General features: G+C 42.8%; 2 protein-coding genes across 3 annotated transcripts; one reads left to right on the forward strand and one right to left on the reverse strand.

Moving 5' to 3' along the window:
* Window positions 1–9,240: 9,240 nt before the first annotated feature.
* On the reverse strand, window positions 9,241–19,328 carry LOC138789622 (large ribosomal subunit protein bL21m-like). The gene is made up of 7 exons (XM_069968356.1): window positions 19,235–19,328; window positions 15,598–15,652; window positions 15,051–15,136; window positions 12,580–12,743; window positions 11,083–11,135; window positions 10,374–10,477; window positions 9,241–9,357 (listed from the first exon to the last, which is right to left on the reverse strand). Exons 1-7 carry the CDS (start codon window positions 19,305–19,307, stop codon window positions 9,293–9,295), a joined length of 600 nt encoding a protein of 199 aa, XP_069824457.1. The 5' UTR covers window positions 19,308–19,328; the 3' UTR covers window positions 9,241–9,292.
* Window positions 19,329–19,442: 114 nt separating this feature from the next.
* On the forward strand, window positions 19,443–55,772 carry IGHMBP2 (immunoglobulin mu DNA binding protein 2). Of its 2 annotated transcripts, XM_069965757.1 has the most exons (15): window positions 19,443–19,592; window positions 22,364–22,533; window positions 22,813–23,005; window positions 24,853–24,950; window positions 26,983–27,146; window positions 28,189–28,389; window positions 31,375–31,522; window positions 34,942–35,116; window positions 36,385–36,567; window positions 37,644–37,762; window positions 39,103–39,197; window positions 39,923–40,046; window positions 44,616–45,449; window positions 46,536–46,720; window positions 55,538–55,772. In XM_069965757.1, the coding sequence occupies exons 1-15, from the start codon at window positions 19,513–19,515 to the stop codon at window positions 55,724–55,726; spliced, it is 2,958 nt and encodes a 985-aa protein (XP_069821858.1). In that variant the 5' UTR covers window positions 19,443–19,512; the 3' UTR covers window positions 55,727–55,772. The 2 variants fall into 2 exon arrangements, with proteins under 2 accessions (XP_069821858.1, XP_069821859.1); XM_069965758.1 differs by lacking the exon at window positions 46,536–46,720.
* The last annotated feature ends 5,176 nt before the right edge of the window (window positions 55,773–60,948 follow it).

Below are 60,948 nucleotides of genomic sequence, written 5' to 3' on the forward strand. Positions count from 1 at the left end.
ATTTGGTGAACAGGCTTTTCTTTTTTTAGGACTTTAGAGGCCATAAATGTTTAGTAGCAATTTTCAAATTTAGGAACCAGTTCAGTTCTGGAGTATATTTTAGAGGCCTGTATACTAGAAACCCCCAGAATTTTCCCCATTTTGAAATCTTCACCCTTTCAAGTATTCAAATTGACACTCATACAGTTTTTTAACCCTTTGACAGTTTAGTTGTGTGTCCCGGTCACTGTTTGTGTAAACAGTGAGCATCTGAAGCAGGTCAGTAATAGTACATCCTCGTGCTAAAACTAACCTCCTACAAGGACGTACTATAACTGACTGGGGCAGCTGGGGGGGGGGGTGTTAAAAATTTTCAAGTCTTCCAGGACATATCAGTTGCTGTATGTCTTGCAGGAAGTGGGATTTTTTCCAGTCTTGGAGAACAGTAGAGGTTTTCTATGGAGATATGCTACTGCTCTGGACATAGAAAACTGCTCTCCAAGACTGGAAAGAATACACCACTTTCTGCAGGGCATAAAGCAGCCGATAAGTACGGGAGGATTTGAGGTTTCTTAATTTCTTGAAAATTAAATAAAAAATCTCTGGCACTTTCTGGCACCAGATGATTTGAAAGAAAAATTGGCGACCAACCCCCAAGCAGTCCCAGAAAGTTTTTTTTTACTCCCCCTTTTCCAGCTTAAAGGGGAACTCCAGGTAGAGGTTAAAATAGCATTGCTTACCTGCCTAACCCAGTTTAGAAACTACCAAAAATCCATTTGCTTTGCTGGGTTTTGTTCTGCATTTTGTGGTTGTACTTCCTCGTTGAGCAGATGTATACAGTACTACAGGTTCCAGAATGCAATGCTTTCCCTCAGCTGTTCATCACAGTCGCCCACCCTGCATATTCCCCTCCCAAATCTGTTGCAGAACATCTAGGCTGTGTTCACACATTACAGTTTCATTGTGTTACTGAATTATTTGCAGTACCTTATTATTTCCAAGTGTTCCCACCCACACAGAACACTGTATTCTCTACCTGTAACACCACACAGCACACTGTATTCTCTACCTGTAACACCACACAGCACGCTATATTCTTTTACCTGTAACACCACACAGCACGCTGTATTCTCTACCTGTAACACCACACAGCACGCTGTATTCTCTACCTGTAACACCACACAGCACGCTGTATTCTCTACCTGTAACACCACACAGCACGCTGTTACTACCTGTAACACCGCACAGCACACTGTATTCTCTACCTGTAACACCACACAGCACGCTGTATTCTCTACCTGTAACACCACACAGCACACTGTATTCTCTACCTGTAACACCGCACAGCACGCTGTATTCTCTACCTGTAACACCACACAGCACACTGTATTCTCTACCTGTAACACCACACAGCACGCTGTATTCTCTACCTGTAACACCACACAGCACGCTGTATTCTCTACCTGTAACACCACACAGCACACTGTATTCTCTACCTGTAACACCACACAGCACGCTGTATTCTCTACCTGTAACACCACACAGCACGCTGTATTCTCTACCTGTAACACCACACAGCACGCTGTATTCTCTACCTGTAACACCGCACAGCACGCTGCATTCTCTACCTGTAGCACCACACAGCACGCTGTATTCTCTGCCTGTAACACCACACAGCACACTGTATTCTCTACCAGTAACACCGCACAGCATGCTGTATTCTCTACCTGTAACACCACACAGCACGCTGTATTCTCTACCTGTAGCACCACACAGCACGCTGTATTCTCTACCTGTAACATCACACAGCACGCTATATTATCTACCTGTAACACCACACAGCACACTATATTCTTTACCTGTAACGCTGATATTGGAATAAGTAAAGAACTTAAATTTTTTTTTTTTTTTTTCATCACCACGCACATATTATGATCGAGCATCTTTTATCTTTGAGGTTGAGCCCCACAATAAGGACTTTATCCGATATTATCTTCATGGGATATACTGTTTACGCCTTGTTTTTTGGCCGGGTGGGACTGGCAGTGCTGGCTTTAATCCTCTGTGCCATTTAGCATAATTTAATTCAGTTACTGCAGACTTTTGCACAATCAGTGAAGTTGCTGCACCTGCTTCTGGCTGGTCAGAGTTGGATAATCACTCAGGGGATTGTGGGATCCAACCCAGCCTCCTGTGACATCACACCCTGCCCCCTTTCTGCATCATCAGCCTGTGCCTAGCAAACACACACAATGTGAGACAGAGACATGGAATATTTGTCTCCTAAGGCTCCGTTCACACGGAGTAAAACTGGCCTAATTCTCAGCCACGGAATCCCGCTAGCCTCCCTGTCATAATGACAATCTATGGGAGGCTCTGCGCTGAAGAATTAACATGTTTATTCTTCAGCGCAGAGAGGAGGCGCACTAGCCTTCCACAGACTGTCATTATGACAAGGAGGCTGGCGGGATTCTGCCACGAAATTACGCCAGTTTTTCTCCATGTAAACGGAGCCTTAGGGGGATAGGAACAGGAGACAATGTTGATTGACACAGAGGCCAGTTTTCTTCACTTCCTGGATGTAAATCAGCTACCAGTGTGGCAGAAGTGCACAGGTATGGTCATACATTATATAGACACATATATATATATATAACTTTTAATGTACTTTTAATAGAAAAACTGTTTTCCTTATGTGGAGTTCCCCTTTAAAGGTCAAAGATTAAAGTGTTTAAGGGGTGATTTATGATTAGAAAAATATAGGTGATTTTCCCCATTACCACTCTTATTCTTAGCTTGTGTGTGGTACTGCAGCTCAGTTTTATTCACATTAAAGGGGTAGTCAGGCAAAAGAGTATTTCTTTTAAATCAACTGGGGTCAGAAAGTTATATACATTTGTAATTTAGAAATCTCAAGTTTTCTAGTTCTTATCAGCTCCTGTATGTCCTTTCCAGTCTGACATGGTGCTCTCTGCTGCCACCTGTCAATTCTTTGAGCGGAGGCGTGTGAGACATCACAGAATACCGCCTGTTTTGCTCAGTGTGAACAGACCCTTAGGGTTTATGTGGCAGATATTTATTGTTTTTTTTGCAGAAAGGAACGTGCGTACATAGACAATCCTATTCAGTTGTATGGAGTAGGTTACAGATGCAGAAATTATGTGAATTTATAATTGTACCCAATATTCATTTCTTTCATTCATGTTTCCCTTCCGTTGTCTACACAGTTCTGGTGCAGACGTGCATCTCAATCATTTGCAGCGTTGTTCTCAAACCCCTGCCGTTTGTTCTTCCTTTATTTCATTGAGAACACCATTAGATGAAATTAACATTTTTCTGCAATGTTCTTCCACCCCTTCAGATGCCGCCGTATCTTCTGTATCAACAACAGGCATTTTAATTGCTCAGAAATCACTGGGAAATATTTTGGATCTTCTAAAGTTTTTTTTTCCTACTTTCCTACACATTTTCTTTGCCAAATGACCTTGGTTAGAGAGGGTCGCAGTAGGACATGGAACATGATATGCTTTGCTCCCCGCACAGAAGGAGACTTGTGAATGTTGAATACTCAAGAAATTAAAAAATAAAAAATGTAAGTTTTCCCATTCCCATCACAATTTTAAGCTATGGACAACCAAGAATAAGTATGTATGCCACACAGAAATGATAGTGCAAAATCAATGTAAATTAATATACACAAAGGGGAATTATTTACAGCTTTTTTCCACCAATCTAAATCTAAGGTGCACTGGAACAAAATATACCAAAATTAAGAGACGTAAGCCTTATAATAAGGTTGGCACCTCTTTCATGATGTCTGTATGCCATACTTTAAAATATATACCAGGTGCAAGCTGGAGTAGATTACAAAGCTGTGGAGTCGGAGTTAGTTTTGGCTGGAGATGGAAAAAAACTTACCGACTCCAGCTTTAAAAAAACTTTCAAAGTTTTATACTCGAGTTTTCATATGAATTTTAATAAATGTTCCTTATCAATATATTTTTTATGTTCTATCAATTTAAGGACCTTATTAATTAAAACAAGAAAAACACTTTCTTACATACATTTAGTTACAAAGGGTGAACCATTTCCTCCATATATTAGTAATAAAGCACTGGCCCTATTAGATAAGGGTGGTCAGAGAAAAGTTGGTGGTCACTATATGGCAGCTTGTTTTTGAACTGGAAGAGCCCATTGTGTGGGGGGAGATCTGTGCTGTTCTATTCCTGGATGATTATATATGAGCAGCAGTGTAATATGTAGAAGAAGCCATAAGTAGTGTAGCAGTAACCTCTTTCCTCAGTGTGACGTTTTCTCTGTGGGAGAAACTTGTGTGTCTTTCCTCAGTGTGCTATGGCTGCAGTAGGCTGAGTGTGTGTGTGTGTGTTTGTAAGTTGGGATGGTCCGAACCTGCCAAGGTTCGGGTTCGTACGAACCCGGACTCTCTGCAATGATTCCCGCTGCCTTAATCCTTTGTGCAGAGGGTGGATACAGCGGGAGGATCGCCTGGAAAACCGGGATACAGCCAGAGCCATAGGCTGTATCTGTTTTCCAGGCGGTCTTCCCGCTTTATCAACCCTCTCCACGGAGATTTAAGACAGCGGGAATCATTGCCAAGAGTCCGGGTTCGTACGAACCCAAACCTCGGCAGGTTTAGACCATCCCTACTCGTAAGCTATGGCTGCGGCAGGCTGCGTGTGTATGTTTCAGAAAGAGAGACAGAAATATTCTGGGTAACAGTGAAAAATCAAGGGATAAGGTGGGATCATAATTAAGTCCTATTTCCCCCCCCCCCCCCCCCCCCCAGCATTAAGGCTCATGATCCCCCATCGGGCTCCTAATCCTGTGATGTCATAGCCCCACAAAGAAATGCCTGCTCAGCCAATCAATAAGTGAGGTGGGACACAGCTGCAGTCACCGACTGTCTGAGTACGGTAGGTAGTTTTGTGGGGCCGCGATATTCAGGAATGAAGACGCTAACAGAGAGCTGATAAGTCTGGGACTATGCCTCGACATCACTATGTCTGACCTCTATATTACAGGTATCTGGCATTGTTAGCAGTGTTTCTTTAACCCTTAGACGACCCTGGACGTAGGGTTACGTCATGGAAGTCTGTCCCCAGACGACCCATGACGTAACCTTACGTCCTGGGTGTTTTTCCCGCTATGAAGCGCGCTCCGGAGCGGAGCGCGCTTCATAGCAGGTGGGGGCCGGCTGCAATCAGCAGCCGGGACCTCACCGGTAATGACACGCTGCAGCGATCGCTCTGCCGCGTGTCATTAACCCCTTAAACGCCGCGATCGCAGCGCGACCGCGGCGTTTAAGTGTAAGTGACAGGGGGAGTCCCCTGTCACTTACCGATCGGGACCCCCGCAGTGTGACTGCGGGGGTCCCGATCGTTGAAACGGACTGCCGGAGGTCTCTCACCTGCCTCTGTGCGGTCCGATCGGCGATCTGCTACTCTAAGCCTGCACAGGCAGGCTCAATGAGCAGATCGCCGATAACACTGATCAATGCTATGCCTATGGCATAGCATTCATCAGTGTAGAAATCTAAGTATTGTATGTACAAGTCCCCCAAAAGGACTTCAAAAGTGTAAAAAAAAAAAAGTTCAAAACACTAACACACTACCCCAAAACCCCTCCCCCAATAAGTCTAAATCACCCCCCTTTCCCATTATATAAATAAAACATATAAAAATGAATAAATAGATAAACATATAATATACCGTAGCGTGCGTAATTGTCCGATCTATTAAAATATAACAAGCGTCATTGTGATCGGTGAACGGCGTACACGAAAAGAGGGGAAAAAGTGCGCAGATTACCGATTGTATGTTACATTATATATTAAAGAAAATCAATAAAAAGTGATCAAAACGTCCGATCTTCACAAATATGGTATTAATAAAGACTAGAGATCATGGCGGAAAAAATGACACCCCATACAGCCCCGTAGGTGAAAAAATAAAACCGTTATAAGCGTCACAATAGGCCCATTTTATTAATATTTAATTGCCAAAAAAAAGGATTTAATAAAAAAAATATATATAACATTAGAGAATCTGTGTAACCTGCATATGGTTGTGTTCGGACTGACCTATAGAATAATAGTGTCAGGTCGCTTTTACCATATAGTGCATTACGTAGACACAGAAACCCCCCAAACATTACCATATTGCATTCTTTCTTACGATTTCACCTATTTATATCTTCATAAATAATATATTTGGAATTCCATCATACATGTTATGGTAAAATGAATGACGCCATTACAAAGTACAACTATTCCTGTAAAAAACAAGCACTTACATGGCCTGTAGATAGAAAACTGAGAGTGCTGGAGCTCTTAGAAGGGGAGGAGGGAAAAACGAAAGCACTAAGATCAAAATTTGCGCGGTCCACTGGGTCATTTTGGGCCTGGTCCTCAAAGGGTTAAGCATGGTGAATATTTAGTTAGAAACATAGATTGTCAGCAGGAAAAGATCACCTGCTCCATCTAGTCTAGTTCTGAGTTCTTCAGGACATGGTAGCTGGAGACTATCAGCATCCATTGCACATACTGTTCACAGAGGAGAATCTGCTTTGTATCTTTGACTCATTCCCTCAGAATTCACCCCAGGATCATGTAGGACAGTCATGTCAAACTCTGGCCTGCGGGCCAAATCTGGCCCGTGGTGCCATTATTTTTGGCCCGCCAGGCAATTCAGAGTTTGAATTACATCTGGCCCGCAATGGCTACTATATAAGAGACTATGGGGGAGGCCTAGCTACTATATGAGATTACTGGGGAGGGCTGTCTACTATATAAGACTACTGGGGAGGGCTGTCCACTATATAAGAGACTATGGGGGAGGACTGGCTACTATATAAAAGACTATTGGGAGGGCTGGCTACTAAATGAGAAACTATTGAGGAGGGCTGGCTACTATATGAGTCTATTGGGGAGGGCTGCCTACTATATAAGGGACTATGGGGGGGAGGGATGGTTAATATATAAGAGACTATGGGGGATGCCTAGCTACTATACGAGACTACTGGGGAGGGCTGGCTACTATATAAGAGACTATGGGGGAGGACTGGCTACTATATAAGAGACTATGGGGGAGGACTGGCTACTATATAAGAGACTATGGGGGGAGGGCTGGCTACTAAATAAGAGACTATGGGGGAGGACTGGCTACTATATAAGAGACTATGGGGGGGGGGAGGAATGGCTAATATATAAGAGACTATGGGGGAGGCCTAGCTACTATACGAGACTACTGGGAAGGCCTAGCTACTGTATAAGAGATTATGGGGGAGGCCTAGCTACTATACGAGACTACTGGGGAGGCCTAGCTACTGTATAAGAGACTATGGGGGAGGACTGGCTAATATATAAGAGACTATGGGGGGAGGGCTGGCTACTATATAAGAGACTATGGGGGAGGACTGGCTACTATATAAGAGACTATTTGGAGGGCTGGCTACTAAATGAGAGACTACAAGGGAGGGCTGGCTACTATATGAGACTATTAGGGGGGGCTGCCTACTATATAAGAGACTATGTGGGAGGGTTGGCTACTATATAAGAGACTATGGGGGAGGCCTAGCTACTATATGAGACTACTGGGGAGGGCTAGCTACTATATATAAGAGACTATGGGGGAGGGCTGGCTACTATATAATTGACTATTTATATACACTCAACTAAAAGGAGACTGCACTACCCACAGAGGTGCTGCCTAGAGCATACTAAATACACAAAAAAAATCCAAAACACAAAGCAGTATGCCCAAAACAATGCAGGCACACAACCGAATAATAAGAAATGAAAAATTCTTTATTAGATATACATAAGTATTACAACACAACAGTTGGACTAGAATCCCTATACATGATTAAAAACAATTAAAACTAAAAGCAACATGGGAGAACCAGACAAAATAAGGAAACCCCCAGGTCTACATCCCAATCATAAATACACACCAACCTTCCCTAATGAGAAAACCTTATATATTCCCAAAAAAAAAATATTACCAATAAATATAAAGTGCTATGTCTTAAAGTGCCAAGTGATAATATCCTATTATATACTTATCTGTTCCTGTATTGTAAGTTTTAATTGTTTTTAATCATGTATAGGGATTCTAGTCCAACTGTTGTGTTGTAATACTTATCATGTATATCTAATAAAAGAATTTTTCATTTCTTATTATTCGGGTGTGCGCCTGCATTGTTTTGGGCATACTGATTTGTGTTTTGGAGTTGTATATAAGAGACTATTGGGGAGGGCTGGCTAATATATAATGTCATCGCCGCATTGGCCCCGCTTTGGGCCTAGAGCTTTAGGCTGGCCCTTCCAATGGCTGCTGAGGGGGTGGGGCCTATGTGGCAATTACATCACGGATAGAGGCGGGACTAAGTGACACTAGGGGCGGAGCGATGTGGAACATAGGCCGTGAGGCCCCCCTCACATATACCAATCCACAGGTGATAAAAACAACTTTTTACCAGAACAAGCACCATGAGGTGTGATATAAAATAAGTAATGAAAGCTGTAACATTTACCCTTTACACCTGTGGAGAGCAGTCAAAATGACAAAAGGGGGTGACAGTGTCACATTCAGAAGCATGCAGAGCGCAGCTAAAGAAGAATCACCATTTTTCATTAGGTGCCACTATCCCCGCCAGCTGATAATTGATGACGATGATGATACTGATGATTGACAGATTTATCTTCATCACTTTGCATAGGGATAAATCTGTCAATCATAAGCTGGTGTTGGTTGTGTGATGCATGCTTCCGAATGTAAGTGCCTATAACCTACTGCACATTTTGTAATACTGGTGTCTGCTTAAGCGGCAAAAGAGCCTATGGGCCTCCTCAAGTACCAGTGTCCAGAAACAATTGTTGCCTTTGCACCACCTGTAGCTAGAACTTCACACATGGCTGTATTATGTCCTGTTTTGTACACTCATAGGGATTACTGTACGTCCATATACTATTAATTTTATACTGTGGAATATTTGTGATAGCTTATGCATGAGTACAGTAGAGGGGTGAAAAAAGCCATGTTTTATAAGTCATATTTTGACCCAAAGAATTACTAGTATAGCAACTGACTACACTATGTGACATACAGCGTTGCAAGGCTCATGGGGCCTAAAAGCATAATAAAAACTTAGCTACAACTATATGAACACAAATTGTACACTACCTTGTCGCATAGTAAATAAAAAATCAATAAATATAAATCTATAAACACAAACACTGTATTCTTCATGGTCTTCTTTAATAACTGAAATTATAGTAGAAAAACATATAAAGTCAAGATAACGCAGGAGCAATTTCAATGGTATTGATCCTCAGGATTGTCTGCGGGGCGATGGTTACTGAAAAGCAGAAGAAAAGACAATGATTAGGTTATAGAAACCATAGTGGCTGCTTCTCAAATCTACAACAAGGGCTGACTGATTTGGACATGTCTCTCTCTCATATGATAGGGTTCCCTAGGGTGCACTTTAAGTAGGGCTTATTCCTTTTTTTTACATCTTGAGTAGGCAGCATGCATCATTTAAGTTTTCCTAGGACAACTTCTTTGGCCTAATGGACAATTTTCTGTAATGCAGCCTACCATTTTCTAAGAACTACGCGCAAATGATTGTTTATGATGTGATTTGTCTGCTTAGTGATCAGCTAGTTTAGTCTAGTATAGTATACTGCTGGATGGATGACTGGAATTAGCAATCTGTAGTTAGTACAGATAGTGAACTACAGGAAATAAGTGTATGTCTCCTATATGGCCACCACCAGGGAAGGATTTATAAGTAAATAAACAAACAAAATAATTGGAAGTGCCGACTATTTTCTAGGAGCACCATTTGCTAAATCTATTAAAGTAAACACAATTTAAGTGGTCAGCACCCAAATGAAATGTCCAAGCTTTCCTTTGTAATCACAGGTATATTGAGCACAAAGGCCAAGCCCCTGGATTCCGGGGTATTCATACAGAAAAACAAACGAGATTCCTTCAGCTCTTTAAAAATTTATACTTTTATTGTTGCATCTTTAAAACCAACCAACGTTTTTCGAACCTGCCAGGTTCTTGTTCATGATATCTGAATGTAGAGGAATACAGAAAACATAAGCGTCTCTACGGCCACCATGGAGTCCTGTGTACTGCACCCCTGTCCTGTAAACATGGTACCTTAGAGTTTGTTAACTCCATGGTGGCCGTAGAGACGCTTATATGTTTTCTGTATATCTCTACATTCAAATATCATGAATAAGAAGCTGGCAGGTTAAAAAACGCGTCGGTTGGTTTTAAAGATGCAACAATAAAAGCATGAATTTTTAAAGAGCTGAAGGAATCTCGTTTGTTTTTCTAAATATATTAAACACAACTTACTTTTTTTCTTCTGGTACCGGTGTCTTTTCCAAAACTTCATGTTAATCTTTGGATAGGATTCTGTTTTTTCGATCACTGTAGCCTCTACTTTTACCAAATCTTTCCTATAGGAGAAGTACAGATATACTGTTGGTGTCAGCAGAATATGATTGACCTCGAAAATATAAGCCCACCACAGAGTTGGCATTACTCCGAGTTATATTAATATTGTAGATATGTGCTCAGCCTACTGCATAACACTTATACTTACCTTTCTGGTTCCTGCTGCAGCCATCGTTCTCCCAGAGCCAATCATGCTCCACCGTGCTTCTTCTGTTTAAGGCTGTCACGATAGCTAAAGTTGGACACAAATGCAGCTGGCTTAGCAGGCAAAGTGTGCACAAACAGAAGAAGTAGTATGGAACAGGACTGACCCCAGGAAGACAGTAGCTGCAAGAGGGAGCGAGGGAGGTAAGTATAGTAAAGCACCACGCTGAGGGAAGATAACTTTTAACCCCTCAATTACCAGCCATAATATCATGCTTTCCAAGCTGTAACTTCATGATTTAGTTGATAGAGCTGTATCTCAGAGTACATATAATTTATTATTAACTTTTAACCCTCTTTGGTTCCTTGACGATATTTGATATTATTTAAAAAAAATAATAATATAAATGCAATAAAAGAACATAGACATGAAATAAAAATAAGTTTTAAATGAGCTACCTACCCAAGAAGAGGCTTTCCAAGTAACGTAAAATTATCACTGCCAACTAGCAAAACCTAGAAAAAAAAAAAAAAAAAAAAAAAAAGCAGGAATAGACGTAGATTGGAATGGTTATAAAAAATGATACTTCAATAAAAGATTGAAATAATCTAATGAGATAATCAACCAAATGTGCTGGGAAAGCAAGAAAGTCCATGAATAGTAATAACACTATTAGTTTAGCACTTAAAGAGCTATTACTGGAGGCCCCATAGATTGCGGCTGCACATTCGGCATACATTATGCTAATAATCACTTCAATAAATTGGATTTATATCACAGACTGAGATGGGGAATGGCATGAATTGACTGCTGCCAAGCTGCTCATCCCTTTCTCTGCTATGAGTGCCAGTCCAGCCTTTTGCAGGATTATAGATATATCGGTTGCCAAGAATACAGTCAGCACTGCAAACAATGAGGCTCATACAATGCATACAATAGGTGTATGACCCTAGTATCTTATATCGTATTAGGTCAGTTACATAAGAGATACAGGGACAAGCAGCACACCACTGATGTTCAAATGACTGATGAGAGATGCCCAGTGAGGAATAATGTGTGGATACAGCAGACAAGAAATTCATAGGGCCAGTTCACACGGAGCAAGAGCAGCGCAATTTATCGGCAGAACTCTCTAACTTGCAAAAAAGGCTATCTAGTTTGCAATGCTTAGGTGCCTATACGCATCAGAGAAAAAGTTGCCTGAACCCACTGATTTTCCCCATTCAACCATTCTCTTGGAAAATACGCCACCACAAGAGGTGCCAACTGCAAGTAAAATGTGGCTATTCAAAAGAATGGCTGGTCGAGTAATATATAGACAAATCAGGCCTTCCAGAAAGTCCCCTTCATTTTAGGTGTGGGAACATAGCTGGGCTGTTTTGCCAGCAGTACACACACAGGTACTTCCTCCTATACATGTCAGGCCAATGATGCCACATCCAGTCCATACTCTTACCATGCCGTTGTGCTGGTGAAAGTGAACAAAATGTCACTGTGCTAGGGGATGATTTACAGTACCGTATAGCACATGGAAAAAGTGTTACTGATGCACTGTCTTTGCAAGGTGCCATGTGAGCAGAAGGGAAATAAATAGCAGTACCAAAAGAAAGGTGTTAACTAAAATGGGATACTTTTTATGAGCGGATTCCCACCTTGTGAATAGGGCTTAGGAAATATAGAACATGGACAACTTAATCAATGCTGGGGGAATTTATCACTGATCACTGATTTTTCATCAGTCTTATTTGAAATGCCAGCTCTTAATATACTTGCTGCATCTTTCTTACGGTATGGACTCTTTAGGATGTATACTACGATGTGGTGTAGGTTGGCGAAAATCAAAAAAATTTTTCACAAAACTCAACTTGTGTAAAATAATTTGACTGTTGTACAGGCTTGATAAATTCATTCTGCGTGAATTAATAGACTGATACTGTACGTCACTCTATTCCCATGTACCTTCTCTAGCCTGATTCTGTCTCCGCACTCTGCATCCACAATACCGTGAATCAGAACAAGGTCTTCATTGGTGACTTTCCATTGTTTACTTGCGAAGTGAACGACAGCAAAGAGCCGGCCGAACTGTCCCGTGGCAATAAGGTTGTTTACTTTTTTAACAAGCTCTATAAAGAATGAGGAGAATGGCATGAAAAAGACAAAAACAACAAATATTAGTTATCAGCAGAAACATTGGCTGGGTTAAATGTGCTAAAAACAGCCAGCTTTCCAGCTTTCATTGACCTTTCTAGCAGCATAAACACTGGCGTGGCCTGCAGAGCAGCAGAATGACGTAAACACGGCTATTTGTATTCTTACAATGCCGCTCATAAAATAAGCATGTTACCGCACTGTATAAATATTACCATGTGGGGAACAACACTGTTTTCAGCACAAGTAGAGACATCACATTGCAAACAAACCAACAAAGTGTAGGCGACATGGAAGACTTGATGGAAAGGTGACTAGGACAAGAATAGCATAGCCTGAGGTCATTTCCACTGTTATGGACTTGTTGACTCTGTATACAGATCCACTGGCAGGTTGTCCTGGCCATGTTGTAGCAGTTATTACATAAGTGGACAGTGCTGTTTGATTTAGGAGTACAGTATTCCCACCTGACTAAGCCATTACATATTGCTAGGATATGTCATTATATTATGATTAGGGGGCTCTAACTTATGGGCCACCACTTACTGGCTCATCTGCTTTGACCCTGTATAATATCCCCCAACTATAGAGGGAACTACAGCATGACTTCATTATAGTGAATGGGGCTGGCTGAAATTCCCCCGACTGCAGAAACTTTATTCTTTAAACTTTATTGGTGGCGGTCCCAGAGAACAGGACCCCCCCCACACACACACACACAATGATCATACAGTTAAGAGACAGGAACACCTCATTATTTTCTTATAATTTTATTACTAATTAAAACTTCATTTTGTTTTATAGATTCTTTTTATTCTATTTTCTGTACAAGATCACAGAGGCAGCCATCTTGCTTCAGCTGCTTCATCTACAGGAGCCTTAAGGGACATGCCCACAGGCTGGAGTTGTTTCTTGGAAGAGTGTTATGGGTATGCTTTTTAAAAAAGGGAAGAGGGGAGCTGAGGCTACACCTATTGTGATCGGCCTGATTCTTTCTGACCTATGTAACTGTGTCTTCTTTCACTGTAATGCTGTCTGTGATGATAGGGAGGACACAGTTAGAAAGTCAAGAAGAAGAGTCAGCTTACTATTTGGTCTACTGATTAAAAAAAGAATATATATATATATATATATATGCACATAATAAATAAACACAGAAAATATAATTAAGGGGAATCTGTCAACTACAATTCAGGTTTCCAAACTGCTGACATTGTTAAAGGAAGGAGGCACATGGTACCTTTCATATATCTGTCTGTTCTTTTATAACATAGAAACATTATTTTATTCTCCGGTGCCCCAGCAGCAAGCAGGAATATCTCCAGAGGGGAATAGGAGAATGTTTAATTGTGTAGTTTTTCTTGACTATAGTTTTTTGCATCTTTTTTTTTTCTTTTACATATAAAAAAAGCAGTGTGGTGCTAGCCTAACATACACACGGCTTACTTACTGCAGAATTCCATGCCAAAAATCTAATATTTGCATAATCTGGAATACAAAAAAGCAGTGTGCACCATGAGGGTTATGTGAGCAGATTTGTAGGGTTTTGTTCGCCAGCAGCATGCCTTATATTGGGTTTATCCTCTGCATTTTTGCAATACAAAGCGTGAAGTCTGCAGCAAAACACACAAGTAACATATTGCATATGTAAGCTTAAAGCGAATGTACCATCATGTACATTTGCTTTAACTATTACCCCCATGTATAAAACGGCGCCGCTGCTGCGGTCCTTTTTTTGAACTGTGGCCCGGTTCTCGTGTACGACGCCGTACTATTAATGAGTACTGGGACGGGGTGAAGCACTGGAGGCGGGCCGAGCCACCCCCATTGGGAGAAACTCCTCCCCCCCCCCCCTATGACGCGGCTCCATTGATAAACTTTCTCTAATGATATTTTGCAAATGGGAATGTGGTGGGAGAAAAGTAAAGTAGACAAAAAAATTTATTTACGTAGGAGATTATTTTGCATCATCATATTTCTAGATTCAGAATTTACTCTAAATAAAGATTAGAGCAGGTTTTCATGATCCTGATCTCCCGATTCCCTGTCATCCCTCATATAGAAGACCGAGAAGCTCTGTTCACATTGCCGTCATGGCTTCTGTTATTACAGGAACTATGTCACTAGAGCCCAACGACTAGTCATGATGTCCATGTGGTTCTGCTGTGAATAGAGCTGCATGCAGGGGCTGCTTATAGCTTCAATAACTTCACATACAACAAGGACAAGTCATAAGATTTCCATTGTAATAAAACATATGAGTGAATGCTCCCCCAGCTCACCTTTCTGTTCCTCTGCTTCTATAATGGGATCTGGAAGCTTGATCTCAGGCCAGGGTGGTTCAGATAAAGAAGTCTTTGGGACATAGCTGAAAAGCATAAACAACACATCACAAATGTCTGTTACAACGATTAGACCAAAGGATGGGGAGACATCATACAACGCAGGACAGACATTAATGGCATATACATAAAATAGTCCAAAATGATGTGACAGGTGGAGGCTTCTGAAGTGCAGCAGAAGATAAAGCAGAGAGGAGATTACAAGGAACCTGGTATCACTTTCATGCTGCCTGGACCATGAGTCATTGGGGTGGTTTCCAGCAGCTTCCGCACCTACCACCACCACCCCTGGATCAAGGCTGGCAGGATGGGAAGACAATGCTGGAGACCACTCCAATGACTTTTGGCAGCATGAAAGAGATGATGAATTCCCTTTAAACTGGGGAAAGTAGGGGGCAGCTCTCTGCCAATTTTCCTTCCCTTAGGTATGAGGCCAGTGTGACACTGAGGTTATCAAAATATTCAGAGATTGAGTAATGACACTTACTTAGGCTTCAGGGATGAACTCCGGGAGCTCATACACTGCAGAGGCAGCCGGAACACTGCAAGAGAGAGAAGAGAGCTCAGTTACAAATAAGAAGCCATACGGTGTCATGAAGGAAACCAATAGTCTAATACAGGGGTAGGGAACCTTGGCTCTTCAGCTGTTGAAACACTACAACTCTTATCATGCCTGGACAGGCAAAGCTAAAGCTTTGGAGTTGTAGTTTTAAAACAGCTGGAGATCCAAGGCTCCCTACCCCTGGTCTAGTATATGATCCCTTTAAGATGGTATCCAGGGATTTATTTCCCATCTCAGGGACAGGAACATCATTGATGTCAAATGATATTGATGCTATTGCAGTTATCTACATTGTTTAGCTGGACGACGCTCTGCTGAAGCTACTGCTTTTTCCTGTAAATCGCCATGATAACGTTGATGGATTTCCCCATAAGGAAGCAGTTACTGGGATGTGGATAAATGGAAGTATGGACAAGTTATTCAGAGTTCTTCTCAGTCCAGAAATAGCAACAGATAAGAAGCCAGAACATAGCTGTGTGCGGATGGCTCCTTATCTACCAGAGAGACATTACTCATGTACTGAGCCAGAAACTACTGAGAACAGCACAGGCAATGGAATTTAGATGGTTTTTGTATCATGGTATACACCGAGAGGACAGCTAAACTACAGTGCTGTACAGAAGGGAGAAGAGGAAATTATAGCCATAGCAGTGCTGTCACCGGATGTGAGGCTGCGGGCTAAATAAGCCTCAGACTCTCATAAATGGCCAATCAGTAATAAACTTATTTTATTATTATTTTTGAGCAGTGGTCACCAACCCCTGAACAATATGGGTCAGTCACTACGGATCTGGGCATACGTCTTCACGACAAGTGCAGAGATGAAAGACATGGCACAATCTGGCTTGTCAGTCACACTTATTGATTACTGCCATGTCTAGTTGCAGCAAGGTGCATGTCCCAATCCCCAATGACTAGTTAGTTTGCCTTAAAGGGGTAGTCCACCCAAAAAAATTTTCTTTCAAATCAACTGGTGCCATAAAGTGCCAGAGATTTGTAATTCACTTCTATTAAAAAATCTTAAGTCTTCCAGTACTTATTAGCTGCTGTATGTCCAGCAGGAAGTAGTGTTTTCTTTCCTGTCTGACCCAGTGCTCTCTGTTGCCTCCTCTGTCCATGTCAGGAACTGTCCAAAGCAGGAGCAAATCCCCATAGAAAACCCCTCCTGCTCTCCAGACTGGAAATAATACAACTTCCTGTTGGGCATACAGCAGCTGATAAGTTCTGGAAGGCTTGAGATTTTTTAATAGAAGTAAATTACAAATCTCTGTCACTTCATGGCAGCAGTTGATTTGAAAGAAAAAATTTTTGGGTGGACTACCCCTTTAAAGGGACTCAGCCACTATTATAAGGCATATAACGCTGTTAGAGATTATAAGGCATATAACGCTGGAGGGATCCCGCCTCCTTCACTGAGTGGCTGAGCGGACCTGAGACGTCACGTCTGGGGCCCGCGTCAGACACCCGGAAGCGGCTGGGAAAAGGAGCGACGCGATGCGGGACCCGCCGCTGGAACCGAGGAGGTGAGTGGACGTCTTTTCTTTCAGCCACCTCCTCCCCGGCCATATGAAAAAATAGCCCCCGCGCTGGACCTGCTGATCATTACCTGATGACTGCAGTGCTGGTGCTAAATCTTTTCTTCTGCCCCGGATTTGAAAGATCGCTCCTAATTGTGCCTATGCTAATGAGGGGTTTAGGAGCATTTGGGGCGTCATCCTAAGCGCCGAGCACCAGCTCGGCCCACCCAGTCCACATCCCCCCGTGCGGCTTACTATGCTTATATACAGGCCCGCTTCTGCCATGAGGCGGAATGAGCCTTCCGCCTCATGGCAGATTTTGCGGTCCGGCAGTGGGGCGTCATTATGTCCCCCCTGCCCCTGCTGTCATTTTTGTTAAAGGGAACCTGTCACCCCCCGTGCCGGGGTGACAGGCTCCCGACCCCCCGTTAGAGCCCCCTATACTTACCTAATCCCGCTTCTGGAGGTGGTCGGGTGATGAAGATCTCAGCCGCTGCAGCCCGGCGCGCGCGCTGAGAGATGGGTCCAACACCCATAGAGAATGACAGGAGAGTCCAGCGCTCCGTCATTCTCTATGGGTGTTGGACTCATCTCTCAGCGCGCGCGCCGGGCTGCAGCGGCTGAGATCTTCATCACCCGACCACCTCCAGAAGCAGGACCCGGCGGGATTAGGTAAGTATATGGGGCTCTAGCGGGAGGTCGGGAGCCTGTCACCCCGGCACGGGGGGTGACAGGTTCCCTTTAAGCATCACTTAACAAAAATGACAGCGGCCGTTCACCTGTCCCATCGCCCGCGCTCTCCACATCCCGTCAGGTCCCGCAACGTCACCCTGCAGCTGTCACGGACCTCCAGGCTGTGGTGAGTGCCCGGGGTCGGTGGGGGACGCGCTGGGGTGATCGGGTCGCGCGGGGCGATGCCGGCCATAACTCTGGGCGGCCGCCTGAGGTTTGCCTCAGGCAGCAGAGACCCCAGAATCGGCCCTGCTTATATGAATATGCATAGTGGGTGAAAATACAAGGAATGTGAGGAGTGAGTAAACCAGGGGATCATAGAGGGTGTGGCTTTTTTTTTTTTTTTATGGGAGGGGGGTGGCTTTATAGGGATTATGTTTACATTTTGTTATTTATTTCTGGAAATTTTGTAATTGATGTGTGATGTAAAAGGAAAATAAAGATAATAATAATAATAATAATTTAAAAAAGAATATGCATAGTGGGCGGCACAGAGCAACCCCCCTCCCCTGCAGCCTAGCCCGCCCCCTCCCAGCCAATCAGAAGCCCAGGAAAGTATGCTGCTCATTGTCACAGTTTGCACATAGCAGGAGGGTGATCGGTGCTGGGAGTCTGGGCTGAGCTTTACCATCCACCTCAGGGCAATTAGGAATTATCTTTCGAATCCGGGGCAGAAGAAAAGATTTAGTACCAGCACTGCAGTCATCAGGTAAAGATCTACTATGGCATATCAGCAGGTTCATTGGGCTGAAGCTGCTGATAGTGTCGCTTTAAAGGGATTATCCAGCAAAAATCTGTTTCTCTTAAATCATCTGGTTTCAGAAAGTTATGTAGATTTGTTATTTACTTTTATTTAAAAAATCTCAAGTCTTCCTATACTTATCAGCTGCTGTATGTCCTGTAGGAAATGTTTTTAGTCTGACACAGTGCTCTCTGCTGCCACCTCTGTCAGAGACAGGAACTGTCCAGGGGTGGCAGCAGAGAGCACTTTGTCAGACTGAAAACAACATTTCCTGTAGGACATACAGCAGCTGATAAGTATGGGAAGACTGGAGATTTTTAAACAGAAGAAAATTACATATCTATATAACTTTCTGACACCAGTTGTTTGGAAAGAAAAAGACTTTAGCAACCATACAGCTATGCAGGCATGCTGGGAGTTGTAGTAAATGACCCCACGACCTCTGTAGTTCCCAGTGATAGTAGTCAGCGCCCTCTGCAGGAGCACTGGGGAGGCTGGATGGGAATGATGACCCCAGACTCCCTGTGAATGTCACCCATCTATCACCGGAGCCCTCCCCTAACCCCGGTACCTGCAGCAGACGCCCGGCCACAGCCTCCGGCCAACACACTCCTCATAAGCTGCCCGCAGCAGGCAAGCGCCATCACGTGTCCTCTTCCGTACACCCAGCACCACCGATTCCGTACACAGTGACCGTGTCTGCTCCAGAAATGTGTCCCCGGAAAAAAATGACTGGGCTCTCAGTTCCGCTCAAACAGGAAGTATAGGGGAGAGTGAGAATGGTAACACCGGACAGGGAATGACAGCTGATAAAATAACATGTACGTTTCTGCCTTTCTCTGGAATTGAATGCAAGTCATGGAGGAGTTTGTGAAAACTCAGCTGGAACTCTTGCAAGAGGAAAGAGCGTCTGAAATAGAAGAGACCAGGTAAGCGCAGTATGCCGGACGTCACTTGGCTTGTGTCTTGTTAGTCTAAACCATGCTCCCAGCATGCTCTGACAATCAGTGGCCCCAACCTTTGGCTCTTTACCTGTACAAAACTACAACTCCCAGCATGCTCTGACAATCAGTGGCCCCAACCTTTGGCTCTTTACCTGTACAAAACTACAACTCCCAGCATGCTCTGACAATCAGTGGCCCCAACCTTTGGCTCTTTGCCTGTACAAAACTACAACTCCCAGCATGCTCTGACAATCAGTGGCCCCAACCTTTGGCTCTTTACCTGTACAAAACTACAACTCTCCAGCTGTTCCAAAACTACAACTCCCAGCATGCCCTGCTAGTTGTAGTGATGATGTGAGTTGTAGTTTTTCCCCAACCGGAGAGCCTTGGGTTGGGAAACACTTAAAAGTAAGAGGAAAATTCCCATATGTCAACCCTTTTAATAACTTTCCTCTATATGTTTTTGGAATCGCTGTGTAACAACCAGCTCCGGCTGTCACAAAGCTTTCCCATACACCAGAATGGCAAATCTGCCTATATGGGGTCCATATCAGTTCAGATTCACCAATCAGTATGTACAGGCAACTGTGATTGGGGCCATGTTTCCTCCAATACAAGCATGTAGGCTGAGGGGGTGGGGGGCTACATAGCATCTCTGGTCACATTGCATCAGTGCGTTCAGTGTGGACCCCCAGCTGCGACCATGACACCAATGTCACAAGAAATATCACCCGGTTGGATTTTTGGTGGCAAGTTTCATGTGATTTTCCCAGGCTTGACCTCAATGTCATGTCTGACTTGCTGGCAATGTGTCTGTGATTTGCATATTATTTTTGTCAGCCAAATCACAACAAAGTTGCACAATAACAAATTGCAGACAGATAGCATGGCTTCCTTGCTTGCATGACCATTAGGGCTAGACAAAGACTTTGGTCCTGCACTTTGAAGATTACATCAGGGAACTGCTTGTTAATTCTCTGAGATTTGGCTATGTTTTTATTTTTACAGCCGAATCGCAACTGTAACCAAGCCACACAGCAGCAAATCACAGGCACATTGCAGAAATATTTTGGACACTCATATTTATAATTTGCTGTTGTGTGACCCAGGTCACAATGTAGCCTTAGGGTCCCTTTACACACACAGATTATCTGGCAGATTTTTGCAGCAAAAGCCAGGAACAGACTACAAGCAGAGCATCATAAAGACTGAGATTTCTCCTCTATTCAAATCCATTCCTGGCTTTGGCTTCAATAATCTGCCAGTTATCTGTCAGTCTGTGTGTGTACAGGGACCCTAAGTTTAAAGGGGTTATCCAGCGCTACAAAAACATGGCCACTTTTCCCTCTACTGTTGTCTCCAGTTCAGGTGCAGTTTGCAGCTAAGCTCGATTTACTTCAGTGGAGCTGAGTTTTAAAACCCCACCCAAACTAGAGACAACAGTAGGGGGAAAGTGGCCATGTTTTTGTAGCGCTGGATAACCCCTTTAAAGTGACTGTACCACCAGGCCCAGGCTGAAGCACTGGAGGAGGACCTACCCACCCTTAGTGGGAGGAAACCCTAGCCCCTCTATGATAGGGTTCCATTGATTCTAATGGAGTCACGTCATGGAGGGGCTGGGGTTTCTTCCCACTAAGGGTGGGTCGGCCTGCCTCCAGTGCTTCAACATGGGCCTGGTGGTACAGTAACTTTAAAATGCTATTTGCTGTAGCATTACCCATGTTCCTGTGTTGCCCTAATGAGTTGGAAGCAAGCTCCGAGCTTGGTGCTCGCTTCCTGGCCCTATTACACAGAAAGATTATCGAATGAAAAATTGTTATATATTTTGAATTAAGCGATAATCTTTCTGTGTGTACGCAGGCATTAAAAAGGGATTTATTATTGTTACACCAGGGAGAAGGCACCCATCAGGTGTACACTTGCCATATCCCCCCCCCCCCTGGGCAGGGGGCCTGCGGCAAGGTGGGGAGGAGGCGTGATCTCTTCCTGCACCTCAGCATGATTTACGCCTGCTTGCAGGTGTGAATCATGATTCAATCTACACTTGCTGGTGTAGATTTGTTGGGCAGGGTCGGGAGCACGGCCGGCCGGATTCACTAAGAGGCATGTGCCTCTTAGTGGATTTGGCTTGAGGAAAGGGGGCGGGGCCTAATTAAAGACTGATGGTTTTAATAAACTTTCCCCATTGTTTGTTCGTTAGTGTCCTTAGTATAATCATATGATAGAGTATATGAAGGATCGTAATTACGATCACATCTAATGACTATGGTTCCACGTCTTATGGTGAATCATTTCAGGTTGGTCGCAAAAGCACTTGTTTGCAATCGTATATTGGGGAAAACAAAAACTCTTTGACTAATAGGACTTTTAGGCCTTTAACACGTTCATTTATTTAGTCCTCATTTGTTTTCTATAGCCCCATACACACATCTGTGTTGGGACAATAATCTGTACATTAGATGGCCTGTATTTGCGGCATGGATCCACTTATTAAATGAATGGATTAGCAGAAATACAGGCGATTATGGCTGCACATCCATAGTCCTTTCTGTAGTTGCAGGTTCAAGGATACAGGCAGTACTAAAGATGTGTGTATTGGGACTTATGTTGCCTTATTTTGCTATGGCCATGATATGTAAGTGCTCATCTATGTGAGTGTCTCTATACTTGCATAGGATGTAAGCAAGGTGTTTTTCAACCTATCTGTAAAGATCTGCACATTGAGGTGGTCACTCATATGTCACTTTCCTTTGCAGAGCCTGGCAGGAGAATGTTTCCTTAAAGGAGCTCCAGCGGAGGGGAGTCTGCTTACTGAAGCTACAGGTAGCAAACCAAAGAACGGGGCTGTATGGACGGCTGCTTGTGACCTTTACACCGAGGAAGTATGATGCTGAGGCCGTGCTGCCTACTAACAGCTTTGGCTCAGGTATCTATTATCTGACAGTTCTGTATAACCCTCCTCAGATACCCATTATTCATAATAACCATATACTATACAGTATACCGTATCCATAAGAATAGAATTTGGGGTTTATCAGTGGTTCTGCACAGGATGTTCTCTTTTCCGGCTTCTGTTTATAGTTGCTGATACCATATTTTTTTAATAAAGCAAATTATTGATGAAACAGAAAAAAAAGAATTGCTTTATAATAAAAACCTTAGTGTAATTGATCTAGTACCATGTATTATCTCTTTTTGGTTGCAGGTGACATTGTAGGACTCTATGACTCCAGTGCTCTGAAAGAACCTATTGCTACAGGGATTGTGTCCGGTATTACACAGAAGACTGTCAATGTGGCCTTTGATGAAGCTCATAGTGATTCATTGAGTCTGGGCAGCGAGGCCACCTACAGGCTCCTGAAATTAGCCAACGATGTCACTTATAAGAGGATTAAAAAGTAAGAGAGGTTATTATCATGAATATCATCAAGCCTTTTCTATCCTCTGTATAATGTAGCATTAACTGAGTGTGCCCAGTGAGAAGGTGCCAGCTTTACTACCTTCCAGGCATCTACCAATAGGCATATAGCTATTCAGAAGAGATTTTGTGTAGCCAGAGGGCACAGTACTGCATAGAGTATCCTCTGCACCGGCAGACATGATGTTACCATGTAGTACATGGTCACCCTCTCATTTGGAGTGTGGTTATAGGCTAGTAAACGTACATTGTGGGTTTAAAGCAACTCTCTACCCACAACCTGCCCCCCCATCCCCCCAAACCACTGGTACTGTCATACAGCTGCTTTTAATCCAAGATCTGTCCTGGGTCTGTCAGCAGGTGATGCAGTTATTTTCCTAAAAAACTACTTTTTAAACTTTCAGCCCTGTGTCAATCTGATGTGTCCGAGAGTGTCTGTGTCCTAGGCCTGCACCACCTCTCCGTTCCTTCTCCATGGCCTCCTCATTATTAGAAATGCCCCTGGACATAATTTCTCCTGATCATCACTTGTTTGAAGACTGCACATGTGCATTGTTCAGACAAGTGATGATTAGGAGAAATCCTGCCCAGGGGCATTTCTAATTATGAGGAGGAGGGGCAGAGAGGCATCGCGGGCCTAGGGCACAGACACTCTAGGCCACACCAATTTGACACGGGCTACAAGTGTTAAAACTTGTTTTTTAGGACAATAACTGCATCACCTGCCGAACGGACCCCAGGACAGATCTTGGATTAAAAACAGCTATCTGACTGTACAAGCGGTTGGGGGGGGGGGAGCATATTGTGGGTAATTTTAATTTACTGCAGGTATCACACAGTTGTGGCTTATAATGGCTTCTGTCTCCACCTTTCCAGACTACATAGCGCTCAGAGAGTACTATGTTGTGAGATCAGGTAATGTCCATGCACTCTGTTGGACCTGACAATCACATGATCGCTAGGTTCCCGCAGAGTGGTTCAGCTGCTAGTTAGTAATTTAGTCAGTGAAGGGCAGTACAGATGGTCACAACAATGGAGACCTCAATGAGCAGTTTAGTTTCATGATGGAAGCTACTTATATGCGTTCTCTGCTTTGGTTAGAGGGGTCTCTTGACAATAAACTGATTACAGTGTACAAAGTGAGGGTTCAGATGCCGATCTCTCCTGGCTCTTTTCCAGACCGATTAAAAAAAAAAAAAAAAGTTTATAAGTCTCTATGACCTATCAAGAGTTTTATTTATTTAATATTTTTTGGGGATCAGTGCTTATTTATGGGACTCTAGTATTCTGTTACAACCAGCTGCTGGGAAGTAATGCAAGTAATGCCAGCCATACAGAGCTGTAAGCTTATTGTTAAAGCATATCATGAGGCAATTTCATTAAAGGGGTTGGCCAGTAAAAATAAATCTCAAGTCTTCCTATACTTATCAGCTGCTGTATGTCCTGCAGGAAGTGGTGTATTCTTTTCAGTCTGACACGGTGCTCTCTGCTGTTATCTCTGTCTGAGACAAGAACTGTCCAGAGCAGCAGCAAACTCCCATAGCACTGTGTCAGACAGAAAAGAATAAACTACTTTCTGCAGAACATACAGCAGCTGATAAGTATGGGAAGACTTGAGATTTTTACATAGAAGTAAATTACAGATCTCTATAACTTTCTGACACCAGTTGATGTGAAAGAAAAATATTTTCGCTGGATAACCTCTTTAATGTAAAATTTTTTTGACAATTGCTCAGATGGGATATTTATGTCTTCAAAGCAGGCATTTATCTAAGTGTAAATCCAATAATAATTTGTGTGTTGTATGTTCCTTTTTTAACTCTACAGAGCTTTGACTGCGTTGAGTCAGTACCGCTGTGGACCTACTAGTGACTTGATAGATGTCTTATTCTGTTCATCTCAACCTAATAGTACAGGACCCACAAGTAAGATCTAACCCTGGTTTTGGCAAACAGTAAAGCTAAGTGGGGTGGGGATAAGGAGCTTCATTGTGCTCTTGATTTATAGAGGTTATTGCTGAGGCTACACAGCAAGACAAAGGTGTGTGCAAATTGTGATTACATTCACACAGAAACTATTATACAACAGTTGCAAAGTCTATTGCAGCTTTATTTAGCCATGCAGGGTCACAATTTTGATTTAAAGGGGTTATCTGGCGAAAATCTTTTTTTCTTTCAAATCAACTGGTTTCAGAAGGTTATATGGATTTGTAATTTACTTCTGTTTAAAAAGCACAAGTTTCCTATACTTCTCAGTTGCTGTATGTCCTGCAGGAAGTGGTGTATTCTTATAAGTCTGACACAGTGCTCTCTGCTGACATCTCTGTCCATAATAGGAACTGTCCAGAGCAGGAGAGGTTTTCTATGGGGATTTTCTACTGCTCTAGACAGTTCCTGTCATAGACAGAGGTGGCAGCAGAGAGCACTGTGTCAGACTGGAAAGAAAACACCACTTCCTGCAAGACATACAGCAGCTGATAATTACTGGAAGACTGTAGATTTTTAGATAGAAGTCATGTTTAAATCAATATAACTTTTTAAAACCAGTTGATTTGAAAGAAAAAATAAATCATGGGATAACCCCTTGTGTTGCTGTCAAGATACACCTTCAATAACTGACTGGTGGAGAGAGCTCTCGCTGCAGCTTTTCTCTCCCAGAACAAAGAGGTCAAGCAGTGATTTTTCATTACACCCAGCCTCTTTCTTCATTGACCTCATCTGTCAATGAATGGTCGGGAAAGCACCATATACCTCATATTGATGGTTGAACCCGCTGCAATCAAAAGTCTAAGGTCAATGGGGACTTTTAGGATGGTTTCACATGGTGCTTTTCTTTTACCTTTTTTTATAGCATTTTAAAGGTCAAGGACAAACACACGAACATTTTGACAGAATTGCAGCGATTTTTGATGCAGTCACAGGCGAAACACATTTTTTAAATGGGTCAATTAAAAAAAGTCTCAGTAAACGCATCACAAAAACCACTGTAAAAATATGTACATTTGTATAAGAGTTTTTGTTTCCCAGACCTCCAAAACAACAGCAACAAAATAGTGAACTATGTGAGTGCAGCCTAATACTCTGTGAATAGTGACACCTGCAGGTTGATACTTAGTACTACTACTACTTAGTCTAGAAAAAAAGGAAAGTCAATTTAATTGTATACTGATTTCCAAAGTGGTGATGGCAATCACTGCTTCCTCTTCTAGTGGTTCTGATTATTACAAACAAGCTCAAGGAGTGTAACAGAACAACAATATATAAGTAAAAGGATAACAGAAATACCTTTGAAAAAACATTTAAAGATCTCTGTTTGTTGTTGGTAAGTAGAATAATTCTTATTTACATCCAGGAGTCTCAAAAGCCAATGTTTCTCACAGTTATGTGTTTGGTACCATTGTTTGTTTTTTAGGACATCCTCTGTGAGGTCAACAAAATTTTTACAATTTGCTTATGTCACTGCAAAAATTAGCTTATATGTCACTGCATTAGATGGTTCATGTGCAAGCGCTGCACCCTCTTCTGTTTACCTCAGCTGCCAGTCCATTTGTATTCGCAGATGCTGTCCTATCTATAACGGTGGTGCAAGGTTCTGCACATCGCCCAATATAGGTGAATTAGATAACACTGCAGCTACTCTCACCACCGCTACATGTAGTATGGTGTTTTTAAGTATTGGATTAAATAAACATTGAAGAGGCTCCAGAATTCCCACAAGCTTTACAGTCTGATTCAACAGCTGATCAATGGGGATGCTGGGAGTTGTACTTCCACTGATCTTATATTAATGGCCTGTCCTGAGGCTAGTCCGTCAGGTTGTAAAGGCTGAATAACCCCTGTCTCTGCATTATATATTCTGTGCCCTGTAATATAAACATTAAGAGCCGAAAAAGTCCTACAATTCTTTCTCAAATTTTTGCAAAGCGTTCACTTTCCTCTTCTGCCTCCTCTTCTTCAGGACCTGTGGAATTTTTCAATCCAGATTTGGACAGTTCACAAAAGGAGGCTGTTGTTTTCTCCCTCAACCAGAGAGAAGTAGCCATTATTCACGGGCCACCTGGTACTGGCAAGACAACAACCGTGGTGGAAATAGTCCTGCAAGCTGTGAAGCAGGGCCTGAAGGTGAGAACTGCGCTGTTTCTGTAGTTATCAGGACATCCCGTTCTTCATTGTAAACAGTTTTGCTCTGTAATATAATTGTGAGTGACGTTACGTCTAATAGGACACCTGCGGTGGAGAAATGACAAAAATGTGGTTTCTTGGAACCTCAGTGGCAGATGGTGATTTAGCCCTGTAATTGTATTCTCTCACTGCTGGTTACGTAGACTAGAAGCACAATGGTTTTCATGCAGTTCTGAACCCTTGTTATGACGACATGATATTACCATTCAGCATAGGCGTGGTCAACCATATGTATTGTCTGGACACCATCAGTTGTGTCCTGATTTTTGCAAAATAGCAAAAATAATTTGTTATGCTTTTAAAGGGGAACTATCAGCAGGATATAATTGAAAAACCGCTACAACCATAAACATGCCAATCATACAGTCTGAACTTTCTCCTAGATAAATAAGTGGTGTATGACAGCGCCGCTAGTGCCCAGGAACTCACCGGGCTGATAAATGCAAAGTTCAAGAAGTAAACCAGCAGAACAGCGGTCTTCAATAAAATCCACTTTATAAAATCCAGCAAATCAGTAGGTTATTTGTTTAACCTGCTGATAGTTCTCTTTAAGGCCATGTTCCCACTACGTAAGCTCCGTAGTAATCACGGCCGTTGTTACAATTACTACTGAACTTACGTAGTGCTGCTTCCTAAGGAATCCTGGCCGGAGTGTATACACGTAGTATACACTCCGGCCGTGATCTCTAGCGGCGCCGCAAGAAACATACATGTCAGTTTACACAATGGAGCGTGCAGGGAATTAGCATGCGGTCGCGCCTGCATCTGAATTAAGCAGCTGTAAAGATGCAGTACCGGTCGGGATGATCTTTTCTGACACCGGCCATTCTGCGACCAGGCCGGGTCATGGAATGGCCGGTCTCTTACAGAGTGGGAACATAGCCTATAGAAAACCATGATTTTTTTCCCCCTCACCCTCATAAGACATCCAGCACATTTTTCGCAGGATCAGTTCAATTTGCTTTTTATGTTTCTTTGGAAGGTCCTTTGCTGTGCCCCATCTAATGTAGCTGTGGATAACTTGGTGGAGAGATTAGCTTTGTATAAAGAGAAGGTTTTACGTCTCGGTCACCCAGCAAGACTTCTGGAATCCTTGCAGCATCATTCCCTGGACGCAGTACTGGCCCGGAGTGATAACGCACAGCTTGTGGCTGACATCCGCAAAGATATTGACCTGACCTTTGTAAGTATTATTCTGCACTGACCTATGGTTATGTTACATTTGTATCTATAGGTTATCAGATGTTATTGGTAATAATTATAGACGAGCGAACCTCGAGCATGCTCGAGTCGATCCGAACCCAAACTTTCGGCATTTGATTAGCGGTGGCTGCTGAACTTGGATAAAGCCCTAAGGCTATGTGGAAAGCATGGATATAGTCATTGGCTGTATCCATGTTTTCCAGACAACCTTAGAGCTTTATCCAAGTTCTGCAGCCCCCGCTAATCAAATACAGAACATTCGGGTTCGGATGGACTCGAACCCCAACCCAGTTCACTCATCTCTAGTAATAATTTGAGGAAATACATCTCATGTGTGCAGGTAATGTTCACACATACAGGTTTTTAAATTTAATTATTGAATACAAAGGCATGGACAACTTAAAGGGGTATTCCCCCCCAAAATTATTTTTGCATTAATACGTTGCCCACCTGTAGCTTTCCATCTTTCCAATATAAAGTTATTATGGATTCTGCACAGTTTTGCTGTTATCTAGGTGCACTCTCCCCCCACGTAATGCATAGAATCATCAACTCTCAGTCCAACCCGACACGCTCCCTGCTCCTGGCCCGCACCCTCCGAGATGGCATCACGTGTCCTCTGTCTCTTCAATGGGCCGGCTTAGTGCTTCTAACCCAGTCCACTGAAGTGAGGGAGAACACAGAGACAATGACAGCTGCTGCTGATCACTGGCTCCCTCTCTGCACTACCCGACCCATCCCCCCCCTCCTCACCCGATGGTGGGCGCCCGCTGCACCCCACATCTGACCGGCTGGTGGATGCCCGCTACAGCTACACCCCGTCCCCCCCATCCCCCCGCATCGGACCGGCTGATGGACGCCCGCGGCACCTATACCCCCCACCCCCGCATCTGACAGGCTGGTGGCCGCCCACGGCACCTATACCCCCCACCCCCGCATCTGACAGGCTGGTGGCCGCCCGCTGCACCTATACCCCCACATCTGGCAGGCTGATGGACGCCCGTGGCACCTATACCCCCCACCCCTGCATCTGACAGGCTGATGGACGCCCGCGGCATCTATACCCCCCACATCCACATCTGGCAGGCTGGTGGCCGCATCTCACCTACACCGCAGGAGTCAGGCAGTAGTCATGTCAGCCTGATCAGCACAGAGCAATGTTATTTAGTTAGTGGCCATGTGGCCTAGGACTTTATTTTTTATTGTCTGTGTGAATTACTTCTCCTGACTAACCCGGATATGGTGTATGGTGGTCCTGTAAGCTGAACACCCCGAAGATGTCACAATATAATTACATATAAAAACAACCTCAGTATACATAGATTTGTATATATGGGATATTACAGCAAATGACCATAGTACGGTATATTCTGGTGAACCAAGCAGACCCAGCTCCCGGTTCTCACCCGAGGGTGGCCGCCCAACACCGCCCCCTGACACCCCCATTTGCCGCCATCATCCCGCCGATATCCCCCTCCACACTTCACCATCACCGGCTACCAGCATTCCTCCCCCCGTTGTTCACCAGCATCGGCTCTGCTGCATCATCAGCTCTGCTGTAACATCATCGGTTCTGCTGCATTATCATCCGCTCTGCTACAACATCATTAGCTTTACTACATCATCATGGAGAAGCAATGCATGATGGGAAATGTAGTTTCCCTGCCAGCGCCTTTAGAAAAACTTGTAACTCAGGAATGGCAGCAGCTAGGAAGGCAGGGGATGGCTCAAAATACTCAGGGGGACTTGGAGAGTGAGACCAGCTAGGTTTAGGGGCATTTTAATTTTTTTGGCTCTTGGGGGGGAATACCCCTTTAAGGGTAGCTTCACAAGTACTGTATCGTAGCGGATTTCACCCTGTGGGTTAAGTAGGAAGGGGTTTTACGAACTCACAGCGGAATAAAAAAATCAGTTGGTAGGTATGTAAAGCCATAGAAAATGACAGGACATAGGTTCTCAGAGGATTTCGCTGTTGAAATCCACTGCAATATGATACATGTGAAGGCACCCTTATTGCGCTGCTCATTTCTTGGTGCCAGATACCACAGGATATGTTCAGAGGTCTTGTGCAGTCCATACCTCAACAGGTTAAAACTGTTTTGTAAACAAAAGGGAAAGCTACACAATATGAGGTTAATGTAAAGGCTGATTGGTGTTATACAAGAGTTAGAGTCACTGTCATGAACAATAACCTTTGACATTTCATCAGGCATATCTAAAGTTATTGATCACAGCGGCCGCCATATAACAGTAAATAACTTCCATTATTTCAATATAACAGCCGTTGTTTTAAAATAACAGCAAATATTTGCCATTAAATGGCAGCCATCCCCTCAATTTCAACATTGTGTGGACAGATCCTTTCTGTGTTTTTAATCCACTCCTGGTTTTGGTTGCAATATGAGGACCACAATACTGACTGAAATATACATAGTGTGAACCCAGCCTAAGCATTGATCCAAATATATGTTCACAGGGGCACAAGTCACCTTAAAAACATGTGGTTTCCATCTCTGGTTGACTTCAATAGGGAATGTTGAAAATATGATGTAGTTATCAAAAAATCAGTAACTTCTCAAAGCTTCCATTTGGAAGCTCACATTAAAATCAATGGAAGCTTTAAAAAAAAACTAAAAAACCACATTGAAATTAGCACACAGCAAATTCCATGCTGATTTGGAGGTGGATTTTGCAGGGCAAAAAAAAAAATCAGTTTTGAGTTGTGGTAGATTGCATTGGACAGTAAGGCAAGTTTTTTTTTTTGTTGTTATAAAGGAAGTTGTACAGAACATGCATCTAACTACAACAAAGGTCTTGTCAATAAGGGGTTAAGAAATGTGGGTGCTGCGGTACCTTCTGATTACTATTATATGGATATTATACCATTTGGGGTGGATACTGTCTTCAAATAAAAGTAGGAGACTTCATTGTTATTAAGGAATTGCTTTTTATTTCATCTTCAAAGGCAAAAATGAGAAAACTGCAGAACAGAGATGAAAAGAGCGGCTTCAAAACAGAAATCCGAGCTCTGAGAAAAGAGCTGAAGGAAAGAGAGGAGGCGGCCATGATAGAGACGCTGAAAACCGCCAATGTCATCCTCGCCACTAACACAGGTCAGTGAGGGGCCGGCTGGTGGATATAATTGGTTCGGCATCACATTTTCTGCGGACATCTCCCTGGTATCAGGCCTTGATGAAATCCATAGTGAGCTGGATGATTCATAGGCAATTCATGTAAAGTCTTCCCCCATGGATATGAATAGAGACATCATAAAGAAAATTGCTAGAATCATTGCAGTTGGACTTGATATAAACCCATAAAAAGGTTGTGCAGCATCTCTCCCTTCACCTGGTCTGATATTGTACAGAGAAGCTCCTGCAGCTGTTCATGATGTCAGATTGGGTGGTATGATGGGTGGCGGGTGGCCGGGGTATGTACATGGAAAGTCAGTCAAATTCTTTAATCAGGAGAAATAATCTGGAACTGCAGTTTGTTACAGAATAGAATTGCAGTGTAATGTGGAATTTCTCAAGGTCAGGGACTACTACAGTAAATTATGAAATTCCCTTGATTGAAAGGTGAATTGATGGGAGCATATCTTGCATTAAGAGAGTTATCCCACGATTGAAATGTATCTCCTGTCCTGTGGTCGTTGGTGGCCCAACTACTGGGACCTTTGCCAACCATGAGGACAGGGGTGATGGGACATGGAATGTAACTGAAAGGGAAATGCAGAGTATGTACTCCACCCCTCCATCAATGGCAAACTTGTATGCTCCCATGCCGAGCCATGTAAAACAACCCTTAGGGCTACACCCGACTTATTCAGCCACTGTTAGTGAAATGCTACATGCTCAGGTTTGCTCATCTCTAATAAAGGATATACACTCTGAGTATGCTTTGCTGTTGTAACGAGTAGACACCCATTGTGCTCTGTGACATTCAGTACACTAGAGGTTTTATATCTTAAAACAGCAACTTGTTCTTCCACTATATCTCACCACCTGATTCCCTGAAGACTGTTTCTTGGTCTCCTGAGACTGCCAGGTTACTGGTGAAACATGTTGAGGAAAACAAAAATATGGATGATAGATAGAGGCTTAGTATTCAGTTATTAATTCATTCAGTTTTTAAATTACCTTAAAAACATAAAGTGGGCTAATACAGTAGTTCCATTCATTAAATGGGTTATCCAGGAGTAGAAAAACATAGCTGCTTTCTTCCAAAAAACAGTACCATCCCTGTCTTAAAGTTGTGTGTGGTATTACATCTTGGCTCTGTTCACTTAAAGGGGAAGTATCAGCAAGTTAGACAAATCTAACATGCTGATAACTCCCTATTGTGCACGGGCCGCTGAGGATCATGGTATGTTTGCTACCTTCATCCTCAGCGCCATTTCCAGTGTAGTTGCTACTGTAATCGTGTGCTTCCGGTAAGGCTGTTAGGAGAACTGCCCAGCCCCCCGAGTGCCGATCCACCCCCGGTTGCCCCGCACTTCCTAAAGATTATCAATGGAGCGGGCCGGATCTGTGCTCTGGGGGCAATAGGAGCACTTGGGGCAGGACTAATAGCCTTACCGGAGACGCGGTTACATTAACAACTGCATGGGAAAGGGGTGGTAAGAGATATCCTGCCATCCTCAGTGCCCCCAGCACAATAGGGGGCCATCAGCAGGTTAGATTCATCTAACCTGCTGATAGTTCCTCTTTGAATGCAATACTACAAACAAAATGAGGAAATGAGTGGCGCTGTTTCCGAAAAAAAAAACCAGCTATGGTTTTTCTAATCCTGGATAACTATTTTAATAGTTGTCTGCTATATTGCAGTTCCTGAGGTTGCCTCTAGGGGACTGTGTTACATCAGAGAGTATGTTTAGATTGTAATTTGGGTGACTGTTTATGTGATAAAAAAGTATATATATTCCCTTAATTTTTGGTAAAATTTAAAACCTATAGAACCTATACATGATCCATTGTGACTTCTATATGAGATTTTCAGAGCAGCATTTTAATGCAGGTTATTGCTGAGATATCACAGTCCTGGAGGTCATTTGTGCCTGACCTTAGCTCATCACACAATAGCTTAATAGGATTTGACCATTGTAGACAGTCCTCCGGCTCCCTGTTTCTTCACAGTAGCTTTTGCATAGCTTAGAAGTATAATTGGATGGCTATAGCTGTCCTGCTGTATGATGGATGTGCTCCAGTGCTGAGCATAGAGGGTGGGATCACATTGTGAAATACACCGATAACCTTTCTGGTTCATTCTTCCTCTATACTATACATTTACCTCCTACCAACACTAGAATAGCTCTGCCTGATGGAAGTTATATCGTCATAGGTCAGACCCCTACTGATCAGACATTGAGGGCCTGGCTTATGGATAAAACGCTCATGATACTAGAATTATCCCTTGCTTTAGCAGATGACGCTGGTATTTGGTGTGTACTGTTTAACCCATGAATTGTTCTGTAAAAGGAAAAAAAAAACATCTGTTGCAACTTTTTTGGTTTCTGTGAGGGAATCTGATGGGACATTACTGTCCTGTTGGTTTCGATGGTTTAGCTGACTTTTTATTCTTTGTTTGCTGGTGAAATCTGCTAAACCTGAAGGTGCTGTGTTCTTCCAGCGATTGATGGGAGTCATTTTGTTAGTGTCACATAGTCGGCTGTAACCAAACTCACCACCTTCTCCTCCTCTTGTGCCCAGTGCTCTGTATTGGGAGCCTTTCCTCTTCTATACGTTTGGAGGGCCGTTCATAAAGTCTCACAGCTTTTACATTGATGATGTTCCGCCCCTAATAGAATGTAAAAATAAGGCTGTATTTAAAAAAAAAAAAAAAAAAAAAAAAAGGTGCTGAAAAAAGTCTGACTATAAAAATAATCAGGTTTATGTGAGGTCGGATGAAATATATTTCAGTTTTTGTGTGAATAGACGGAAACATCAGTGTTCGGCAGTTGTATTTGCTGTTTTTGTAGCGTAGCGGGGCTCAGGTGCTATATGCTGTTCGCACATCTTGGTGTATTGTGTTTGCAGTTGTATTAGGTAAGGGCCTTAGTAACCATGGTATTCCAGTCACGGCAGGTCAAGAGGATCTGGAGTGCTACAAGAGGTAGGCGCATAGCGGCATACTTCTATCGCTTTACTGTGTCTCATGCTAGAAACCAGCCACAAAGACTCTGATGTAGATTAGGGATGAAGGACATAATAAAATAACATGTTAGATAATATGTACTGTGAACATCACTGAATATAGGGCAGTCCGTTCTCTATAGTTTCCAGCTAAGTCTTTACACATGACTGATGTTGTCTTCACAAGGTTTTGGACCTGATTTGGCTTCCAGGCTGCCAGTGTCAACCTAATCTCCGCAAACAGATTGTGTAATGATCTCAGAGTCCTGGCCTGGCGCCATGCCCGCTCGCTCCTACATTTACAGAAGTGTATTTTCTATACTAATTACCAATAATTGTTTATTGAGAAATGACAGCGTTGTAGACTCATCGATCTGTATCCAACGTCTTCCCTGTGCCAGGCGCCTCCCTGGACGGTCCTCTGAAGCTGCTTCCCGAGAATTACTTTGACCTGGTGGTGATTGATGAGTGCGCTCAGGCGTTAGAAGCGAGCTGCTGGATCGCTCTACTGCAAGCTAAGAAGTGTATCCTGGCCGGCGATCACAAACAGCTACCGCCCACCATCATCTCACACAAGTAAGAGGATGCCATCTATACTGTCAGTTCTTGTGCTGCGCTTTGGGCTGTGTCATTGCCATAAGGAATAGTTACACATTAGTTATACTTTAGCTTTCACAGCTTTAGTTCGGAGAAGCTCCAGAAACTTTTAGGCCAAAGCTGACAAAACCTCTCCAATTCATGCGCATGTCTTACCGGGGACTCTTCCTCCTCTATGTGATGAAGTGGAGCAGTTTAGAAGCCCCCATCACTACTGTTTCTCTGTTTCGGGCTTCTGCCGGCCTAGGCCTCATTCACACGTTCAGTGATTTTTCTGGGCCGCAACACCTCTTGCTATGTTTTTTTTCTCAGTGATCTGTGAAAAATCTTCTGTATTTGCATCTGTAATTGTATCCATTTCAGTCTCTGTATCCATAAAATTTGAATAGTAATAGTTTGCATAGATTTGATCCATGTTTCTTGCAGATGTCATGAATGTGTCATCCGTGAAGTCCATAAAAATTACGGATCCCATAGACTTCTATTGGTAATCCGTGCCGCAATCACAGTCTGTACCTGTCCTTTTTTTTTTTTTTCCAGAGCAGATTATGGATCAAAATTAACATGGACTATGTGAATAGCCCACTATAAATCAATGTGCTCTAAGTTGAACCATGATTATTGATCCGCAATTACAGACAACTTTACGGGACATGTGACTAAGGCCTTAGAGAGCACATATCTGTATTAAAGGGTTAAAATGAGAGAATCCCATATATTGTTCACCCCGGTTTATTCAGCACAAATCTGTCGTCATGTCTGAGACAAAGCACCATTAGTATAGAAGAGGATCAGAGGCAAGTCCCAAGTAATATCAGTGTACATACTCAGAATTATAGTACAGCAGGTGCATTGTTTCATAATAAAATCCTTCCTGTAAAGTTTTACATATGCAGACCCCATAACATTATCAAAACACAATATTCACATGCAGGGTAGGCTCATATAGTTGCCCTATAGTGGTAGATGGCACAATATTTTCTAGCATAGTTCTCTTTACCGCCACTGTGTCACTTGCAGAAAGCAGATAGGATCCTGGCATCTTTTGTTGGTTTTTATTCCTTTTTGACATTTAATATACTCAAGGACTCAATATTTTTGTCCATGTCAGTAAACCTGTGTTTTATCTAACACAGAACAGTAGAAGAAAATGTCTGAGTCATATAGAAGCACACCACACCGTGCCATGCTGCATATTCATGGATTGCATATAGGAAAAGCTTTCATCAGTCTTCTGTTGTTTACAGGGCTGCTGCTAAAGGTTTGTCCCTGAGTTTAATGGAACGTATAATAGAGAAGTATGAAGACCGAGTCGTGAAAATGCTGACTGTACAATATCGTATGCATGACTGCATAATGCAGTGGGCATCACATGCGCTGTATGGCGGGAAGCTGGAATCACATTCTTCTGTTGCACAGCATTTACTCAAGTAAGTCTGCATCTTCATTTCTAAGGTGTTAAATGTCAAGGTAAAGTTTATCCCATCTGGTTGTGCGCTGTCTAGCGTTAAGGTCCGCATATACTTTATACTTTTGTAGGCTGGTTGGTTAGGCAGTCAATATAGTGTGTACGAGGCTCTTCCAACCATCTACTGATAGTTGACGTTGGGCTTGATGGAAAATCACTGCCTATCCCCTTTGTTTTCTGAGAGATAAGCCACAGCAGCATTCTGGCTGCAGCTTACCCCTGCCCATAGAGAATTGCTGTGCCAAACATTTCTGTGTATGGGGAGGACAGGAGAGAGATTTGGTCATCAGTTATTGAAGGTGACCACCTTTATTATGGGTTATGTTCTCCTAGAGCTATATATAGGCCTACTGTGCCTATAGGTAAAACCAGGCCAACAGCCTAAATAGAATTAAACTTTGAGCATTGTTTAATTGTTTTTAGCGCCAGGCTTTAAAAATGTCCTCGCAGTGTCGATGCTCACCGGATTTGTGTAGAGGTGCAATGCCTCTACAGAAATCCTGTGTGCACCGGAGCTGGAGTAGTTTTCTGTAACCTTTTTCTACCAGAAAAATGTTATGCGGCGCACACAGAGACCATGCCCACCTCTGTGTGTGGCCGCACCCCTGTTACACCCCCTACCTGCCCATCTGGCACTAGTGCAGCAGAGGGAGAGGATGCAAATAAAATGTTCGCACAGCAAGAGTATGCAAATATATTTATTCGCAACTGGCCACTCTGCCGCTTCATAAATGCCCCCCTATGTTGTTTACATGATTTAGTCTAAGGGTATATAATATTTGGTCAACTAGATCATTCCTGTTGCCTTTTTTTTTCTATAAATGTTTTTCACTTATTCTGTATACAGAGTATCAGGATGTATATTATGTTATAGAATACCGTATGTCATTTGTACCCACAATCTGCTTGTTACGCAAAAATTCTGTTTGCATTTCCATTTTAAATACACGGAGTACAATTCATTTCTAGATGTGAACACTACATAAAGTAGTTGTAGGTAGATTATTGGATATGTTTTTTTTTGGTTCCCTATTGTAGGGATCTACCAGGAGTGACCACAACAGATGAAACTAGTATTCCCTTACTGCTTATAGATACTGCTCATTGTGGATTGTTTGAAATAGACATTGAAGATGAGCAGTCTAAGGGCAATCCAGGTAATGTCATATAGTATAGTATTCTGTATTCATCTCATTCTTCATTTTTTTGTCTTATAAGATGGAAAAAGTCAAAACCAAGGTACGGGCCTGAAGGACCAACTATTGGATTTCAAGGACATCAGTGAGGAAATCTAACTTGTCTTGGCTGCCCTATGGGGGTCATCACTAGTATAAAAGTGTGTTATGCTGAATAGTCTCTGGCTTCATCATTGAGCGCAGGCTGCCTCGTCTGATGTCTATATTTTCCTGGCCCGCCTGAAGGGCTAAGTTGATTGTCTGCTGTGATATCATATTGTTTCTACTCACACAGGGATCGGATATGAAATATGTAATAGAGAGTGTCTCATAATGCACCACTCTACAGTGACTTATAAAGTGGCCCTAACATGAATCCTCTGAAAGAAACAGCTTCTTATTATGTGTTGTGGATTATGTCCCAAATAGTCAGAAAATATTACTGATGCCTGGTTCAAATGAATTTTCCAGCTTTCTTTAATGAAGATTAAATGAAAATTTTCTGGCAGGGGGGAACATAATAAACATGCACTACTAACCTCTCTCTGTACCCTCAAAGTGCTGTGTCACAGGCTCCCAGACCCCCACTGGAACACATTTTCAATGTCGCCTCGACCCAGCTGATGGATCGCTTGCTCAGCCAATCAGTGAGGGCAACGGTGTCTCGCCAGTCACTCACTGGCCGAGTGGGCAATCCATCAGCTGAGTTGTGATGTTACTGGAGAAGGAGATCCCGGTGCCCCGGGGCGGTAAGGCAGCACTGTGGAGGCATGTGGACAGGTAAGTTGCACTATGTTCCTCCCTGCTGTCTGGAAATTTATGATTTTCCTCAGATTTCTCCTTTAAAGAGGATGTACCATCAGGTACATCCTCTTTAATCTCAGCCAGGGATAGAACGGCGCCATCGCAGGGAAGCCGGTGCTGAGGTCCGTTTTTTGAACCGCCGCCCGGTTCCCATGTACGGCGTTGTTCTTTTCACAGGTACCGGGCCGGGGCTGAAGCACAGGTGGGAATTCCCTACCCTATATGATGTGGCTTCATTAGAATCAATGGAGCCGCGTCATAGAGGGGCGGGGGATTCCACCCACCGGGGGCGGGCCGGCCTGCCTCCAGTGCTTTAGCCCCGAGGTTCAAAAAACAGACTGCGGCACCGGCTTGCCAGTGATTGCGCCCCAGTGAGTCAGATTAAAGAGGATGTACCTGATGGTACATCCTCTTTAAATCCCCTTTTCTAATGATTCGTGTAATAGAATATGTAGCACAATGCATGTGAAGCCTCATTTCCTTGCAGCTCTTCATAACGTTGCTTCTGTTCCTACCAGGTGAGGTGCGGCTGGTGGATTTACACGTTCAGGCTCTGACCAGTGCAGGCTTGAAATCTCGTGATATTGCAGTCATAGCGCCATACAATCTTCAGGTGAGGAGGGGTTTTTCCAAGTGTCCTTGTAGTGTCGGTATCCATTCCATTAGTGGGGCCTATACAGTGAATAGCAACATTCACAACCATTTTTATTCTGTTTCTCGCTAAATCCCTATTAGAGTGGACTCTTATTATAGGGGTATTCTGTAGGGGGAAAAAATCATATCAACTGGTTATACAGATTTGTAAATTACTTCTGTTTAAAAATGCTTTCCATTACTTATCAGCTGCTGTATATCCTGCAGGAAATGTTTTCTTTACAGTTTGACACAGTGCTCTCTGCTGCCACCTCTGGCCAAGGCAGGAGAGGTTTCCTATGAGGATTTGCAACAGCTCTGGACAGTTCCTCACACGGACAGAGGTGGCAGCGGAGAGCACTGTGTCAGGCTGGGAGGAATACACTGCATCCTGCAGGACATGCAGCAGCTGAAAAGTGCTGGAAGGCTTAACATTTTTTAATAAAAGTAATTTACAAATCTATATAACTTTCTGACATCAGTTGGTTTAAAAAATCCATTGCCATGTGTTGCATGAAGCCGTGTCTTCATCTACTGTGCATTTGTGTGTTCCACAGTTTACACTAATGTTGGAACCTCTGACGTTCTCACATAACAGGAGAGATGAATACACCCAGGACTGTGCATATCCTGCCAGTAGGACTGCACAGACACCAATACATTTTCCCTAATAAAGACTGACAGATTCTCGTGTCTTATTTCCAGGTGGATTTGCTCAGACAGTCTCTCCGACAGAGATACCCAGATCTAGAAATTAAATCTGTGGATGGCTTTCAAGGAAGAGAGAAAGAAGCTGTGATATTATCCTTTGTCAGATCTAATGCTAAAGGTCAGTGATTGGAACCCATCTGACTAAAGCTGGGAATACAGTAGACAATTTATCTCCATTCCAGCAAATATTCAGATATTTATTGCTGTCTGGATCCTCACCTACAATACAGCAAAACACAAAAGGATTGTTCCCATGGGAATTCTATTGTACGGTGAGAAGTGATATATGATTCCATTGCCTGACTTATCTTTTCTCAGACAGATGTGGTACCTATACTTGGTAATGTACTAGATTTAAGGCACACATCACAATTGTATTGATGGAGCAGATTTTCTGCAGTCAGAAACAATTGTACAAGAATTTAGCAAGAAATGTTTTAATTGATGTTTTTAAATTTTGAGAGTACAGATTGTCAATCATTGCACAAATTTTCACATTCCTCTTCCCCGTTGTAACTAACGACTATGGTTCTGTGTAATATGATGAATGATTTCAGGTTAACAATAAACAATCTCGTTTGCGATCGTTAATCGCTAAAAATCCCTTTGTCCAATAGGACCCTAACATAGCCGAATAGTGGTGTCAGAGGTCATGGGCCATACTCTTGCCATCACCTCTCAGTAGCAAGGGATTACAGGGGGGCGGATTTTATAAAAAAAAAAAAATTTAGGCACCTGGATTTTATTTTTTTTAATGTCCCCAGAGAAGCCTTTTAAGAAAATCTGCATTATATTTATAGAATTATTCATATATGGCCGCCCTTAAAATACAATTTCCATGTTCTGGAAGATTGGTCTAATGTGGTGTGTATGCACTGAATGCAGAGCATTGGCATAGGAATTAGTACAGGCGCATACTATTATAATAAATCAAACAAATGTAATTTTGCCATTAAAAAGGACTTGTGGGGAATCATCCTTCATATATCATACTTGGATACGCTCACACAGATGTAGCTTACACCCACGTTGGGACAATCAGCGTGTGACCCAGTGACAAGTCATTAAGCTAATTAGCATGTGACAGATATCATCACTCGCTAATTACCAGCTATCGTCATGTGGTGTAGCCTGCAGTAATGCAGTGTTCACAGACAGGACACTAGTTTACATATGCAGCAGTGACAGGTGCCTCTTCTGTCCCAGGCAGGCTTACATCGGACTGTTCAATCTGGGCCCTATTGGAGCTGGTATAGTAGCCATAATATTTGTCACCCAGTTATTGGTTGAACAGACTGTTACTGCCCTGTGTAATAGGCCCAGCGTTCATATTGATTGTTGGCTGATCACATTGTTTGGAGAGGTTAAAAAAATTCCTTATTCATCTGCCTCACATCTCCCGTTGTATTGAGGATGTAAGAAGATGTAGAAGTAAAGGGCTGCACCAAAGATTTGTGGGGCCCTGCCTGCATGATGGTTGAGCTGTGTAGAGGCTGTTAATCTTGTATCCTGACACTTATTTGCTAAAGGACCCTTTCTGTATTATAATCCAGAGCTGCATCCATAATTCTGCCGTCATGAGCTTTACTTCTGTAATCTGGTTATTATTTTCTACAGTGTCAGTCTGCCCTCTAAACTTTCCATAATGAAATGTTGGGTAGTTTCAGCCCTTAAGTCTACAGGATTGTGAATGTAGCCCATCAAAACCCCTTTAAATGTAGCAAATGGTAAATAGTTTACATAAAGGTCTTGTATAGGTGGTCAGTGTGACGGCACATACTCATACTGTATAACATACACACATAGTGCAGATGTTGCCAAGACAGCTAGAATGAAAAGGTCTAGGTTGTCCTACAGGCTCTTCATTGCCACGTATGATTTATTATTATTATTATTATTATTATTAGTAGTAGTAGTAGTAGTAGTAGTAGTAGTAGTAGTAGTAGTAGTAGTAGTAGTAGTAGTAGTAGTAACAGTAACAACAACAACTTAGGGATCATATTTCAGTAACATAAATCATGGAACATGTACAAAGAAATTAAAATACCCCAAACTTCCTTTAGCCTTCTCCTGTCCCTTGATCCTATTTTATTTCATGTTACACTTATAACCTTATAGGACAGATGTCCCAAACTGCAGGTTTTAATCCACAACCAAAAGTGGATTCATAAGAAATGGGAAATATAAAGGGAGGAGGTATACTTCTCTTTCTTGCTGGTTCTACTTCTAACTTTGGTTCCAGTACTGCACTGGCATTTTTTTTTAAAATTCTTTGTAACTCCTTATTAGTTATAACATCGCTATAAGATTTTTAGATCCAGCGCTGGTCTATTCATGTAAACCGATTCCTGCGCACAGCACCGGTCTATTCCCAGTCACTGGCCCGGCCTGAAGCACTGAAGCCGGGCCCACCAGACCCCACTGTGCCGAACCCCTTCCTTCTGTGACACCGCTCTATTGATTCTCATTGAGCTGCATCACAGAGGGGTTTCCTCCCACTGAGGGCGGGCCAGCCCTTCTCCAGTGCTTCAGGCCGGGCCGTTGACTGGGAATAGACCGGTGCTGTGCCCAGGAACTGGGCTTGCGATTAAAAAAAATCCCACACCGGCGCTGGTCTGAGTATTCCGGAGGACTATTTATACCTTAAAAAATTGTGTCAGGAAAAATAAATGAGCCGGTACTGTTTAGACTGTGCAGGTCCCTGCTGTCAGCCATTGCTGTATGAGTTTGTTTTCTCTCCCAATTCTGCAAAAGTCATTTGGTTGGTTGTATTTCCAGAGACTAAAGAATGGGAATATATTTCTGCCCCACTGTACCAGGTTTGTTGCTTAGTTATAGAGATGAAGGGTTAAGCTTAGAGTTTAATTACACTGCCTGCAATAGACTGAGCTCTGTTCCTCTGTGTATAGCAGCTATGATAGTAGTGTGCTGTCTAATCCTCCCAGGTACTGTATCAGTGACTGCTAGCAGCTGTCATGGGGTGGCCTACTTCGTGTATATTATACTTATATTAATATTCAATCTAATATCTAATCATCACGCCTAAATATTAATATGTATTAAGTCAGTGCTTTCAGCTGGATTTAGCATTGAGACTGTCAGAAGCATAAAAAAAGAGCCGTAACATGGAAATCACAGTGAATAGCGCTGGCACCTGTCATGGGGTGGAATGTTTTAGGCAGCAAGTGAACAGTCAGTTCTTGAAGTTGATGTGAAGCAGATAAAATGAGCAAGAGTCAGGATCTTAGGAAATCTGACAAGGGACAAGTCACAATTGACAGACGACTTGGGTCAGAGTATCTTTAAAATGGCAGGTCTTGTAGGATATTCCTGTTACATAGTGGTCAGTACTAACCAAAGTGGTTCAAGAAAGGACAAAGAGAAGAATGGTAACATGGATTCTCCAGGTTCATTGATGCACGTTGGAAGTGAAAGATAGACTATCTGGTCCAGTCCCACAAAAGAGCTGCCATAGCACATATTGCTGGAATAGACAGTAAGGTGTCAGTGCACAAAGGGTCTCGCAGGTTGAAGTGTATGGGGCAATGCAGATCCAAACTGTAGGCCCATGTGGACCCCTTGGCCACCTTTGAAAATGCTTCACAATTGGCACATAAGAAACTAGACCAAGGAGAAATAAAGGTGACCTGGTCTGAGGAGTTACGGTTTCTTTCTGTTTTCCTGACCTGTTTATTTTAGTATATTATTGTATTACCCATGAAATAACAGCTTTGTATATTTTTTTTCTGAGAACTCTGACTCTGTTAATCCTCCTAGAAATGTATGAATCAATTATCACCAGGGTGTTACCATTCCCTTTGTCAAAGGGCCTTGTGCATGCACACTCTGGGGTACATTTTTCATTATGCACCCCCAGAATTCGCCACAGAAAAGACGCAGTATGCCATTCCTGATAAATGTCCCCGTGTGAGCTCTGATTGGACAGTGTTAAAGCATGTAGGGACACACCCCAAACATGCAACATTCTGGACCAGATTGATCAATCTGTGTAAATTTTACCAAAACAATACACAATTAAATAGGTTGGCCACTTTACAGTAAAATAGTTCAGTGTACAGTATCAGTATAAGTGTACTCACTGCACTTATACTGACAGCAGCTCCCTGTATATCTCATAGAGCTAAAATCAGGCTTCTCTTCCCCAGGCGAGGCTGTCCTGCTTTGTGGTGATTCTGTCTATAAGGTGGCCAACATGTAGGAGAATCTGACCATGTTATGTCATCAGTGTTCTACATAGGCATATACAGGCTCAGTGGTGGACACTGGGGGTGGGGCATGGTCACATGCTCCTCCATGTTGGTCATCTAAGGGACAGACTCACCACAAAGCAGGACAGCACAGCCTGGAGGAAGGGTGTGTGATTTGAGCTCTATGAGGTACACAGGGAGCTGCTGTCAGTATATACAGTGAAAACACTTACTAATACTGTTCACCAAACTATTTTACTATAAAGTGTTAATTTGGTAATTCATATGGAATACAATTATTCTCTACAACAGAATGCTTGCTTATCAGAGCTTTTAGATTGAAAGTTACTTCTGCCTGCCAGGTGGCTCTTGTACATGCACAGTGTTTTTAGCATACAGTGTACTCTCTAATACTAGGTGGGATTTTTATTATACTGTATTATACCTTTCTCATGGTACAAGTCATTTTTTCTTTACAGGTGAAGTAGGTTTCCTGGCTGAAGAACGAAGGATAAACGTAGCCGTAACCCGTGCTCGCCGTCACGTGGCTGTCATCTGTGACTCCCACACCGTTGGGAACAACAAATTTCTCAAGGACTTGGTGACTTACTTCAGTGAACATGGAGAAGTCCGGACTGCTTTTGAATACCTGGATGACATCATCCCTGAGAAGTACTCTCATGACACTGAAAGTGCTTTTAAAGCAGAAGCCAATGTTAAAAAAGACAATAATGCCAAGTCAAAAAAGACTGGCACTCCAAAAGTAGGTAACCAAATATCCAGTAGTACTGCCGAGAGTCAGCTGAAAGGGAATAACAAGACAAAGATGGCTGACCCTGCTGGGAATAAAAAAAAGAATAGGAGCTTGGATGTGCAAACAGAAGATACTTCCAATAAGGACAGTCTAAGGAAGACCATTCTTGAGTTTATAGAAGATAAAAATAAGACTCAGTTAACTTTCCCTTCAACGCTTACATCACATGAGAGATTGCTGGTTCACCAGATTGCTGAAGAATATGGACTGCAGCATGTAAGCACTGGGGAAGGCATGAATAGATGTATTTCCCTCACCAAAACCAAAGCAATTTCAGCTGTTCCCGAGTCTCCGACAATAGATGACTCCACCGTTCAGAAACATTTACCATGCCAGACAGTGGAAAAAACTGTAAAGCAGAAAGAGGTCAGCCGCGGCGTCTCCTCACACAATGCTGATCTAAAGCTTCTACATATGGAAAGGATGCAGAGGGAAAAAGCAAAACTTGAAGAAAAGAGGAAGAAGGAGGCCACAGAGAAGAAGAGAACAGATTCTAAAAGTAGGTTGCAGTACAGTGCAGTCACATTTATAAAGTCTATCATAAAAAGAGGTGTCATCTAATTCTATGTATTTGTCTACAATCTAGGAAATCACCCACTGCAGTTATATTTATATTACCTTAGTAATATTCAGCTCACTCATCTTTCTCAGTGAAGTTTTCTATGTCCAAAGGAAATAGTTGGTATGGCCCATATATTGGTCCTTTGTAGTATTAATGATACCTTTATTTCTATAGCACCAACTTATACCACAGCACTGTACATAGCTTGTCATCACCCACATCAATCCCTGTCCCTATTTGGGCTCACAATCTACATTCCGGATACACCTATCAGTATGTTTTTGGAGTGTGGGAGGAAATGGGAGTACCTAGAAGAAACCTACACTATGTTGTGGGATATGAACCTCTTACACATACATATCTGTTTTTTCCTCCCGAGATAAGATGTTACACATAGAGCTTATGTAACTTTTATTCTATTCCGTTTTTTAATACCATAAACTATCCAGAAAATAGAGAACAATGACATAATATGAGCACTTTCTAGTTCTATTTTTATGGTATCTTCTCTCTCTTTTTGCACATTGGGGAAGATTTATCAAACATGGTGTAAAGTGAAACTGGCTCAGTTGCCCCTAGCAACCAATCAGATTACCCTTTTCATTCCTCACAGACTCTTTGGAAAATGAAAGGTGGAATGTGATTGGTTGCTAGGGGCAACTGAGCCAGTTTCAGGGCTAATTCACACGTCTGTTGTTCTGTCCACAATTGCGGACAGAACATGAAACCAATGTTATCCTATGGCCCCGTTCACACGTCTGTACGTGTATACGCGGCCGCGATCCGTGCCGCAAAAAAACGGACATGTAATGCGGACCGTTTTTTTTGCAGTACGGATCGCTGGGGTAATGATGTGTGAACGTAGTGCTCCCTGACGCACTAGGAGCACTAGGGATACACATACGGTAGTGCGGTCCGCGGCCACGGACTACACTATGGGTGTGTGAATGTGGTCTTACTTTACACCATGTTTGATAAATGTCCCCTATAGTCTTTTTTTGTATTTTTTTTTTTCTGTTGCAGGTAAAAATGATATAAAACCAGAAGCAGAGAACAAGGACATAGACAGTTTTGATGCACTAATTGCGGCTACGGTGAAAGCCGACAACACTTGTGGTTTTGCTAAATGCAAGTCCAGCGTGGTAACAGTGGGAGATTTCTGCATACACTGCAATAAGCGCTACTGCCTGAGTCACCATATCCCAGAGGTAATCACTGTTATGTATGTGTAGGCCTCCTGCAGTACATTAACTAGACCCATTCACTTGGAGAGATCTGTCAGGTACCTAATGGTGTAACTTGTTGGAATAGATCTCGCTGATTTACTCAGGCGCCACTAACCATTTAAGTCTTCAAGAAGAATTACTTCTTAGCGTTAACCTTATCCTTAGTCGCGGAAGCTCCCATAGTAATCTTGCAGGGTTTTTTTCCCTAAAGAATTTAATTAGAGAGAACTTGTCACCAGGGCTGTAATGTTTTAGAATAAAATTTCTTACTGACCAGTGGCCATCATTGCAAAAATGAATAATAAAGCAACTTATCGTATAGTATTCAAATTATTAACAATGTTTTGCTGTTTGTGTCTAGAGACTTGTGTGTCTCCATGGTAACAGACTGCAAACAAATCCGGTGTAGTCTGATCTTGCAAATATTTCAATTAAGACTATTTACAAAGTTTCTTTACTTTTAGATACATTTGTACATTTACTAAGGTGGAAACCTGACAGACCTTTAATGGATCATGGAAACCATAACAACAGTGGGGATAGAATGGAAGCGAATTTAAAAGAGTTTGTGTTCATGGCAATAAATATTCAAGCAGATGAATCCTATGGATTTTAGCAAATTGGAGGCATTTGAGGACAACATCAAGATGCCTTGGCACACATTGTTCGTTGGCAAGTCTTTCAGACTAGCGTATAGTGTGTCCCGTAAGGAGTTAATAGTCCTGTTACGCCTTTGGTCCCAGCTGAGTGATAGACGCCAGATCATGTGACTTGTATAAATGCCAGCAGGCTTGGAAAGAGCAGCAGTTCCTAGAGCCGTCCTATGGGAACCATAATTAGACCATGTTTAGTGGATAACCAACTAATACTGCATTAAATTGTAAACCAATAGCACTCAATTGGGTTTCCCAGCCATTCATTTATTATAGTAATGCGGTTCCTATTTCCCAAGATCACTACTCTGTTGGATTTAATAATTCTCTATAAAGGTCAATACATTCTACAGTACTGCACCCTGGTTATTTATACCAGGTGACATAACGGGACAGTGCATTGGGATAGAGAGACCTTATATACACTTTGGGTGTTCCTTTAGGAAATGTTGTAGGTCTGCTCGAAAGGGGTTCTCCAGCCTTTTAAAGGATAGGATAAGTCATCAATATTAGAACAGTGGGGATTCAAATTGGGTAGTAGCGGTTGTGTGAGCGCCGCAGCCTTGTACCTACATCTCTGTACATCTAGCAGCGATCATACAAGGTACTACAACACTCCCTATTCTTTCAGCTGATCGACTGGGGCTGATTGATCGTTGCCCCTATAAACGACTGATCAATATTATGGGCTTTTTATTATTGGATTACCCATTTGACCTACATTTGCTGTGTAGCTGAATGCATTCTGTTGTGCCCAATTACCAGCCATTTTACATTTATGGAGATAATGTTTACAATGCTGCTTAGTGGGGTTACAGAGAGGATATATGTATCCACATACCTTCCTTAAAGGGGTTGGTCACTTTATAGTAAAATTGTTCATTGTACAGTATTAGTAAATGTACTCATTGCCCTTACTGACAGCAGCTCCCTGTGTACATCATAGAGCTAAAATCAGACTCTCCTCCTGCAGGCTGTGCTGCCCTGCTCTGTGGTGAGTCTGTTTATAAGATGGCTGACATGGAGGAGCATGTGACCATGCCCCGCCCCCAGTGTCCTCCATAGGCAAATACAGGCTCAATAGTGGATGCTGGGGGCGTGGCATGGTCACATTCTCCTCCATGTCAGCCATTTTATGAAAAGACTAACCACAAAACAGGGCATCACATCCTGAAGGAGGGGAGACTGATTTTCGTTTTATGAGACACGTAGGAAGCTGCTGTCAGTATATACAGTACAGTACACTTACTAATACTGTATACTGAACAATCTTATTATAAAGTGGGCAACGCCTTTAAAGGGGAACTCCAGATAAGAAAAACTTGTTTTCTCTTAAAAGTACATTAAAAGTTAAATGTGTGTCTATACAATGTATTACTGTATCTGTGCGGTTCTGCCACACTGATAGCTGATAGAAATCCAGGAAGTGAAAAAAAATGGCCCCTGTGCAAATCCACATTGTCTCCTGCTCCTTCTGCTATCCCCCCTTATGAGACAAATCTTCCATGCTTCTGTCTCACATTGTGTGTGTTTGCTGAGATCAGGCTGATGATGCAGACAGGGGGCAGGGCGTGATCTCACAGGAGGCTTGGCTGGATCCCCCAATCCCCTGAGTGATCACCCATCTCTGACCGGCTAGAAGCAGGTGTTGCACTGATTTCTCTAATTGTGCAGAAGTGTGCAGTAAAATTAGGGCTGTGTTAACACATGTTGGAGTGCCATTGCAGTACTTCAGCGTATTCTCAAAAATTATGCAGTAACACAAGTAAATGATGCTAAACGGCAGAGAGGATCAGAGCCTTATTGTGGGGCTCAACTTCAAAGATAACAGATGCTTGATCATAATATGTGCGTGGAAATGAAAAGAAAAAAAAATCAAAGTTCTTTACTTTATTCCAATATCAGCGTTACAGGTAGAGAATACAGCGTGCTGTGTGGTGTTACAGGTAGAGAATACAGCGTGCTGTGTGGTGTTACAGGTAGAGAATACAGCGTGCTGTGTGGTGTTACAGGTAGAGAATACAGCGTGCTGTGTGGTGTTACAGGTAGAGAATACAGTGTGGTGTTACAGGTAGAGAATACAGCGTGCTGTGTGGTGTTACAGGTAGAGAATACAGTGTGGTGTTACAGGTAGAGTATACAGCGTGCTGTGTGGTGTTACAGGTAGAGAATACAGTGTGGTGTTACAGGGAGAGAATACGGCGTGCAGTGTGGTGTTACAGGTAGAGAATACAGCGTGCTGTGTGGTGTTACAGGTAGAGAATACAGCGTGCTGTGTGGTGTTACAGGTAGAGAATACAGTGTGGTGTTACAGGTAGAGAATACAGCGTGCTGTGTGGTGTTACAGGTAGAGAATACAGTGTGCTGTGTGGTGTTACAGGTAGAGAATACAGCGTGCTGTGTGGTGTTACAGGTAGAGAATACAGCGTGCTGTGTGGTGTTACAGGTAGAGAATACAGCGTTCTGTGTTACAGGTAGAGAATACAGCGTGCTGTGTGGTGTTACAGGTAGAGAATACAGCATGCTGTGTGGTGTTACAGGTAGAGAATACAGTGTGGTGTTACAGGTAGATAATATAGCGTGCTGTGTGATGTTACAGGTAGAGAATACAGCGTGCTGTGCGGTGTTACAGGTAGAGAATACAGCGTGCTGTGTGGTGTTACAGGTAGAGAATACAGCGTGCTGTGTGGTGTTACAGGTAGATAATAAAGCGTGCTGTGTGGTGTTACAGGTAGAGAATACAGCGTGCTGTGTGGTGTTACAGGTAGAGAATACAGTGTGGTGTTACAGGGAGAGAATACGGCGTGCTGTGTGGTGTTACAGGTAGAGAATACAGCGTGCTGTGTGGTGTTACAGGTAGAGAATACAGCGTGCTGTGTGGTGTTACAGGTAGAGAATACAGTGTGGTGTTACAGGTAGAGAATACAGCGTGCTGTGTGGTGTTACAGGTAGAGAATACAGTGTGCTGTGTGGTGTTACAGGTAGAGAATACAGCGTGCTGTGTGGTGTTACAGGTAGAGAATACAGCGTGCTGTGTGGTGTTACAGGTAGAGAATACAGCATGCTGTGTGGTGTTACAGGTAGAGAATACAGTGTGGTGTTACAGGTAGATAATATAGCGTGCTGTGTGATGTTACAGGTAGAGAATACAGCGTGCTGTGCGGTGTTACAGGTAGAGAATACAGCGTGCTGTGTGGTGTTACAGGTAGAGAATACAGCGTGCTGTGTGGTGTTACAGGTAGATAATAAAGCGTGCTGTGTGGTGTTACAGGTAGAGAATACAGCGTGCTGTGTGGTGTTACAGGTAGAGAATACAGCGTGCTGTGTGGTGTTACAGGTAGAGAATACAGTGTGGTGTTACAGGTAGAGAATACAGCGTGCTGTGTGGTGTTACAGGTAGAGAATACAGTGTGGTATTACAGGTAGATAATAAAGCGTGCTGTGTGGTGTTACAGCGTGCTGTGTGGTGTTACAGGTAGAGAATACAGTGTGGTGTTACAGGTAGAGAATACAGCGTGCTGTGTGGTGTTACAGGTAGAGAATACAGTGTGGTGTTACAGGTAGATAATATAGCGTGCTGTGTGATACAGGTAGAGAATACAGCGTGCTGTGCGGTGTTACAGGTAGAGAATACAGCGTGCTGTGTGGTGTTACAGGTAGAGAATACAGCGTGTTGTGTGGGTGGGACCACAATGAAATCATAAATTACTGCAAATAATTCAGTAACACAATGAAACTGCAATGTGTGAACACAGCCTTGATGTTCTGCAACAGATTTGGGCGGGGAATAGGCAGGGTGGGGGACTGTGATGAACAGCTGAGGGAAAGCATTGCATTCTGGAACCTGTAGTTCTGTGTACAACTGATAAACCAGGAAGTGCAGAAACACAAAACATAACAAAACCTCCCAAAACAAATGGATTTTTGGTAGTTTCAAAAATGGAATAGATAGGTAAGCAATGCTTTATGCTTCTGCAGAAGTTTCATTTTTTTAACCTCTACCTGGAGTTCCCCTTTAAGGCTGGACCCATCACTTGTGGTGACATTAAAGGGTGTGTTGTACCGATTCACCATTGTAAGAGTAGTACAGGTCACCAGACACATCACACATTACTATTGGTAGAAGAGCAAACCAAAGCTGCAGAATGTGAATGTCCTGGCAGGTGGCCAGACAAACATGTAAAGCCCTTATTACACGGCTTGCTTCTCGTTCCCTGCTCCCTGCTGGCACTATTACACATGCCGACAGCGAGCGGATAAGTGTGGGGGGGAGGGACATGGGGAGCTGCGGGGGGCGATCTTTAGAGCCCATAGGAGATAGCTACAGTCTGCTGTCGCCACTCCTGTTTCATAGGGCGACAGCAGTAAATCGTTGCTCTCCACGTTGTTGGTCTTTTAACATGTTGAAAGACAACTATCAGCCGACATTGTTCATGGTTTGGTTTGGCTTTTTGGTTTTACTAGGGTTTTACTTTTTGGTTGATTATCGGTACTGTTCACTGAACAGTCAGCTGGTAGGAAAAAATTTTATTGCGAAATTGGGTGTGAATGCTAAGCTCAGGGGGTGTGGTTAGGAGGCTGTTTAGGTGGGTGTCATCACGAAGCTTATAACGTGGTGGGTGCCAAGGTATGACAGTGCATCCATTTAGTACATTAAGGGAACAGTCCTAGTTATATAGTAATAGATGTTGACTGTACAGCAATAGTTTTATATGAAATAGCTATAAGTCAGACCACCCTGCCCCTATTCACTCTTTTTGGCTTCCCTGCCTGTTCAGTGGGGGTGCTGTTCGTTATTGAAGAGACCCAATTGGCTTATGGAGAGTTATTTTTAGGCATGATCCATTGGAAAATAGTATGCAAAATAGCGCTACTTCAAATTGAACAAATTAATTATTAGTCTCTTTCAAAAGGAAGAGTTGCTCATCTGTAGACAACTGTTATGAGGTCCCCACTCTGGTTGGCTAGAGAGATGTCTAAAGGGCTTTTTACACAAGCTTTCAGCTGCCCAGCCCAGAATGATTGACAACTGGAGGGGGTGGGGCCTGAAGGTACACTTAGTTGCCAGAGGACTGTAGAGTTGGATTCCAGATCACAAAATGTGCGGATGGTAAGAATGTATGGCTTGTGATCTGGAAAATGACAGCTTGGTCATATATATATCTTTGCTGTCAATTTCCATGGCTGCAAGAACAATAAAAGGATTGTACATGCAGCCCGGCCACTTGATTTGTTGTGCCGTGTAAAGGCACTGCACACAAACACCAATCTTGTTGACTAGTTCTTGTCTAAATCTTTAGGTCTAAAAGGACCTTTAGAAGCAGGTGAAGTTTACTGTTAAAGCAAATGTGACGTTGGGTACATCCATTTTTTATTCTTCACATTACCCTGCCAGCGTGGGGTTCCTGGTGGCACAGTTTTTTTTTTTAACCAGCGACCGATTCCCACACTCGGCACCTTTTTTACTTCAGCCCTGCCTCCTCCGACTGTCAATGATTCAGGAGTAGGTGGCAGCGTAAAGATACTGGGGCTTGACAGGAGAGCTGAACAACAAGATGTCAGATCACAGCTGCAGTGCACTTGGTAAGTATGCACTGCTGTGTGATCTGGAAACTGACAACATGGATGTATGCATATCTGTGCTGTCAGTTTGCCTTTATCAATATCTGCCTCACATCCTTTATTTACATAGGGACATTTGTGGCCAATGACAATACATTTCTAAGCTAGCTCTAAAGACATGATCAGCCATGGATCGGGCATTTTTCCGCCCCTCAGCTATTCGCTGTCACTTTTACACGGACCAGTTAACGGCCGCAGGAGCGTTTCTTGCTCCTGGCCAATAAGCTGCCCATGTAAAAGGCCCTTTACTCATTGGAGAGCCCTGGCTGGTGTATAATTGTTGCAGCAGTTGTTTTTCACGTAGTCATTACTAGGGAGCACAAATGAAGGACTGTGCACTGTATGAGATTTTGTAAAAAAAAAAAAAAAGAATTGGAATTATAAATTTATAGTCTTGTTTTACTTCTGTGTTCTTCAGGAACCAGGACCACATCTGTAATCTATGGTGGCCACCTAAATATCTCCTTCTCTGTGCCTTCAATGCAAATCATTGTCTCTAACCTTTTCATTTGGCTTGAACAGTGTAATTAATTTTCTGCAGAGCTTTTCTTAATAAAAGTCTGTTTAATATGAAATGTAATAACATTTCAGATTAATATACAGATAGTGATTGAATAATATCCAACCCATTCAGTGGTTTATTATTGTCATTATGAGTATTCAGCCTGGGAGTCCCATCCCCATTCAGAACACGTCGGCATCATGGAGCAAGCCGTATATCAGCACAAGCATCACACTCTGAGCTGCACGCGTATTGATGTTCAGCAAAAGCAGAAAAAAAGAGAGAAGTTTAGTTCTTGCATTGTCTTATCTGTAACACCTGATCTGTAGACTAGACAGGGCATTAAAGGGGTTGTTCACCCAAAAATTTTTTCTTTAAAATCAACTGGTGCCATAAAGTGCCAGAGATTTGTTATTCACTTCTATTAAAAAATCTTAAGTCTTCCAGTACTTATCAGCTGCTGTGTGTCCTGCAGGAAGTGGTGTTTTCTTTCCTGTTTGACACAGTGCTCTCTGCTGCCACCTCTGTCCATGTCAGGAACTGGCCAGAGCAGCAGCAAATCCCTATAGAAAACCTCTCCTGCTCTCCAGACTGGAAATAATACAACTTCCTGTTGGGCATACAGCATCTGATAAGTACTGGAAGGCTTGAGATTTTTTAATAGAAGTAAATTACAAATCTCTGGCACTTTATGGCAGCAGTTGATTTGAAAGAAAAATTTTTTTGGTGTACAACCCCTTTAAGCTTGTAGCACATTTATATGATATGGCAAGGTTTATATGTATAATTGTGTAGTGCTGAGAAATGGAGATCATGGGGGATAGACGTTCCTGGACTTTCCCAGTAAAGAACACCACAGTCGCCCTTTTCTTAATCTGAATGATTGCCAGCTGGGAACAATAGATTGTATATAATTGTGTAGACAGGAGAGTCTTTAGGTTTACTGTCCTATTAAATCTCTAGCACAAAACCAGCGGTACAGAAAGGTCAGATATCTATGTAATGTTATGAAATGTGCACAACCAATCCACAGAAAATGGCAGATTTGCCGCAGAGAATTTACTAACAAGGATTGTGACTTCCCCTTTAAAGTTAAAGGACAGGATCTACGATAAATCCATGAAGTTTATAAATCCACACCGCTGGTCAGTTAATGTCTACACTGTGTCCATGAGATATGGTCAGATCCCATCTGCAGCTGATATATGTGCAGGCTCACAGCACACCCTGTATGCAATTTATTCTTCAGATAACATGTTCAGTGTGCACTCCCTGCTCAGCCAATGAACAGAATTCGATGGTGCCATACATGCAGGTGTGGCCATCACTGGTACTGCAGCTCAGACATGTTCACTCAAAGAGGTACTCCGGAGAAAATGTTTCTTTTTAAAGCCAACTGGTGGCATAAAGTTATACAGAATTGTAAAATACTTTGTTTAAAAAGTCAAGTCTTCCAGTACTTATTAGCTGCTGTATGCCCTGCGGAAAGTGGAGTTTTTTTTCCCAGTCTGACAAAGTGTCTAATTCAGGAGATTTTTTTGCTATAAGGATTAGCCTTTGCTCTGGACAGTTCCCGACATGGACAAAGGTGGCAGCAGAGAGCACCATATCAGACTGGAAAGAATACACCACTTCCTGCAAGGCATATAGCACTGATAAATACTGGTAGACTTGAGATTTAAAAATAAAAATAATTTACAATTCTGTATAACTTTCTGAAACCAGTTAATTTTAAAACTATTTTTTTTCCTCCGGAGAGCCCCTTTCCTATGGATTCATCCGTGTGTCACATACCAAATGGATGAATATAAAGTAGGTAAAAAACAGTGCCAAGGTTAAAAAAAAAAAAAAAAAAGAGTTCTGCCAGAAATCTACTGTCGATACATCGGTAAATCTTTTGTTGTCTTCTTGTGTTATTCTTGTTTGTCCATTTGTCCATTCCATTCTCTTGTTTGTGTATGTTTCCTCCTTTTGATAAAGTTGATTTCCATTCGAAGTTTCCATGTTGCTAATGTCTTCTAGGTTCACGGCTGTGGAGACAGAGCCAAAGCAAAGGCACGGACAAGAATCAGCCGGGAAGGAGTGATTTATGCAGGAAGCGGATACAAAGACCACTCTATAGACCCAACAAAGAAAGCTCATTTACAGAGAAGGCTAGATAAGAAAATTAACGAATTATCAAACCAGAGGAAAATTAAGAAGGAAAAGTAAATGGTTTTTTATAATTAAAGTTTACGATTTTTAATATTCTCCTGAAGATTCTCGTTAATGGTTTTATTATTTGCCTATTGCCTTCCCCCATCCAAACCCATAGGCCATACCCATGTCAGGTGTGTTATCTCTCTACACTTCAGTATGTAGCACAATAGATGTCATGAAACTGATGATGACTTCCAAATTATGGTAGAAGGTCCCCAACAATTTGTAGGTCATAAGCCACTTTCACGTATGACAGATATCCCTAACTTACTATTACACCTGATAAAACACTCAATTTTAAAGCAAATTTCCCATTAAGTCTTGCACATGAATAGAACGGCGCAAGTGCCGGTAAGCTGGTGCCGTGGTCCTTTTTTTGAACCGCATCCCTGTTCCTGGGCTGAAACGGGGGGGGGGGGGGGCAGAACGTGTGAGCTTTTCTCTCTTTGGGTATGTTAACACTGAGGCAGGCGGAATTCCCCCTATTTTACTCAGTATGAACATACCCAAAGAGAGAAAAGCTCACACACAGATTTTGTGTTTTCACCATAAAGCAGCAGCTGAGAACTGGGGGAAGGAGAATGAATAGATCAGCGTTTCCCAACCAGGGTGCCGCAGCACACTGGGGTGCAGGGAGAACCCGCCAGGGGTGCCGTGGGATCCCGGTGGGAAATGTCACTTTAATATCCCTAGAAGCTGTGGCCGCGCAGCTTTCAGGGATTTACCGATCAGTTTGATGTTCCGCCCGCTTACACAGTGAGGAGGTGGAACATTAAAGTGAGGAGAATGTAGGACCAGGACCTGTCAGCGTCCTGATCCTACATTCAATCCCATAGGCGGCTGACACTTCATGCCAGCAGCCTATGTGACTCCAGGACGTGACCTCTCCAGCAGGCATGATGTGACATCATCATGCCTGCCGGAGATTCCGTCACCCCGCGGCTCACAAGATGGAGCCTGAGTAGGTGAGTATGCACAACAATTGGCATTATTACTATGTGGGTGCACAGCATGGGGCATCATTAGTATAAGAGGCACAGCATGGGCATTATTACTATATTGAGGGCACAGCAGGGGGCATTATTACTATGTGGGGGGTACACAGCGTGGGGAATTATTACTATGTGGGAGCACAGCAGGGGGGATTATTAGTATAAGGGGGCACATCAGGGGGCATTATTATTGTGTGGGGGTATACAGCAGTTTGGGAGGCTATAGGAGGGAGAAAGGGAAGCAAGTTGCTAGAAATGTGCAAAGCCTAAGATATCTGTGAGTCTCTAAATGGCGGTTTTCATATTGAGTAGAACATTATTTAGTAAGGGGTGCCCCGAGCGGAAAATTTTTTTCTAACGGGTGCCCCGAGGTGGAAAAGGTTGGGAAGCACTGGAATAGATAATAACAAGTATGGAAGGAATTGTTAGTCTCACCATGGGCAGCAACATATCAAAAGTTATGTTTGAGCGGAATACCCCTTTACTTATTCCATTCCAAGTGGATGGGTAGCAGCAGCACAGTCCCAAGTGACCATCAGAAATCAGGAGGCATACTTGGCCACTAAGGCACGATCACCCTTTACTTTATAAATGTAACAGTGGCATTCGAAGTGGGTTTTGGATCATTGTCATGTTGGAAAAAAGCACAGCAACCAAGAATATGGAGTGATGGAAGTATCATCTCTTTCAGTATAAAGCAGTACATCTGTGAATTTATGACACTATTAACAAAAGTTATGTATGAATGGAACACCCCTTTAATATGTTTTCTTGTACTGTGGATAACAGTAGTTTGATACAAAATTTGTGGGATAACCCCCTTTAACCCCTTAAGGACAGAGCCAATTTGCATTTTTGCACTTTTGTTTTTTCCCTCCTTGTGCTTAAAAGGCCATAGCACTTGCATTTTTTCACCTAGAAACTCACATGAGCCCTAATTTTTTGCGCTACTAATTGTACTTTGCAATGACAGGCTGAATTTCTTCATAAAGTACACTGCAAAACCAAAAAAAAATTCAATGTGTGGGGAAATTGTAAAAAAACGCATTTATTTGATTTGGGGGGTATTTATTTTACGCCGTTTGCCCTGGGGTAAAAGTGACTGGTTATATATTTTCCTCAAGTTGTTACGATTACAACAATATGTAACATGTATAACTTTTCTTTTATTTGATGGCTTGTAAAAAATTCAAACCATTGATAACAAATATATGTTCCTTAAAATCGCTCCATTCCCAGGCTTATAGCGCTTTTATCCTTTGGTCTATGGGGCTGTGTGAGGTGTCATTTTTTGCGCCATGATGTGTTCTTTCTATCAATACCTTGATTGTGCATATACGAATTTGGCACTTTTTTTTTGTGAAATTAATAGTTCGGGCGATTACGCACGCGGCGATACCAAACATGTTTGTTTGTTTGTTTTATTTATAACATGGGAAAAGGGGGGTGATTCAAACTTCTATTAGGGGAGGGGGCTTTTTATTAATAATAACACTTTTTTTAACACATATACTAGAAGCCCCCCTGGGGGACTTCTAGTATATGCACACTGATCTCTTATTGAGATTTATGCTGTATAGTTATCGAGTGTCGAGCCGGGATCAGCGGCATTACGTCGCAGACCCCCGGAGGTAACGGATATGTGGATCGCTCCTCTGGCACAACGTTCCAGGGGGGGGAGCGACCCACCCCATTAGACACCAGGGACTTGGACAGCCCGCATTTTTAATGCAGCTGTCAACTTCTGACAGCTGCATTTAAAATACTGATTAGCGGGCACAGCGATCAGACCGTGCCTGCTAATAGCGCGGTCCCTGGCTACATGCCACACCCGGGACCACGGTGGTTCAGTGCGGGGTCTCCGCGCGGCCCCCCTCTGAAGTCCCCGAGGCGACCACAAGGCGTAAATATACGCTCGTTAAGGGGTTAATTATGGATTCCAGGGAAAAGAGTGTGGATTCAGCACATCCAAAAGAAAAAAGGACTGTTAAAGCGTGAAACTTTAATTCATATTTAGATTAAAAATGAGACCCTCTCCAGGGAGTACTACGACTGAACGACGCCTGTCGTAGTACTCCCCAGAGAGGGTGTCATTTTTAATCTAAATATGAATTAAAGTTTCATGTTTTAACAATCTTCTTTTTTTTCTTCTTTTGGATGTGCTGGATCCACACCTTTTTCCTGGAATCCTTGTTACAAGTGGGCTAGCTACCCAGGTTCCCTGCCCTCTCCTTGGTCCCGGATAAAAACAAGTAAGGCTTTACTTATGGTCTAGTGCTATATACTGTACTTTTTCTCTAGTGTTTGCTTTCACTGATTGTATTAAAGGGGTATTCCACTCATTTTAAATCTTGAATATGTTGCTGCCCTAGTGGAGACCATAACAAACAAGCTATTCTTACCTTTCCACATTCCCCCGGTGTCCTTCTAGATCATCTTCATGTCTCCGGCTGAATGATTCTCCCCTCCACTTCGCGAGATAGATTACTCAGTCAATCGCTGGCAGAGGCGCTGTCCCATCTCAGTTAGTGACTGGCTGAGCCTGCTGTCACTGCAGAGGCGTCTCAGAAATGGAGGCAGGATTGTTCAGCTGTGGAATCAAAGAGGATGCAGGAATACACCAGGGGGAACCTGGAAGGGTAAGAAGAGCCTATTTGCTATGTTCTCGAAGCAGGCAACATATTAAAAGTGCAAAATTTACCTGTATCACCAGAATTTAACCCCTGTCTGATAATGCTATCCGATCCCTGGGCCCAAGAGGCACTTGTAGTTCCCAAGCCACTGTTAGGGAGCATTGTTTTAGAGGATACTTAGACACTCTTGTTCTTGGGCAATATTGCTTCTTAGTCCATTTATTGTGAAAACAGGAGAAAAACAGCCTTTATTTCTAATTTCCCACAAGCTACATAAACGGAAGTATCACAATTTTAATTGTACCAATTCATCTAAATGAAGGCTCTTGAAAGATGCATGAATCTCCCTTTGTGTTGTCTATGCAGATCTACGTGTTTCCATATCAACAGATTACAAAAAAAAAAATAAATTACTTCTTAAATTACCTAAACACTCAGCAGTATTCTGACGTGACATGTCAGAAGTTTAGTGCTGAGACCCCCACCAATTGCCAGAACGAAGGGGCAGTATTGCTGAACCCTACTGCTGCCTACGTACAGTAATTTCGAGAGGGTGGAAGAAAACTGAGATGGGAGTGTTGGGTGTTATTTCCAGTCCCCTGGAGTTTCTTTTTCTGATTCCTTTCCTGAATGTTTTATATCTCAGCAAGCTCTTCTACCATACTTCAGCGGTTTCCTTACTGCTTTCTGGTGTCAGGTTTCAAGAAATTGTTCCATCTTTGAAGCTGTGTCAGACACTAGGGATTTCTATCCAGAATCAATCACTCTTGTTTAGTTGCGTACATAGTCAGGTTTGAATAGTCAGAAGCACCCTCAGAAACATCTGGGACCCATACAAGCACAAAAATAAGAGCCACTAAAATCTTAGTGTCCCTGTCATCCATTTTCTATCCATTTTAATTTGGTGGCTCCAGCAGCCCATTTAGTGCCCCATTGTGCTGCTCATGTTTCTGCATTTCACTGAGAGCTGGTAAGCGAGCCTTTTTTTTTTAATTTGGCAGTTTACCGCTGGCCAATCAGCATTCATCTTCACTGGGCCAACTGACATCACTTCCTGCATTAGGTCTTTTTTTTTTGGTTACTAAAGACCAAATGGCCTTAGGGTCCTATTACATGGGCTGATGAAGGCCAGATCAATACTGTAAACGAGTGCTGATCTGATTACATGGCCCGATAATCATTTAGCAAGGGCTGCACAGACATCGTTAGCAATATCTGTGCAGCCCTTGCCCTAACAGTTAATACTTTTTAATACCTGTCCACGCTCCCGGTCTTCTCCTGAGTTCTGTATACCTCACGGCATTGCATGCTGTAGCTTCAAAGCAGCCCGTCTCAGCTGACAGGCCGCTCAGCCAATCTCTGGCCATCAGCTCAGACAGGCCGCTCTGAAGCTGCAGCACGCAGTGCAGGGAGGCATACAGAGCACAGGAGAAGACGGGGAGCATGGGCAGGTAAGGTATTGTTTGGACAATCATCAGCCGTTGGCTGCGCATCACTATTACATGTGGTAATGCATGGTTGCCAGACGATGATTTAAGGTCTGGGCCTAAAGAAACGATCAGCCAATGATCGTTTCATCGGCTGATCGTTGTCTCTATTGGCTGATCGA

The sequence above is a fragment of the Dendropsophus ebraccatus genome, chromosome 4, assembly GCF_027789765.1.
Source record: "Dendropsophus ebraccatus isolate aDenEbr1 chromosome 4, aDenEbr1.pat, whole genome shotgun sequence".
In the NCBI taxonomy this organism is placed as follows: Eukaryota; Metazoa; Chordata; class Amphibia; order Anura; family Hylidae; genus Dendropsophus; species Dendropsophus ebraccatus.

Bases quoted from the DNA above. Each gene is read 5' to 3' on its own strand.
- LOC138789622 (XM_069968356.1), bottom strand. From the start codon at position 19,307: ATGGCGCTTGCCTGCTGCGGGCAGCTTATGAGGAGTGTGTTGGCCGGA. The intron at 12,744-15,050 runs GTGAGCTGGGGG...CATTCTTTATAG, and splicing joins AGAAGCAGAGGAACAGAAAG to AGCTTGTTAAAAAAGTAAAC. The intron at 9,358-10,373 runs GTAAGTTGTGTT...TCTGCTTTTCAG, and splicing joins CCGGTACCAGAAGAAAAAAA to TAACCATCGCCCCGCAGACA.
- IGHMBP2 (XM_069965757.1), top strand. From the start codon at position 19,513: ATGCAAGTCATGGAGGAGTTTGTGAAAACTCAGCTGGAACTCTTGCAA. The intron at 27,147-28,188 runs GTGAGAACTGCG...TTTCTTTGGAAG, and splicing joins CTGTGAAGCAGGGCCTGAAG to GTCCTTTGCTGTGCCCCATC. The intron at 40,047-44,615 runs GTCAGTGATTGG...TTTTCTTTACAG, and splicing joins TGTCAGATCTAATGCTAAAG to GTGAAGTAGGTTTCCTGGCT.